This window comes from Lytechinus pictus, chromosome 13 (genome assembly GCF_037042905.1).
Source record: "Lytechinus pictus isolate F3 Inbred chromosome 13, Lp3.0, whole genome shotgun sequence".
NCBI classification, from domain to species: Eukaryota; Metazoa; Echinodermata; class Echinoidea; order Temnopleuroida; family Toxopneustidae; genus Lytechinus; species Lytechinus pictus.
Genome location: NC_087257.1, coordinates 26689626 through 26761489, shown reverse-complemented (window position 1 = coordinate 26761489; position 71864 = coordinate 26689626). Strand labels below are relative to the sequence as shown.

General features: G+C 35.9%; 1 protein-coding gene and 1 long non-coding RNA gene across 2 annotated transcripts; both read right to left on the bottom strand.

The window, feature by feature from the left end:
* Window positions 1-24522: 24522 nt before the first annotated feature.
* Window positions 24523-48965, bottom strand: LOC129275218 (integrin beta-1-like). Its single transcript, XM_054912010.2, has 20 exons — window positions 48857-48965; window positions 47766-47850; window positions 46918-47049; window positions 46508-46604; window positions 45476-45566; window positions 44603-44689; window positions 42616-42699; window positions 41419-41499; window positions 40201-40314; window positions 38578-38667; window positions 37527-37726; window positions 36685-36769; window positions 35259-35395; window positions 34645-34799; window positions 33734-33861; window positions 32754-32843; window positions 32205-32340; window positions 31519-31623; window positions 25743-30430; window positions 24523-25685 (listed from the first exon to the last, which is right to left on the bottom strand). Exons 1-19 carry the CDS (start codon window positions 48902-48904, stop codon window positions 30198-30200), a joined length of 2178 nt encoding a protein of 725 aa, XP_054767985.2. The 5' UTR covers window positions 48905-48965; the 3' UTR covers window positions 24523-25685; window positions 25743-30197.
* Window positions 48966-59224: 10259 nt separating this feature from the next.
* LOC129274693 (uncharacterized) lies at window positions 59225-65486 on the bottom strand. Its single transcript, XR_008585933.2, has 3 exons — window positions 65365-65486; window positions 64456-64583; window positions 59225-59310 (listed from the first exon to the last, which is right to left on the bottom strand). It is a non-coding gene; the product is annotated as an uncharacterized LOC129274693 (long non-coding RNA).
* Window positions 65487-71864: the final 6378 nt, after the last annotated feature.

Here is a 71864-nt window from a genome sequence, read left to right as displayed (position 1 = left end):
CTGTGTCTGGTCCCCCTCACCCCACCCCCTCTCCCCTCTCAACATGATCAATAGCTAACACCTGTGTCTGGTCCCCCTCACCCCCCTCTCCCCTCTTAACAAGGTTATTAGCTGTCACCTGTGTCTGGTCCCCCTCTCTCCCCCCTTTCTTTCTTTCTTTCTTTCTTTCTTTCTTTCTTTCTTTCTTTCTTTCTTTCTTTCTTTCTTTCTTTCTTTCTTTCTTTCTTTCTTTCTTTCTTTCTTTCTTTCTTTCTTTCGTTCGTTCGTTCGTTCGTTCGTTCGTTCGTTCGTTCGTTCGTTCGTTCGTTCGTTCGTTCGTTCGTTCGTTCCTCTCCTTCCTTCTTTCCTTCCTCCTCCTTCTTTCCTTCTTCTTTCCTTCTTCTGTGTGCGTCTCTCTCTTTCTTCTTCTTCTTTCTTTCTTTCTCTTTCTTTTCTTTCTTTCTTTCTTTCTTTCTTCTTTCTTTTCTTCTTCTTTCTTTCTTTCGTTCGTTCGTTCGTTCGTTCGTTCGTTCGTTCGTTCGTTCGTTCGTCGTTCGTTCGTTCGTTCGTTCGTTCGTTCGTTCGTTCGTTCGTTCGTTCGTCCGTCCGTCCGTCCGTCCGTCCGTCCGTCCGTCGTCCGTCCTTCCTTCCTTCGCTTCCTTCCTTCCTTTCCTTCCTTCCTTCCTTCCTTCCTTCCTTCCTCTCCTTTCTCCTTTCCCATCCTTCCTTCCTTCCTTCCTTCCTTCCTTCCTTCCTTCCTTCCTTCCTTCCTTCCTTCCTTCCTTTCCTTCCTTCATTTCTTTCTCTCTTTATTTCTTTCTCTCTTTATTTCTTTCTCTCTTTACTTCTTTCTAAACTTTCTATGTTGATAAGCCGAAAGTATCATCAGGGGGCATGCAGTGACATGGTATTTCGAAAGGGGGATTCTATTTGTTTCAGTTGAATTACAGGGGTAATATAGAGTATTATAACCCATTTTGTTTTCTTGTCAAGCTCTTCTTTCTTCTCACTCTCTATTCCCCCTTCTTCTTTTTTCCTAACTCCTTCAAAAATCTGCCCCTTATATACCGGCGCCCTTTTCCTTCATGACTTTACAAGGAAGATTGTGCAGTTATGTGTATTACACATAAAGAAGTACCACTCTTGATTATCCATCCTATTTCTAGATCAGGTCAATAACAAAATGATTATAAAATTTGATACTCATGAAGATAGGCATTATCCCCATACTTCATAAAGGCTTGCACGGTCTCAAATCCATTTAGCGAACATGCAAGCATTTTAAAGTACGAAAACTACGTATTGACAATTACCAATACGACCAAGCGACATAGGTTTCCGAGATTTGAAAGCGTAAGTGCATTATCAAACCCTCCTTTTATGTAGGTTTGAGCTCTTTGTAAGTTATATTTTGAATTTTAGATTCGTGCATGCATTTTACTTAAAGTACTCCCAAGTGGGCAGTTCCTACGGCTATTCAGAGCAAAGATTGTCCAAGGGTATCCTACGCACGGTCAAACTGGCGCCGGTCATTCTGTATCTAGGGATTTCTGTCAAGATCAGATTAAGACAAGGGGTCAAATAATGGTGATCTCCCCCCCCCCCCTCGGCGTGCATCTGTAGATAACTGTAGGATGTAATTGTCATATCACCCCAATTACACCCTTGCTAAATATACACACGCACACACACACACCCAATCTCACAACACCACATCCTACACATACACCAACTGACCAACACCAGGGGCGGCGGAATGTATTTTCGTTGGGGGGGAGGGGGCGAAGCCAAAAAAGGGCACTTATATGCCAAATGGGGCATTTTGGTGCAAACGGATAATTTCACCATGTTATTATATGTGTGAAGAAGTTGTGTGTTTTGTAGTAATTAAGTTGAGCAAAGTTTTTTAAAGTGATTTCTGATTGATAAGATATATATTTAGGTTTTTATTATCTTTATTTATCTAAAGAGGATGTGAATCTAACTAAAGAATTAACGCGAGCGCGAAGCGCGAGCTGAAATTTTTAATAAACTAACCAGAAAAGGAACCTTTTAAAGATGCATTTAGTGACTCATGAAAAGGATACGGGCTACATATCTCACCAATCGAATAAAACCCACCCTCACTCAGACATACAAAAAATCACAAATTTTTCGCGTCTTGCAATTAATTAATCAAATAGAGCTAACTGAATGATCAATGGCGATAGATGAAATAAAAATCACACCAATCTTTACTGGCTTGAAAATATACAAATGCAATAAGAGAATTTTCACTTATTCATTCTAATTGTAAAAAAGGGTACATCTGTGAAATATTCATCTAAAGCTACCATGAAACTACTCATTTTACTTCCAATGGTATATTTGTTTTGGCTTGAACACTGAATTACATTTTATTAACAAATTTTTATTTTCAGAGTGTCATTATACTTCATTCAAACTTTCCATGAGAAGGACATTTTAGGTCAACGAATGTGCTCTACCTGAGATGATGCAAATTTAAAAAATGCATGCCCGATTGTCCATAATGTACGTTTAATCTGAAATGTTATATTAATTTGATATTCATAACCATGATCATCCTATAATGAGTTTCCACATTATTCTATCAGCAAGTGTTTGTAACTGTCGGATAATGTTTTTTTAGGTGACGTAACATCTTCATTAATTTTTATTACTGTAGGGTTGAATGTGGCAGGCAATGAAGCTAAATTCAATGATATCGCCGTCAACTTGTAAGGTTTAATTGGTGTATTTTCTAATTGAAGCCTTTGTCAAGTAACCAATCATCTTTAGTGATTAGTGTAGGTTTACCATAGAGATATATTTATTAGTATATATCTCTATGGGGTTTACTTACTCTGTAAAAATAAAGGATTCACGATAAAAATTAAATGATGTGTATACACCTTCATCGATTTTTTGGCCCCTACTCAACCTCGTCCGTCCAACTCCTTACTTTCTTGGGATCTGGCAACATTGAAGCCATATCTAAAGCATAAATATATAATTTTGTATTTTTTTTGTGCATTTCCTCGACAAAGAGTCTCTTTATATACAGGCGAACTAAGAACAAATTGCAACTAGAAATTCATACACATTTGGATTGATTCAAATCTGTGTTAAAAACATATACTTTTTAAGAAACACATGTATTAGCCCTATAGAAAACAGTAATTCTTCTACACGCATAGAGACCATTTATATGGTATTATACGTCTCTAAGAACTGCTTGTTTATTTTCATTATTAACAAACGTTTATTATTTGATATGATTTTATATTAAGTCTTCCCCAAAAGCATGAATAATAATACATTTTGAAATTAAAAGTTCTGCAAAATCATCAGCTTTTTATCTGAAGATCTCCTCCCTATTCCATTTCATTTCATAATGTTTATGGGTTTCTTTCATTTAAGTTTGTAATCGTATAAATTGCAATTTCATATGTTTCGTTACAGTCCTCAGAACCCATTCAAAACCCACCCCAAATCTTATGTCATCAATATGAAAAAAAAAACAATATTCAGAACAGTGGTAATTGGAGACTGCGCGTTAAAAACTATCACAATTTTTCTTCATTTTTTTCCCTTACCACGCTTACTAGAGCAACTGAATATACAAAATAAAACTGTATTCTTACATCATAAATTAATGCATAAATGATCAAGTTAGATAACTTAGTCCAAGGTAGCTTTACTCTCATCATATTCATATTGATCTGCTTCCAAATAAAAGAATTCTGAATTGTGAAAATGATATTCGCTCTTCTCGCCGACGCTTGTGTCCGGGAAATTCATTATATTCATGTATTTCATTACATTTATGTATGTTATACGGCAGAGCTGAATAAAGCACGTTTGATTTTCTTATACCTAATTAATGAGCTTCCAAGCAAGGAAGAATAGCCTTGGATCTGTCTTATTCATAAACTTGAAAGTATAATTATGTGACACGGAATTTTACCTTTAAAAACATGAACGAAGAGATGCCCTAGTTCATTTTTTTTCAATAATGTGGGAAGAGATAGGCGTCGATAAAAAGACTATGTTCTATAATTTTTTTTATTGTTGATCATGTTGATGTTGCTGTTAATGTTTATTTGTAATTTTCATATAGACTTACATTTTTGTATCAGTTTTCTGAGAGGAAGAACTTTTCCAGGAAGAATCAACATTACGCCAATTCACCTCGAACATCATATCAAAAAACAAATATTCGGGATAATTAAAGTATCTTCCATTAAATCTCATACTGAGATTACGAAAGGGGAATCATGAAATTTATATTGAAGCATATACCCTTTTTTAGTCCATAGTCCCTACAACACAGTATAGGCCATATTGACCCACATATATGTCAGGGGCGGATCCAGGATTTTTCGAAAGGGGGGGGGGTACATTTCCCCGAGGGAAAATTTTAACAAGCAGAAAAAAGGGGGGTTTTAACCAAAAAATAAAGGGGCACGGGCCGGCTGTGCCCCCTCCCCCTGGATCCGCCATTTAAACTGAGCATCTGACCAGAGCGTACGTTTCTAGAGTCTCGCCTTCCCCGCATGATTTCAATATTCATGAAACCCAAATTGAAAGCCAAATACTGTTAAGATCATGCATTTTTAAACTTATGGTAAAACCTGTTTATCCACTATTGTGTTGGATCATGAGTATAGGCGTATATACCCTATCTCAATGTTCTGAATATTATATTGTTCAACATGATCCTAGAATCAGACCAGTGAAACCGGCTCCAAACCGACCGATTCGAAATAACGTAATAGCTTCGATCAGTTTCGTCGATGTCACTGGCTTACATATGGCGGGGGGGGGGCTTGGGGCCATCCCCCCAAAAAGGGTTTCATGACCAAGACAAAAGAAAAGAAAGGGAAAGATAAAGATGGAAATTCAATTGTTTCTGAAAATTAATCAAATCATATCCAAGAGTTAAGTTTTTTTTTTAAACGGTCAAAATTTATGCTCGCTCGCATCTCTTAAGAATGTTTGCTCTCTCCGCCTTATCTGCCCCCTCATTTTTTTTTTTTTTTTTTTTACTTTTTCGGGGGGGCTCATTACGCCATTGATCGATGTGACTGTTTTAATTGGTGCACAATTTTTATCATGTTTATGCTGCTTTCAGCGCTAGATTTTTTTTTCTGAAACAGATGCCCACGGAAGCTCACTCTTTTTCTCATTTTGACTTGAGGCCCGTAACACAAAGATTTGCAATCGTCGTAGAACTTTTTTTTAACGATTGATTGTAGTTTAAAAATCAAGTGAAGCCTACAATCAATCGCTAGTCATTGTGTCACAAGACCCAGGTTACATCAATATCGTTTTGATTAGCTAGAGCCAAACAATGAATATAAGGGGAAGGTCCATTCTCCGAACAGTTCTTTAGACCTTCAATTTGTTTAATGGACAGTACGAGTTAAAAAGGAAACCCATTCATCCTTTGTTCCATTTCGTAGATTTGACCGTTATATCTGTTTTCATTCAAGGATCTACGCCATTTTCCCCATTTTCTGTTTGAAAATTTCTCGTTGAGCTGATAACTTAATGTCAATACAATATCATACTCGAGTACGGAACCAATGGACACGAGTTGAGTGTGTCTTCTTTTTTTTTTAGAGGTTGCCTCCACTTATCTGAGACGCTCTTCATTTTAAGTGATACGCTCTTTGTGTTTTTTTTTTCTGGGTGGGGAGCAATAGTCTGATTTTTATTGAATGAGAAACTTCTTTTTTTGTTGGTTTTTTTTTTTGGGGGGGTAGCAAAATTTAAAACCAAAACAGATTTGCTTATCACGACGTGTCTTTTCATCTTTTAGTAATACCTGGTTGCTTATACTTTTTACTTGATATCGTGTTTGTATGATATTAAAAGCTATAAATATCTAGATTTGAACAACAGGAAAAGGTGCCCTATATGTGTGTTTTGTTTCAAATCTATCAAGCGATCGAAAGTTAATGATAGCACAAATGATAAAAAAGAAATGGCACGAAATGATTGACATCGAGAAACTAAATAAATTTAAGGAAACGTATCAATAGCTTTTACTACGTCCGTGATGCGCAATATGAAACACATTTTAATTAATTAGGGACTACCAATGGCGTAAAAATGGGGGGGGGGGGGCTTCGGGATTCACGACCAAGAAAAAAAAAGGGGAATGAAAAGGAAATCGAGAAGGATGAAATATGACAATATTCTCCTAATATCATGTCGAAATCTATCACAGAATTAGATATTTGTAATAACAAGTCGAAATTTTTGCTGGCTCGCAACTTTTTATAAATTTTACGCAAAACGCCTTAGTTAGCCCCCTCAAAATTTTTGGCTCATTACGCCACTGGCGACTATCCCTTATCGTTTACTATTTCAAGCAATATTTTAATCCCATTTCTTTTGAGATTATCATGCGGTAGATTGATTTACAGAAAAGATTCGAGTGAACAATTGTTTTCAAAGCTAAAACACACAAAATAACGAAGACTATAGGCCCCTGAAAATAACGAAAACAATTAAGCAAGTACAATTCAACATTAACGTTATTAACGGTGTGAGCTAAATCTGTCTGTCTTTGCATAAATTTTCTCGCGGCTGACGATTTGAAAATGATTTTTTTTTAATGAAATCAGCGCGCGTAACATCTGCTCTGCTTAAGCCAGGATATTATGCTGAATTACTGTAGAGCGCTTTGAGACTTTATTAGTATTGTAGTCACAATTGGGAAATACTGACCGTTCACACTATAAAATTAAATTTTAAATCAGCAGTAGAAAAGTAGGATGAGTGATAACCTTTTCCAAATATCCAACCTTTCATAAAGCTAAACGCACAATTTAAGTGTTATAGGTCGAATCATTTAAAGTGGTAAAGTCAACAATTGAACACGATTGTCACTCCTCCAACTTTTCAATTGCTGATTTAACATTTTACTTTTTTAGAGTGTTGGCTATTAATTCTGAATGAACTGCTAGTATATGCTTTATTGATGGGTGTGCCATGTAGACTGGAAAATTCAAATATTAAATTTATTCACGTACTTTATTTCAATATTCAGGAACAAAAGGTATGTACATCCGAGAAGAAGAGGAGACATCATGAAACTAATCACATTATTAGTCTGGAATTAATTGAATTTCGAGAATCAATAAATGTTACGAGCATACATGGATGGTTATAGGCTTTTAAGAACATTGGTAATGAGATTAATTCGATTAATCTTTATCAGAAACCAATGTCCCAACGTAATGAAATGATTATTATGTGTAGAAAATGAAAGGGCATAAAAAGAGAGATTATTTGGATGGTATATGCGAATTACAAAATCTATTTTCTGTCCTTTGGAATAAGTGTTTCAGTCGAAAAATGGAACATGTGAAAATGTAACATATTTTATGCGGTGCTCTAATCAGCCACTAAACGTTCCGAGATAATTACGCAAGATTGGTTAAAATGTATTTTATAGAGTGGTTGGCGTTCTTGGTACAAAGGGTTTGCGTTTACCGATAGCTCAATGGGGGGGGGGGGGGGTATCCAAAGATCTTGCACAGTGCAACAAACTTTCATATCGCACGTATAATGCCAAAGTGCAGCAGTGGCGCGACTATTCCAGACCTATCTAATCTATTATGACACTTCCTATGACATCATTGGTCGGGTTGGAGTCGATTTCGCTGGTGTGACTGGGACAGCTCGTCACGTTGTGACATGGATGACAGTTTAAAACTTGAGAGATCAGCGGTCTAGGGGTTAAGATTCTCGTCTTTCAATCTGAAGGACGTAGGTTCGATTCCAAGCCATGGCGTGTTTTCCTTCAGCAAGAAATTTACCCACATTGTGCTGCACTCGATCAACCCAGGTGAGGTAAATGGGTACCGGCAGGAAGTAATTCCTCAAAAAGATGTGCACACCGGAATCGGTAGACTAGCTTAGCCGGGGTAATATAGGAGCGCCTTGAGCACCTAGCACGGTGGATACGTGCGCTATACAAATCCTAGATTATTATTTAACCCAAAAAACCGCACTGTGTTCGATGAATAAACTTAAATTCATCACGCGATCAACTTTTTGCCAATCATAAACCCAGAGACTCCAAGCCCAAGAACCTTCTGATCTGCATATTCTCCCGCCTGGATCCCCTAGCAAACTGGAGACTCCAACTTGATGTGCGCTTCGCGCACATCACGAGCGCGAAGTCCCTTGCGACCGCCGGGGTCCAGGTCTCGCTCGCTAAAAGGGCCCAGGAAGCTAGGGTTCTAGATGCTCTCTCATGCTATCTCAGGCTAATTTGTCAATATATGATGGCACCAGTGGCGTAATGAGCCAAAATTTTTGAGGGAGCTCGATATGGCGTATTGCGTAAAATTAATAAAAAGTTGCGAGCGAGCAAAACATTCGACACTTTTACTTTAAAAATCCAACTTTGAGATAGATTTTGACATCATATTAAAAAAATGATATCATATTTCACCCTTCTCTCTTTCCTTATCTATTTTTTTATGAGGGGGGGGGGTGTACGCATTAGGATGGTACTTAGAAATTAACAATTCAATGAATCAAATCACACACGTAGGCCATATTAAAGAGGACCTAAAAAGGGATGATGCTAGCTAGTTAACTCGCGCCCGCTAAATTTAGGAGTACGAGATCGCGCGGAGCGTTGACGCTCTACTTACATGAAAGTCTTAACTTGAATATCGGCTTGGATATGAAATTTTGATTCCAGTTAGTTTTAAAAGGTGTTTGGGCGGGAGAAAGATAATTTTAAGCAGGAGAAAACACATCTTAAGCGGGAAACACAGGGCCTGGGCGGGAGATATTAAGTCTAGAGCGGGAGAACGGGAGATTTTGCGAAAATGGGCTTTCGGCGGGAGATCTCCCGCCGAAAGCGGGAGAGTTGGAGTCTACGTAAACCAGGTGATGAAACATGTGAAATAATAATGCAATCAATATAGGCCCTTATCAATATGATCACCTCCTTTTTAAACGCTATATGAACACGTCCTGATCATGGCCATGCTCAGAAGGGAATCGCCATGCTTGACCCTACCTATATACATACAATCTTATTTATTCATGTGAAATTAAACTATCGCAATTACTCTACCGCATGGACTATGTAAGCATAATATCGGACCGTGAGCACTTAACTTAATGTACCTTACCAATGTATGCCCTTCTGCGTGATTAGAATGTCAATATTAATATCCCACCGTCTATAATTATAGCCTTCAACTTTTCATATATAGGGCTTCGTCTCCGGCAGAACATTTCCTAACACCATGAGCACTCCGTAGGGCCCTTGGAACGATTTTTATCAGGTGCAGGGACCGCGGAACCGAGGGGGGTGGGGGGGGGGGCCTTTCTGGAAGGTCAAATATTTCCTAACAAGCCAAAATGAAAACACCCCAAAAGTAAGAATAAAAAGAGCTCAAAATTATTACAAGACCTAACCATCATAGGACAACCCCTTCAAAGAAACCAACTTTATAACCAGCTTTAAGCGGCAGATCGGATAAAATTTGGATGAAAATACCCCCCCCCCCCTTATTGGCGAGTCTGGATCTGCTGCTGGGTACGACTTCCGTCCTATCTTTATATATATGTATACTTAATAATTATGTCTCACTCTGTTTCCAGAAACGGCAATTTTTAATGATCGAATAAAAGTAACTTGTTATGTAGAAGGACAAAAAATGTATGTTCTTCCTCGCAACACTGAAGCGATAATGACAAGAAACCAGTTTTATGTGACACTAACATGAACATGGAGTATCACTTAACATACGAGATAAATGCCAGTTGTGGTAACGATCTCAGAATGACTTTTTACAGAATCCAATATAATGACCACCGAAGTGTCTGTTTGTATGAATGAAAAATATGTACCAAAGGATTCTGGAAGAAATTGCGTAATTGCTGAGAAATTAGCAAAATAAGCGCGGATTCGGGCACTTCCGTCGGGTCTTTATTCCAGTAATAATAATACACTGTCCCACATGTGCTATCTGTGTTGGCGACCTTTAGTGTGATCGTTTTTCAGCTTAGATTTTATGATTTCACAAAGTTCAGTTAATGTAACTGTACCAGATCTAGATCCACGATGATATAGTAATACTTAATCTTGGTTTTACAGACTTTCTCACGAAATCAGTGTTTTACTGCAATTCATTTAGCTTTAAAAAAGGCTTCATATAATTCATGAATTATGAAATTTATCAAGTATAAGATCAAAACAAATATATGTGGCTTAAATTATTTCCTCGCACGGGCAAATCACGGGCAATTCATTCTTTTTAATACAAAATTAAATCTATGTATTATTCAGTAATCAAGAAAACGGAGTGAGTTGATTTTAAGCTCTTCCAGCTTCTCGCGGATAATAGAAATGGATCTGTCATTGATGAACCATTTAAATATTGGATTTATATTTTTTTTTCCTTTTTCTCAAAGTATACAAGCCGCCTTTAAAATGTAAAATAAACATCAACGATTGAGCTTATACATCTTTTTATAGAGGAAACCCGACCCGAATTTGTTTTAACGAAGAGAAATTAAATTACCGGAGAGGCGAGAAATTAAGAACTACCCACTTAAGCATACATGACAATCATGAGATTATGGTCCATCTAGTAAAGACGAGACAACCCTCTCCCACAGGCGTCGAAATTCGAGGGTACCCTACCCCCTTCCGGGATTGCCACCCATGACCTGATAGGGCCTACAAGAGTATCATGAAATCGATGTTCGTTCAAAATGTTCAGTGATAGGGTGCAACCCGGCCCCCCCCCCTCCTCCCCCTCCTCCAACTTTCTTTGTTTGAGAAACTTGGTTGCTTCGCCCCCTCGCTTTTGTGTTTTCATCGAAAATTTTTATGCGTCCTCCCCCTCCCGGAAAATTGTCTAAGTACGGCCATGGTTATATACCAGGTCTTTTGCATGGTCTCGAAACAAAGTCGAAAATGCCATTTGATAAGATATCCATTCAAGCAGCCAATCCGCTGGTTGATTACTTTTAACTTTCAAACATAATATGTCTGCTTAAAAAAAAATCTAACAATGAAAATAAAATCAATGAGACAGTTATTTTCGCCGACTGCTGGCTTGAAACGGGTCATACAACAAACCACTCTCCCTACTTACATACTTGAAGAGGGCAGGGGCAGGGTGCTCCCTGACATTAAATTGATGACCTTTGTATTTTTTTTCTTCAGTATTACCTGATGATGTTTTGAAAGGTACAGCGCTGCCCCCTCAACAGGTGTATTGATGCTAAATATTCTTTATGGAAGTATTGTACGTTATTTGCTACCATCAAAATAAGATTGCGGAAGACCTGTCTCACTTCAAACATCAATAAAACTTTAAGCACATATTTCCGCATTTCAAATTCCAGTCGTTCATAAAGTATTGCGAAACCATCAAAACTCGAATGCTTACCGATGTTTCTCAGGCTGTTGTGGAGAGCGACGGCGGCGATGATCATGATATTCCCGACCGTGCCCACCAAAGCGATGGCGACTGTCCATATCTGGATGAAGGTATTGATGCCTATCTGGTCGGCATAGGGGTTGATGTAACGCGAAGTCTCGTTCGACAGCAAATTCGACGGCGGTAGGCTCTGTGTTCGGAAAACAAAAAAATATATGATCAGATATTTAAATGGAAAAAAAAATCCCTTGGGAAATATAACTTGTTGCATTCATTGTGTGAGTCTCAAATTCTCTATATTATACCATTAATAATTTTTCGGTCGTACACAATGTTATGAAACAAATGGGCTACTAGTATTCTGACCAGTGCCTTTTAAAAGTTTTTTAATTGGAATATAGTTGGGGGAAATGACTGAATATTTAGTTTTGGTTTTTAATACTGCGTTCAAAATAATACAATACATAATATCAAATGTGTCTACATAATCCATAATGTAAACAAAATTTATAATGCATAATCTTGAACGTGATTACTAGGAGAACGATTTTTAAAAATTATTTTAATAAATCAAATAATGAGAATATGGCGGCACGTTTTTCTCCAGTTCTCAATTTATGTCTTCCAGCTCATGCTTTCCAGCCCATTTCACAATTTATTAATCATGCAATATTCTTCTTCTTCTCCTCCCCTTCTTCTTATTTTTTTTATCGCCTTGTTCTTTATCTCCTCCTTCCTCTTCTTCTTTGTATACTCCTCCTTATTCGTGCTGTTGTTGTTGTTGTTCTTCTTCTGCTGCTGCTGCTGCTTATTCTACTACTACTACTACTACTACTATAACTATTATTAATACCAATAATATAATATTGTTACTGCTACCGCTACTGGAACTTTACATTTTCATTTTAGTTCAGTTATCGTCATCACAACAAATTTCTGGAATATGGGAAATTAAAAATGATTTTTAAATTCTCGTTGAGAGCTAAAACGAGCTTGCAAAAACAATATTCTGAGAATATCTAAGTTACAGAATTTGTTCAATTAAAAATTCTTCTTTGTGTTAACCGAAAATGAGATACAACCTTCTTTCTCTAAGGGGGAATGAATAATGATAATAATGCATGTATAAAAAAAAATGAAAATGAAAATATACACGTAATGTAATATTATATAATATATTTGTCAAACATGATTTATACTTACAGTGAAATTGAAATCCATGGCATAAATGTTATCCGGGCTATCAAATCTGTTTAGCTTCAACAGGATCGCCTCGGGCCAACCTTGCAGACGACACGATTGACATCGATATAAATGGTATCGGCGATCGCGGCGAGATCACCTTTTTTTGCGCTCCCGCGCATTTAGAATCTTCTGATTATTGACAAGCGAGTGAATGACAAGGCAGGGAGTTCAACTGAATTATATAGATGAACTAAAAGATTATTCCGATTCGGACGAAGCCATGCATACGTCATCAGTCTCTTCATGATGATCATGGGGAATGATTTCGCACGTGTTTGCTTTTAAAAGGAATAAAAAATGCACATCAAAATAAAATAGATGTAAAAGCCCTACACTGAAATACAAAGGCCGGAAAGCTAGCAATATTACCCCCTAGATTTTGAGGAACTCTCGGAGAAGATTTGTTGATTACCCCTAAGTAAAGATATTTCTGGAAGAGGTGCTAAAAGATCCCATATTTAATTCTGATCCGTTTTCTAAGACCTTAATGTGTATTCCTTTCCGTGAATAAATCAGCAATGTGACCATCTGCCCTGCAAAAACGTCGGTGTTAATTTAACACCAGCCTGGTATCTATATCGGTCCACGTTAGGCTAACACCAATTTGGAATTTAAGCAACACCAATTAGTGTTAAACTAATATCGGTTTGATTCTAAACTGGTGTTTCAACACCTCTCGGGTGTGGACCGATGTAGATACCAGGCTGGTGTTAAATTAACACAGGCGTTTCTGCAGTGTGTGTGTGTGTGTGTGTGAGGGTGTGAGGGTGTGTGTTTGTGTGTATGGGGTGCAATCAGTATTGTTATCTCTTTGGATCCGCTGGTAATTGTTAAAAAGAATTGTGTATAATATTAATTACATGACTTTTATCACGATCGGATTTAACGCTGTATTCACATCTACTGAAGATTAGTCGCTAGAATCATTTTCGTCAGAGATCATAATTATGAGGGGCTTTTAAGGTTTGGAACGCTTGTTAGCAATAGATTAGTAATGAAGTTATATAATTTTGTAATATTTACTTTGATAGTGAAGAGTAAGCCTTCACATAATACACTTATACTTTAAACCTTACATTAATGGGCAATATTTCAACCCAACCATCCTTGTATGTTTTCTTGAATATTACTCGAATGAGTGGGTGTGTGTTAGTGTGTGTGTTTAGGTGTGTGGGAGAGGGTGTGGCTAAGTTTGTGTTATTTTTATTGTTATATCTTTTTGGGGTGGGGGTTGTATACGTTCTTTGTATAATTATGTTTGGTGGTATACCTTTGCTTTATTTCGGAGAAAGATGAAGAATATACTGAAAAAAAATTATGACAATTATTATCTAGCAGATACAGAGACAGAGAAAAAAAGGTGATCCAAATATTTCCTGCTATTGGGCCATCACATTACAAGGAAAAACAAACAGCTTGAGACAATTTCTTTTTTTCGTCAGTTTTTATTCAATTTAATTGAGAGAAATTTAAATTTAAAACTGACATGGGAACCAAAAGCAAGGGGATTTTATCCTCTTTTTTGTTTTCTTTATGATTGAGATGTTGATGAATGGTCATCTCTTAAACTTTTATTTGGCGTTTTTATCAAGTGTATAGTAATTCAAAGCATTAGAATAGTAATCTATGAGCGTTTGATAAAGACATGGAAATTTCATGGACTGAATGACACATAGAATTAAGGATCAACTGAGCAATAGCTCACTGAATCGAATGCAGAGAGCGATGTAGCGACAAGTAGTTCCAGCTCTGTATCATTTATTTTAACTTGAATGTAACACTCGCATAATAAGGGTTTTTAAATATTCCGCATCACATTTCTTCATAATAGTTTTAGAGTTGAAATAGCTATTGAATATTCGGCGTAGTCAACCAATATAAAAGCTGAGTATCCGGAGAGCAAGATAAGATATCTTTTCTTAGATCCTTTAGAATCGAAACGCATTATGTCCATCATCAGATCAATTCAAAGTGTTTCGACATTTTGATATCAATTAAGAAATTGCCCATTCTAAATGGAAGATCTGGGAATTTCGAGAAAGTCTTGAACACGTGAATGATCAAAAGAACGAGTCAGAAAGGAACAAAATATTAAGAGAAAGAGAGAGAGAGAGAGAGGGGGGGGGGCTGGAGTTCGCCTTATATTTCTTTACTATCATGTTTGTAATGAGCATGATTTTTGCTTTTAAATCGCAAATAAAAATCATGAACTTTAATCATTGCGTTATCATACATTATTTCACACAAAGGTAATGTGACACGTTAGGAGGTTACACTATTTATTTTGCTAATATCTGACTAAGTATTACTCAATCGTTAAGATCAAGAATATTACAGTGTACGAGTCTCAGATCTCCGGCCATAATGGTTAATAGTAGTTTGGGGAAAGCGTCTTGGCGACTCGAATTTCATATGCCGTCATAAATTTAGCTCGGCAATGTCTGATCTCTCAGGTCAATGTGACCAATATTAGTGTTGATTCGGAAAATGCACGAATAAGTAAAGTTAAGTAGGTAGGCCTATGGTAGTGATTCAATGAAACTAAACGTTGCTGTTTTGTAATCGTCTTTCTTGTGTACTGCTTTGATTATTGCCGTCGACATTGTTGTTGTTATTGTTTAAGGACTGATTTTGGGATGCATAAACCCCAGTCCCTCTTAGAAAAAGAAAATAATTGGGTGAATTGAATTTGATAGAGAAATTTTGTGGTTTCGATGAGTGACGTCACGACATGCAGTGTATATAGATCGAGTAAGTGGTCTGATGAGCTCAGGTCACATTTAAGTAATGTCCTTAATTATTCTCAATTTGTGTATTACACGTTATTATTATCCAAGGGGTCTGTTGGTCAGCGATCAGCAATGTGTGTGCATTTGTGTTGCGAATGTTTGTTTTGGGTGGGTGAGTGGGTGTGTCTACGGTGTGAGAGAGAGAGAGCTAGGGGAGGAATTAAGAGAGAGAAAGAGAGAGACAGAGAGAGAGAGACAGAGAGAGAGAGACAGGAAGAGAGAAGGGGAAAGATCAATCATCAATTTTTTTTTGCTCGGTCGCTACAAACTAAGAAAGAGGGGTTCAATATTAGTTTTCACCCTTCTAAATCAATGGAAGCTCTCTTTCGTCACAATTTTGAGGCCTTTGCACCTATATGGGTGCAGAATTCAGATACAGGTACCCATATTTTGCACCATAAATGGCACAGAGTTGTACCTTTATGAAATGTTAAAGATTTTGGTCCCTTTTGAATGCAAATAGATATTGCTCAACGATGCAAGTTTGCCAAATTTAGGGTGCAGTGTAAACAAAAAATGGTGCATTTTACGGTATTCATTGAGTTAGCAATTATCATGCTTGATCGCTACGCCCCCCCCCCCCCCGGCACAAGCAACCCCATCTAAGGTTAAAATAACCGTTTTTCTTGCTCTGTCACAATGTACACAGAGACCTATACGACTGTGCGGCACACAAACACTGAGCGCTTTTAGTACAAAATACAAACTTTTTGTGAAGAAATTAAATTTTTGTGTCTCAATTGCTGCACTCTCTCGCATTAGAAAAAAATAAGAAGATAATTATGCCCTGTGGGAAAGGAAAGAAGTGATACTTTCACTGCATATTTTTAAATTTTGATTAAGGCACAGAAGAGTAGGCCTATAATTATGTGTCAACAACTATGTGAACATGCATAACATTTATGTACATGTTTTTGAAAGCTATAGAAGCGCCCAATTTAAATATTCTTTTAATCAAATTCATGCAAGGCGAAACATCTGAAAATGAAATGCTGCCAAATTTGATTAAATCCCTAAAAATTAATCTGTAATATATTAAACAGATTAGTCTGACTGCATGTTTCATGTTCATAATCACTCTCAAGGGGTAAATTGCTACATCGAGATGTCCTTCCCGCCCCAATTTTCAGGTTATTCTTTCAAAATTACATCGCCAGGTATATTTCTAGGCTCTCGCGCAGGATACATATAAGTATTGATTTTGAAAGTGAGATAGAATGCACTTGGCCTAGTTCTGCGTATGTCAGGAAACATGTATGGTTTAATGCTTATTTGAGGTTTTGTGAATCTGATGGTTAGATTATTTGAAGAATTATGTGATTGAACAGGATGGGAGGGGTCTTGTAAAATGGAATTGCGAGGAGAAAGAAAAGACGATAGACAGGTACAAAGATGAGAGGGAAGGAGAGAGAAAGACTGAAAGATATTGAAGGAGTGAGAGAAAGAGAGAGAGGGGGAGACGAAGGTGGTGTACGTGCATTGCGTAAGCATGGTCAGAGGGGGAGAGAGAGAAAGCATAGAATACTTGTGTGGGGCGGTGTGTGCGAGCGTGTTGGTGTGAGCACGAGGTGTGTGGGATGGACGGAAGAGAGAAAGAAAGAATGAAAGAAAGAAAGAACGGGGGGGGGGGTGAAAACGGAAGAAAGCGAGACTTACGGATAAGGTGCCTTGAGCGATGGAGGCAGACACATGACTATACAAAATAAAAGGGATAATAATGTTTTTAATAATATTGATGATATCTATAGAACGCATGGTAGAATGGAGGAGATTCTCAGGGGAGAAAAGAATGAAAGCATGAGGACAATACATAGAGAATGATCTTGAATGTTGAATCAAAATAATTAACGATATTGTAATGCGTTCGAAGTACGTTGCTGAAATGAATCGAATTTAGAATGACATGGATTTTAAGAGATTGTCTGTGGCCTTGGTGTAAAGCGAATTAAAGTGCAAACTCGTTCCTTAATTAGTGATTCACTATCCAGATACATAAAGATTGAGAAAGATAAAAAGGTTTTTTAATTTCCTCCCATCCGGCCCTTGATAAATGAATGACAGAAATTGTCATACTTGATTGTCAATCTCACAAAACTTCCCGAAGCAAGAGCACAGCCAGGAATTTTCAACATGGGGGGGGGGGGGGGGGTAGGAGGAAGGAAGGGGGTGGGGAGAGTGTTGGGGGCCAGGAAGCGAACCCCTTCCCGGGAGCGTATAGAATTGCGTCCAGGGGGGGGGGGTAATGGTAGCCACTTCCCTCGATAAATAGATTTCAAAAATAAAAATTCGTGCTGAAAATTTGACTTTCTTGCTATTATGCAAAGTTAGACGGGGTTAGGGTGACATCAATAGAAATTAGGATGGCGGCCTGCGACGTCATTCCCCAAAAAAGAAAATGTAAGGGAGTGTAGCGACCGACAGAGAAACTTTGCTATTTTACCACTGAAACTTAGCTTTGTAAACGTATTACACGATGTTCGATCAGCCATTGTAGTAAAGGGGCGGTTATACAGTGCGTATAAAAAAAACGGGACAGTTTTGAAAAGTCTATAAAAAAATTGTTTCAAAATATTATATCTACATATTTTGATGTAAATAGATGCTCTTAGATCCTATCTTTCAAATGCCATTAAAAAAAACAAATTTTGTTCATGCTTGAGCGAACACGGGACATTTTTGCCGGGGGTTAAAAAAGAGGCTTGCGCCAAAATGGCAGAAATTAGAAATTTGATGATTAGACTTTTGGCTAATCAGCAGACTTTCTCTTAATCTTTTCATTATCTTTGCCGTAATTTTCGAATTATGCTGTCAAATTTCATTTACAAATTTATTTATTTACCTGAATTATTTTGTTTTTCATTCAAACTTCTTTTACCTTTGAATTTTCCTTCATAAGTAATATAAGAAAACTTTTTGTCAACCCAAGTAAGAAGATTTGCATTATTAATTGGGAGAATTTGTAATTATTCATATCCTTTTATTATGTGAAACAAATTATGTTATGGTACCTATAAAAGACATGAATCCATTTTCAAGGGGTTATTGAATCCTTCACCAAGTTTAATTATACGCTTGACATGACAAACAGGAAGGGATTCGTGTCATTCAATGGCAATGGTGTATTGAGTCAATTATGAAGGAGCAAGATATGGCAGATCGGGTTAAATGTATTAAAAAGTTGTGAAGCGAGCAAGCAAAAATTTCCACTTTTTTATTAGAATATCAAATTTTGTGATTTTGACATAATATTCAGAAAATGATATCATATTTCGTATTCTATGTTTTCTGTTATTTTCTTTCCACTTTTTTTCTTGGTCATGATTTTTTTTATTTCGTGGGGGGAGCACCCCGAGCCCCCACCCATCAGTATGCCACTGTTCAAAGGCACCATAACCTTTGTAGCACACAATGAAAGGATTTGAAGAAAAAAAACGCGCTCTCCCATACTTCGGTTAAAAAAAAATTGTTCTTGCCTAAAGAAGGAATATTCAAAGCTAAAAGAGAACATATTAAAAAGGAACAACAACAGAAATATTCAAGCAAATAAGTAAATTTGGAAATGAATTTTGACCGGATAATTCGAAAATTATGGCAAAGATAATGAAAAGGTTAAGAGGAAGTCTGCTGATTAGCAAGAAGTCCGACCATCATATTTATCATTTTATGCCATTTTGGCGCAAGCCTACTTTTTAACCCCAGACAAAAACATTCCGTGTTAGCTCAAATATGAACGAAACTAAATTATTTTAATGGCATTTGAAGAATAAGACTTCAGGCACCTATTGACACCAAAATATAGAGATCATAATTTGAAACAAAAATTTTATAGACTTTTCAAATCTGTCCCGTTTTTTTTTATACGTACTGTATACTGTCTAGGAGAGAATTTACCGACGAAACGTACAAACTTTTACTAATGAAAGTTCTCATTTTTTAAAACCCAGAGTACCATGATTTCGGTATGCGGCGCTAAATTGAAAGTCATTTTTGTGAGTATTCATAAACATATTGAACCTACAACAAGATTTGCACTGTGGCATTCATGTAAAGGGACGATTGTGTGAGCGAGCAACGCGACCAAGCAAAAAACTTCGCCGTTTTCGGTTGCCAGTCAACAGGGGGGGGGGGGTAGGGGATGGTCTCCCTGTGGCTACGCCCAACGTCTAACGTTTTCTTCAATTTCATTTCCTCTTTCCATTTTAAGTTTACTAAATGTTTTCCTGAGAAAGATTTTTTAACGCAGGCATACAATCCTCTTTTCCCTCTTTCTTTACTTTAAAATCATTTATTATTGTTTAATCTTCTTTTCCCTGTTTTTTTTTACTTGCCTCTCAGAAATTATTTTCTCTCTCTCCCTCCCTTTAACTCTCTTCCTCTCTCCCAATATCCTTACTGGCCCATTTTAATTTTCATTTGCCTCGACACCCAATAAAGCTCAAGTACTCTGTCCTTTAAAAAACTACGTGGCTCTATACTGTTATTTAATTACAGCGTCCAGTTGAAGAAGGTCACGTAGATGTTCTTAAATTTGATGAAAAAGTGGCATTGAACTTGAGTGAATAATCGGATTAAAAGAACTAAAATGCTAGATCAACCTCTCCCTTCGTTTTCATCAGAAGGAATATGTGATAGTTTACACTTATCCATGGCCAAGCATGAGCGATGCTGTTTGAAGCCAGGAAAATAGGACATTTTAGAACAGTGATTTTGTACACAGTGCCAAGGAACTTAGCCCAAGTGTTTCTTAAATTGATAAAAGGGGAAAAGTCAAATTACACGAATAATTCATATTCTTCATAATATTTTTTCTTATTTCTCCTTTTCTCCCTCTCTCCAATTCTCATCTCCCTATTGTTAGTTACTAAATATCATGGAGGAGGGGGGCTTGTCCAGGCCATATAGGCCTACAGATCCACCCGGCGTATGCATACTGTCATGTACATGTGCGATTCTTGTCAGCGCATGGGGGGCCTTCGCCTAATAAAAGAAGTGTCAAGGTAATTTTAGGAATTATTGTCTCTATTTCCGTTCTTTTCTGTTTTATATTGTTGATGGAGTTGTTGTGATAGTCATACCAGGAAGGGTATTTTCTTAAGCTTCCCTCCCTGATATGACATATTGCGAGAGGTCCCGGGTTCGACTCCCGGACAAGCCCCCATATGTCATATCAGGGAGGGAAGCTTAAGAAAATACCCTTCCTGGTATGACTATCACAACAACTCCATCAACAATATAAAACAGAAAAGAAACGGAAATAGAGACAATAATTCCTAAAATTACCTTGACACTTCTTTTATTACGCGAAGGCCCCCCATGCGCTGACAAGAATCGCACATGTACATGACAGTATGCATACTTTCACTTAATAATAATCACTGAATAGAGAATTACTCTGAATTAAGCGGAAGCAGATTTCACTTTTAATTGATTAAAACCCACTCTGTGCTCGTCATTTATCAATCGCATGGGGATAAACCTTAACATCCAACGATTTTAATCAGATTTCAATGTGATATTGGAATAAACATGGTCAAGGACATTCTGCTGATCCCAGCTAATGAAACATCAGTGCACTTATGATATTTGGAAGAGAAAATGAGGGTGGGGTGGCTAATTTGTCGCGTTGTACAAGTATTATAATTTCTAGTTTGTGGGCCGGGAAAAAAAAAAAGTGGGTATTCCTCTGCTTGATGCTCTGGAATATTATGCCCATTATGGAATTTCGCACCGTCTCAAATTTGAACTAGTAATGTGTCAAACCTGTTTTACTTTTATTGCATTTGGAAGCAATGTAATATTTGCAATATAATTCGCCTGATTTGAGGACCTATATATTCGAAATTGGAGCAAGGTTTTTTTTTATTTGTTTACGTTAAACGCCCTTTCAACTGTGATCATGATGATACACCGTTCTCATAAGTTAGTGAACCCCACCAGAAAACGCACTCCTTCATGCTGAAGTGTTAAATGTAGACAACAATACTACAATGTTCGGAGAGCCCAGAGAAACAAACTTTATTTACTGTAATATTTGTATTATCTGACTTCACACTTAATTATCTAAAATATGGAAGAACTTGAACGTTTAAATATGTTCATTTTTTGTGGGGTTCGCTAACATTTGAGAATCGCTGTATTCTTCCATTTTGAAATACATTGTCAGCGATTGAGACAAAAGCAAAGATTGTGACATGTATTATGAGAGCTCACATTCGTCCCCTTTTCTTTTACTACAATTACATTGTATCATTCAGAATATTTATGTTTACAGTTATCTTTCGTACTTGTTATATCAACCACCGACTGACTGGAATGACCCAAAAGCAAACATGAACTAGTAGCATTGTGTAACACCGACTCAACTCCTCAAATCTGGCCAAATAAAGACAACATTCTGAGTGTAATCCTTGTGATATATGCCCTTTTGATTAATAACACACTAATTCACTATTCAAGACATTCATTCCATATTAATTATGTCACGAAATAGCAAAACAAGTACTTTTCCACTTTAAATATTTCAGTTTCTCTATGTAAATAATGATAATAGGCATTTATATAGCGCCATCTATCTAGAAATGATCTATTCCGAGGCACATTATTATTATTACCCCGGCTTTAGCTCGAGCTGCCTTTCAGTGCTCATGCATTCAAGGAATTAATCCTGCCGGGTACCCATCCACCTCACCTGGGTTGAGTGCAGCACAATGTGGATAAATTTCTTGCTGAAGAAAACTATGCCATGGCTTGGATTCAATCCACATCCCTTTGATTAAAAGATGAGAGTCGTAACCACTAGACCACGGCGCCCCCATAAAAAAAAAATTATATGGTATTTTATTCTCAAAAGGCATATTTTAAGACTGCCCATTTACAACAAACAGTCATTGACAGACCACACACAGTGTTACTAAATTTGCATCCCCCCCTTTAAATTAAAATGAAATGTAAATAAATATTCTGAAGCGCTCATTCTAAAGGATCACAGAGAACAACATTGCTTTTAATAAGGTTTGAATGATGCATATTAAAACTTTATTCGTTCACTTTAAATAACAAAGTAAAATTCGATTCAAAAGCGTGTCAAGTATATTAAAAATACAAGGGAAGTAAAACTGTAATACAATTTTTTAAAGCTTATACTATGGATATGCATGCTGCTAACTAAGTATAAAATCCAAAATATCCAAAAATTGAATAAATTCATGAGCATACAAAGAAGTGAAAATAATTCAAGATAATCTCTGACACATCACAGAACATATTCGTGCTCCCTGCATCACTACAAATAAGAAGACATATTTATTTTCAAAGTTTTCTTCAACAGAATTGATCAAAGAGAACTTTAAATATATGGGAAAATCTCATATCTTAATTAAAAAGACAGGATAGACTTTCAGAATATGAAAAAAAAGTGATTGTGCAAAGGGTACTAAATAATAATTGGCTTTATATAGCACTTTTTTTCAGGATTCAAAGCGCTGTAATGGCATAAGACAAGTTAAGGTTTAGTTCCACAGGTGTGTTTTAAGCTGTAGGTGCAAACATGAGAAAATTCAAATTTAACCTTCTTCTTTTTGTATTGTTGCATAACAAATAACACAACAAAAAGCATGTAGCGTAATTTAAATGTATTAATATACAAACGAACCTTCAGAACCTAGATAATACATTGTATGTAATTATACACAATATGCTTTTCCTCATGGTAATTTCAGGTGTAATTTACTAGCAATGCACTTAAATTTCTGTTCCCAAATAAACCTACAGTATATATGATTCTTTCAATCGCATGTTCACCCTAAATACCCAATGCCACCCTATTTCAAAAAAGATGAAAAGAAAAATGACCGAACAGAAAATATTTTGAACTAATGCTATTCAGGCTCTACTGAAGATTAACACTGTAAATAATGACAATAGCATGATAGCATAATAATTTGATTTCTATAGACATTTTTGTTAGTTTTTCCCTTCTCTACACAACACACTTGTATTTTCAATGCAGCTTGCGTGCTTTAGCAGTGTTATACATTGTTAAAATTTTATTTTACAATAAATCTATATGAAGCCTTTTTGCCTCATCACACTTTCATTTGGCTTGTAATCATTTTCTATTGTACAATAATATACAAAACAGCAACAATTCAAATACGAGACACACAAAAGGCATTTTCCTAATGCCAAATTGGCGCATTTGTTTTAAAAACTGTACACATAATTTACAAAAAAGGTGATTTAAGGTATTTTGTTACTAATAATACCATCACATGTGGATCCAACTGGATTAGACATGAAACTGTTTTAGGGCCCATATTGTTTCTGCACAATAGTCGGCCCCTAAAAACTATTGTCTAATCCGGTTGGATCCAAGCCTGCCTTATCCACCATAACACACAGAACATACACTTCAGATTCTATATTTGTCATTCTGTACATTATGAATATCTGATACTTTGGAAGATTCATTGGTTTTACATACATTTTTATTTAAAGCAATCCTGATAATTTATGTAGCCGTACTCAATGTAACATAAAGGGGCTGCCACACCTTGATTTAACCAGCATAACATAATATAGCAAGCCTATCCTTTTTACCGATATAAAAATTGCCATTTTTCAACAACCCAAAATGACTTTGTGATATCAAGAACAGAAAAGGGATTAAATGATTGAACAGCTTGTCATACACTGGCTAAACCATTAAAATGTGAATAATAATGATGTCATATTTTACCTACGGTAGCCACTTCAGTTCCAAAAACTGTTCTCCCAGCGGACCCTGCCTAACATGATAATGTTATTATAACCCCCACTTAAGCAGGGTTACCTTGGTCACGAGCATTCAAGAAATTTCTTCCTACCTGGTACCCATTCACCTCACCTGGGGTGAGTGCAGCGCAATGTGGGTAAATTTCTTGCTGAAGGAAAACACGCCACGGCTTGGAATTTAACCCACGTCCCTTGGATTGAAAGACAAGAGTTGTAACCACTAGACCATGACTCCCTTTGAGGTATTGCTTAAAGGGGTATTTCATTTTTCAATTTTGTCACAATGAAATGTCTGAATCACAAAATTAAAATTTAGTACAAGCAGATGTCTTTATTTATCAAACTTTTCATCTTTTTATAGGCTTTTGTATATTTCATTAGTACTACATAAAATGTGATAATTTAATCATCCACATCAATTCAACCTTTCTTTACATCTCATTTTATTTCAAATTAAAGTACTGATTTCAACTTATTAAAAACAAATAATTTTGAAATGCATAGATTATCAAGATAAGAGAGCTCTAAAATTGTTCTAGTTTAGCACACATATTTTTTCTTGGAAATCTTGTGAAGTTGCAATCGAGTTCTCGATGTCCACGGTTTTGTTTCTGAACTAAAATAAGCAGTGCATTAATTTGTGACCTAGTACAATGTACACTCAATTTCTAAATAAATGCTCTAAATGCCTTTTTGTACTACCTTGTGCTGCACAAACATTTACATTACTGCAAAGCAACATTTACATTTAGTCAGATTTTATGGAAGAAAGAAATAAAGGAAGAAAATTTCAAAGATGACACTAGACACAACCAATTTAATTATCTTAATTAATTTGATGAATTCTTTCATTCTTGTATGACCAATTCAATGAATAAAATAATTCTACATTTTGAACCAAATGAAAAACCGAGATGAGTTAAGTTTCATGTCTGATTATGGAGAATCACGCCAAGAAATAAAGGATTCATTTATTTTTGAGGTCTTGGCAAAAATTGATAAGTGTAGGGAAAATTACCCTGTATAGGCCAAATTCCAATACGGCATGTTTTACTCGGTGCACATTTTTCTCATTTGTTTTATACATCAACTGCAACACCATGAAATTGTCCTGTCCAAGCAATATAATTCTGCACACTTGATAGATTCAGCCTTTTTTTTCACATTTCCTTTTCTTTATCACCTATCTTCACGAGGAATGAAAATTCACCTTACCTTTTTCCCCTATTTATTATCATAAAAGAGAAAATATTGTGTTCATTTGTTTTTGAGGTCTTACGGAATCTGGAAATGGTGTCTGATACATGGATCACTGAGTTATTAAGTCTAGAGATTAATAAGATATCAGAATAAACACTCCTTTTTGTAGTACTTTATTATTATAGTACACATAAGATATAAAAGCACATAGTACTTTATAATCAGACTTTCAATTAGTTCCAAATCATTCTATGGAAAGCCAAAAAGACTACCCACAAAAAGCAAGAGTCGAGGAGTACTTTCTCAGGCCACTGACAGATGCAACATAATTCCACAACAATGTAGGATCCTTTCTGATGAGATGCGATTGATTTTAAATCTTCTAATCACATTTATGGAAAGCCAGCGACACCCTAATTCATCATCTAGAAGGTATCTGGCATTGTTTTCATTCAGAAACTAACAAAAAAATAACAGATTGTTGAATTTCTTGAATGCACAAGGCTAATTCATCTATTGACAGAGCATAATAAATGTGGGTTCTGGCATTCTAGGTGGTAAATTATTGAGTTTCTGTCTTTCCATACTCTTCAAAGAATAAGGCCCTCAACATATCAATATAATAAAATATTTTTTTTTTAATGTTTACACAATCATAAATGCATTCTATAAATCATCAGTGCTATAAAAAAGACTTCATTCAACTAAGAAAGGCACTTAATAATTCAACACAGAGATAAAATCAAAATGAAATTCAGTAAATAGCTAATTATCAAGTCCATAATCACATACTGTATATTTGAAACAGGTTTGCGGTGAAAACGGGGAAGGAGAGGGGGGGGGGTAGGTCACTGGCAATGAGGTGCCTCCAAACTGGAACTTCTTTTTGGAAGAACAGACTATGGTAGCCTCTGAACTGATGGTGGCAATGTGACCAGTTGACTGGGATTGTGATAGTGATGCAATCTTTCTCAGTTTGGACTGACAGCATTGAGGAGGCGCGATAGCTCAGTCGGAAGAGCGGGGGATTCGTATTCCGGTGACCCGGGTTCGATTCACATTTGGTGCGCTATTGCCCTTTGGTAAGGCATTAATCCTCATTACCAGGTCCTTCGGAGAGGACCTTAAGCCGTCGGTCCTCTAGTTGCTTGCTTACAAGCATTCATGCTTTCTTAGCAATCAGGTAAAAAAAATCCCCACCAATTTCCACTGACTCGATCTAGGCCCTAACCTATAGATCTCTGACCTGAATCTAAATCAAATGATTAATTTCCACTCTAAATCACCCATTTAACAGAAATAGAAAGAAAATAGAAAAAAAAAACACATTGCACTTTTCAACAATTTTCATCACTATTTCTTTTCATCAAATGTATTCTATGTAGACCTATGAACAGATCACTATGTGGTTTATTATTAGGAAGCCAATCTAAAAAGCAGCATTCTTGCTATCTGCGTAGTTAAGTAAAACATCTACTTCAAACAGACAGGAGACAGATTATTTTCAAGGAGGTATCCTTCTTAGAATTTTCATTTTTTACACACCATGCCAATTTATACATTTCCTAGCATTTCTATTTTTTTTCTAATTTTCTTATAAAAAGTACTTCAAACTGGCTCTGTTTCTCAGAAAATTAGTACCGGTACACATATTTACAAACAAACGCCTTCACTTGACCATTAGTACATGTACAATCTAGTACAAGTCAATATCAATCATATAAAAGAGTTAGTGGTACTATCTACATTATAGGCTTATCTAGGAGTTGTCTTTAAATAAAAATAATTAGAACAATCATATATGAATCACAACAATTTAAAAATAGTAGAAAAACAAAAACATACATGCAGTTTCAAAAAAAGCATCAGTACTCATATATATACAGTTATTTGATAATAATACATGAATATAAAGTAGTTTTTGCACATTTTTCATTCTCTTTGTGTATATAAAAAAGAAAATTAAGAGAATATTACTGAAGAGAGACAACATAAGTTGTCAGCACCATTTTCTTAGAACATTAATGGATGAAATAAAATGTGATCAGTGATTAGGAAGTCATTAGTGTGTCAAAGGACAATGAAAGCATGGGGAAATAGTTATAATAAAATGAGAATACTAGAAGAAATTTACTAAAATTCCTTTACACTATTATAGATTTAGTGTGATCCTTAAATTGGCAATGTCACTTCAAAGTGACAGGTATAGTAATACAACTCTTTATTCCCCCATTATCTCTTAAGATGCAGCTTGTCTCCTTCCTAACTCAAAATATATCATAGGAAAATGTATTTGACAACATATGCCGAGTTCACAGAAAGACAAGCACTATCATTAGAGATTATGAGAATATGGCAATTCATGAACAAAAGATAGTGACAGTTGTACTAATAAACCTGCTATTTTGAGCAAAATTGCTAGATTCAGACTGCCAAACTACTAATTTTGAATAGACCTTTTGAAATTGATTTTCTCTATCCTATCTTTTAAAAAAAGTATCTCCCCATAATTTCATTCTTCTTTATGAGTGACTAAGTTTGTGCTTAAATGCTCAAGTGCACAGTGTATTAAATGCGTAATTTCAGTCATGATTACACATTAGACTTGTCAAAAATCTTTGCTGCATCTTTATACATGAATGCATTTATAAGGATGCAATTTATCATCACAGCTTTCCTGCAGTCCCCATTGTTCTGTCAACTGAGACTTTAATGTGTAAAGAAGAGTTGCTTGCAGGATTCCTGCGGGAATGCGGCCCTGACTCTTGACAAGCTACCTACTGTACGTATACTGACACTTGCAGTAAGAATGAAAGGGATATCACGCTTTAACAATGGGATTATTGGATATCTAAATTTATATTGTGCTTTGCAAACAAAAATTAAGTTTGTTGATCTATCTGTGCAACATTGCTTAAAAAAATGCTCTTGATGACCTTTGTACCTAGTAATCTGCCATTGCACAGAGTCTGCATAAATTTCAGAGTTTAAGCTGATAATATCCCTTCAAATGTGGAATACTTGGCCCATCAACTCCTAATTCTTGGGCATTTCCATATGCAAAATATAGGGGAATCTGTTTCTAAAAGTTTTCTTTGGCATCCGTTAAATGGGTTGTCCAATTTAAAAAAATTGAAGGTTAAAAATGGACTTGCCTCAAATGCATTGAGCAAAAATTGAGGAATATATATCCTGATATATATATATATTTTTTTTTTACTGACATACACCTTTATATTATAGAGCATACACTGTACCTGATGCCTGAATATATTTACCATGCTCTTCCTTTCTGTAGGAATACTACCGGAAGTCACCTGGTTTTTGCAGTGCATGATTTCAAGTAAGACAATCATTTAAACATATTGGCCCGTATTCTGAAGTCAGGTTTAACTTAGATCACGGTCTAACTCTGTGCTAAAATTACGGGGTGCCAAAAGTTCAAGAATTCTGTTAATATTGTATATTTCTTATGTTTACTATTTTGTTTCCTTTTGCTTTCATAATGAAGAGAAATAATCAAGTTATCGTTCCCAGACAATTATGAACAATTTGGGTGTCATGAGTTAATAAATTGAATGTGTATTGTTAGGGATTTGTGCTCCAATTGGCTCTCCATAGTTAAACCACAACTTTAAAACCAGGGTTTAATTTAAACCGGAGTTCAGAATACGGGCCATTGAGTTTGCAAGGTATAATCATCCAACAGACAATAGGCTGAAATAAATGTTGTTTAGTGCATGAGCGCACAAAAACACATTCTCAAATTCTTGGAATATATGTATGGGAATTGACAGGATGAAATACCTTGGGCCTTGCAAATGTACGATTGCCAATAAGGGTAATATTTTGCAATTAGTTTCCCAATAAGAACTTTCTTGGCTGCTTGTTTTAGAGTGCTGCAGGGCAAAACTCTGTGGACCAGACTTTTCGACAAACTATGAAGCAATCCACTTGATCAGGTTGTCCTTTGTCACTGCTTCAGAATTACGATAACATGCCATTGAACCCTGACCTCTTGAACTTTAAACCTTTACAGGTAAGTTGACCTTTGGACTCTGTTCGCGAGATCCACCTGCTTAGCCGGCAGGCTCCGGCAAAGACTATTGCCCATATGGGGGAAACAGCTTCTCCAAATTGTGTTCTCACTTTGTTAGAAATGGGAGCATACGTGCATAGACATCATGAATCTCTGAATCCACAATCACCCAACCTGGGATCAGCTACTGCTTCAACGGCGCACACCTGAGCCACTTCAAGAAATTGAATCTGGCCATCCATCTAGATGATTCTTCTGTACTTCATATCATTCAGTAAGCATATCAGATGATTGTATCACATTTAAACTCTAATTCAAGGTGCAATATCACTAGGTATCCAATAATGATCTTGATGTTTCTAAAACAATCCAAAGACTATCTCTTTAAATCATAAACACACTTCCGCTGGTTGCCATTTGAAGGATATCTCACCACGGTTCTTGACTTGAACCCCGAGACAGTATCTGAGAGCTCAATTAACAAACATTCAATGATCATTCTCAAGAGTTCAATGAGCATTCAATGATGATTCAGTGTAGCTAAGAGTTGAATGACCATTACATGTCCGTCTTTGAAATCCCTTTTTGGCATCTGGTCACAGCACCCAGCACCTTCCAAAGAGATGCCCTTGGCATTCTGCATGCAGTACAGCAAAATCAGGTGGTGGTATTCAAACGCTTATTCAGTTTACAATAATTAGAAATTTAAAAAAGACCCATCGCCAGACTAGGAGGTAAAGCTCATTTTATATTGTAGGTGGGGTTCTTAAAGACCGACGTGGACGGCTTGTAGATGGGGTTCTCGCCGCCCTCCCACGTGGCGTTGGCTCGCTCCTTCTCAAAGTTCTGAAACTCTCTCCTGTCATGGATGTAGGTGAGGAGACGCCAGATGAGGAGGAGTGCTAAACCCACCAGGATGATTCCAATGATGATTCCAAGGATAACCCATAGCATCTCAGGTGCTCCAGGACATACTAGAAGGTGAAAGGAAAAAAGGACATCAGTTGCGATGAACATTTTCAGAGAACTTGGCTAAAATGGTATACAGATACATTATAATAATAACAAATGATAATAATGATAATAATAATATTCATAGCTAGACAAAATTTATGAATCCCTATTATTATTATTCATTAATGATAATAGGGATTCATAAATTTTGTCTACCTATAAACATTCCATTCTGAAGCATAAAATTATCATTATCCCAGCTGAGGCTCCAGCTGATGGCCTAGTAGTAGGTGATTTTTCTTTCCATTTAGGCTTGATGGAAACTATTTTGGTTTTACACCATATACTGTAAGTAACACTTATCCTTTTGACAGATGAAATTTTGTGAAGTCACCATTAATGAGGACAGTTCCTCTGTATTCCACACAAGGAATATTTGTAGCAGAAGGACTTGATTCTCTCCAGTCTTGTTTACCTTTCTCAATAAATCATTACATTTTATTTGGGGTTTTATGGAGAGAGGGGAGGGGGTGGTTTTTCATTCATCAAAACGATTTATCGTGTAACAAAATATAATGAAATATATGGCCCGAATTCACAAAGATGGGTTTTAAAACCATCGGTTGAACCCATGGTTTATGCAGATGTCCTGTATAAATTGTGCTTATTTACCACTTATATTAAAAAATGTCCAATGCTGATGCACGCTTTGTCACAGTGCGCCAAATTGACGCCTGTTGCCATGTTTATCCACGCTATTTTATTCATGAGTCCACTGTTCTGAATTAATGAGTCTACTCTTCAAAAAGTGGACTTAACCATGGCAACAGGCGTCAATTTGGCGCACTGTGACAAAAGCGTGCATCAGCATTGGACATTTTCTATTATATGTGGTCAATAAGAGTAATTTATACAGGAAATCTGCATAAACCATGGGTTTAACCGATGGTTTTAAAAACCATTTTTGTGAATTCGGGCCTATATGTTCCTTCAAATACAAGCAATGTTAGCAATGTTAATGGGGGGGGTGGGGGGGCTGTTAGGGATTGAGAGAGAGAGAAAGAATGAGTGAGTGATAGATAACAAAGAAATGCATGGTCATAATTACTTTTTTCTTCTTGTACTTCAATATAAAATGTTCCATTTGGTAGTATTTCATAGGTGAAGATAACTTCGCACTCATCATCGTCAGTAAACCTGCATTCTTGATGGCCTAGAGAAGAAAAAGAAAGCGAAGCTTAAGAATGTTGTAGATAATGGTTGAAAAAAAACTAAAGATCTTAAAAACAAACGTCAGCAAACAACAATTAATGTGGCAAGGTTAAAAAAATTAAGGTATTTTTTTTATCTTTCAGACCAAACCATGACTATTTTGCTAACTTGAAAGAATGGTTTGACTACGTACAGGCATAAATAAAACAATATGGTCCATTTGAAAAAAAAATATGCTGAGAAAAAAATAATTCTAACTACATGGAGCCTTGACTGCATGCAATAAAATCTATAGCAATATTCAGATCTGAATTATCACAAACATTAAACCTCTAAATTATCATAAACTTTCATTAACGATTAATGACTAACTGAGGATTCTACTGTTCCACTCTGTGTCACTGTATGTAGTCTACATAGGCTCATGGATGCTGTGCTATAAAAACGGATAGTCAAATAGAGCTGCAAGTTAAACAACTACTTTTGGCAGGCATGATTTAATCTTTGAATTTCAATATGGAAATAAACAAAATGAAATGAAATATTCAACACAGAAAATGGAAAAAAAGGAATTCATTGTACCTTCTGCTTTCCTCAGCTCTGTCACTACATAGATGGGATGGGGACAATTCTTGCACTGTGATTTGTTGAAAGCTCCTGTGTGAAACGCCCTACACTGTACACATGGCTGGTTAATTTCACACGCCCCAGCACAATCCTAAAAAAAATGGATGAAAAATCCACAAATTATCATCATCATTTATACCATTCAGTATTTTCACAACTACAAAGGGTTAGATTTTCACTCGCTATTTGTTATAAGCTACTGAAATTCATCCATATGATTGGCTAATAGTAAAATTGGCAGTGAAATTCATCGACGACATTTGTTTCATGAGACGGTATTGACCATCTGAGGGACCTGTTGTGTCTGAAAGTCTTCAAAAAACAGAGAATTGAAACTGACTAAATTCATGAAATAATTACCCTTAACTACCCATACCACCATGTCCTGTAGACTATAAAACAAAATCCTGAAATCAGCAAATTCTTCAAGAAATGTTAAATCTTCAATAATCATTAGTGAAAAGAAAACCATCACCGTGACTAATCCAAAATGAATATACTTACTGGACAGATTTGACAGGTAGCACCAGAGTACTTAGGATCATTGCAATCACATTTTCCACAGTTACATGTTCCTACACCATTGCAGATTTCCTGTTCAAAAATACAAATAAATATTACATTAATAGAGTGAGGAAATGCTGGTACATGCAGTGAACAATTTTATGAGAAAGTCTTCAAAATCACGGCCAATTGTCACCATATATCATCGTAGATCTAGAAACCTAAAACTATTGTGAAATCTAAAATCTGAGCTGAAAAATGATCACAATATTAAAAGATCAGCGACACAGATAAGCACATGGGGAACAGTGTGTTATGATTACTTGAAAAAATACAGGTGGCTGTTGAATGCCATGCTCACTGTGCCCAGTTCTGAGCAACTATGTATTCTGTGCCAAAATGATTTGCCACATATTTCTTATTATTTGTTTGGCGTCACCTGTGCCTGGGAGGCGAAAAGCGAACTGAATCACTATGACCCGCAGGTCTCTCCTCCCGATATAACTGATTGAGGGGAGTGCAGGTGGACCACTACACCGGGGTTTCCCCCCTATTCTTATACGAATAGTGCAGTGGGTTCTTAACGTGCAAAGGTGGTGACTCTCCTCTACACAGGGCCTCCATTTCACGTCCTATCCACTTGGACACTTGGATGGTAATTTTATTGGATTCTGGTCAAAACTCATTTTAGGATTGTTATGATAACTTGCATTTATGTTCCAAATATGAATGAAAGAATAAACCCATTAAACCTGTCACAAAACAACAAGATGGGAAAACCATGAATCTAAAGCCATAGTACTGTAATTTTTTGTTATAAAGATATCACAAGCACTATTCTCCCAATAATATATTTATCCAATTAAACAAATTTCTTTAATTTTCATCAATATTTCTGAACCTCTAATATTGCTCCATGTAACGTTTAAAAAAAAAAAAAATATATATATATATATCAATCTCAAATGAAATTTACTCACCCCATTTGGAGCTCTGCATGTATCATTAGATACCGGGCACTCACAAGCACTGCCTTTGAAACCTTCTGCACAGGTACAATAGTTGATATATTTATCTTCGTTGCATTCACAGGTTCCCCGATCACTACCTGTGGACGGAAGGGAGGCAAATTGGCAACATTCTCAAAAATATCTTTCAAATTATCTTTTCAGAGCTACAATCAGCAAAGAAAGATAACCGAATTTCTCTTTTTTCTGGAAATCATAAACTTAACTAGTATCTCTCTATCAAGAAAACACTCAAAGATCACCTTATTGCAATATTAAACACTTTTATAGGCTAGTTCAGACAATGTGCGACTAATAGCCCTACTAATGCTGGAAATCGTTTTTAAAAAAATCTTGAAACTGTAACAAAGTTTGATGATCATGTTTTCTCCAGCGGCTTCCTTGTAATATGATTCATTTTTTACAAAGAATAAAACCAGCAAAAAGTGTAAAATTTTTATAAATATCAAAAGAAGTTGCAAATTAATGATCACAGAAGGGCTGAAAATATGCATTATCGCACTAATTGATTTATTATCGTTCATCCATGACTGATCTATATTTGCAATTTTATGGAAAAAGGCTATACTTTTCTATTTCATATGATACATAATTCATTAGATTTCATAATAGGTAAGGAATTTCTGCTTTCTAGTATAGTTCATCTGCTACTTTTTCAGTGTTGATAATGTATAGAGTACAAATAATTACAATCGGAGTAAGTCAAGGCCAGTACTTCTGTGTCACGAGGGCATTGGAGAAAACCTTCTCTTGTAGGCATTGTACACATGACCCAGGCCAAGGCCAGCCTTGACTACATCGCTGGTAAGTTATGATCCTTGAAACATGGCGACATGCGAGTAAGTTAACATAGGTGAGCTTACCTCCACACACCTTTCCTCCCGACCTTGGGCACAGGTAGTTGTCGCACTGACAGAACTCTCCCGTAATGACGCGGTTTGGGTCGCCACGCGTGTCACATTCGCACAGACCGCACACGCAGTCACCTCTACCCGAGCATTCCACAGTAGAATTTGGACTATGTAAGAAAGAGTGAGAAAACAAAAGTGGGAGTAATTACTAGATCTCCATAATTTCAACATAGCAATGATTAATGGATTTCGTCCATGGAATATATATCATATTGCATGACTTAGAAAGTGGATAGCAAAACTATTCCGCAAGTTAGAAAATATTGAACGGACCGTAGATGACTGCAACATTGCCCTAACGAGTGGAATATTTCTGGGATATGATGCAGAAAAGCCAACGGACATAACCGTCATTACTTTTAGTGATCATTACCCATTTGAATAGATGGACGAAATATCAACAATCAAAATTTTGATTGCCCTATCAAAATTTTTAGCACGAGTGGAAATTCAAGTAAATGACAAATTGTTGACAATTAGACCAAGCTTAGTGTGGACCCAACACCAATGAGCCCATATGGGACTGAGAAGAATACCAAGGGAAAAAAAACGATTGATATACTTACGCTACACAGCTTTCATCGAGACCCTCAGCCTCAGCTCGGTCGCATTCGCAGATCTTTCCTGATCGGCCTTCATTACACACACAAGCACCACAAGTAAAGGTACCATGGAAACTACACTTACTGGAGTTGGGCTCCGGCTACAAAGAGAATCAACACAGAGCATGTTACTTTAAAAGGAATTAAAAAACAAATAGACAAGGGCAATTCACCCCTAAAAAATCAAATTAAAAATCCATTGTAATATGCAAATGAACATCTGTATTAAATCCTATTGGCTACAGTAGAAAATTGTATGTTAAAGGAAACCAAAACCCAAGAAGAGAAGCAATCTTGGAAAGAGTAAAATGAGAGGAACAATTTAAAACAATTTTCATCAAAATCAGTTGTGAAATAAGCAAGTTATGGATGTTCAAAAGGTCTTGTTGTACTTTCTATGGGGATCCTCAAATTGGCGAACATGCTTCAAAATGGCTGATTTTGTTGACAACTCTCCATTTGTTTTATACACAATTTTTCAGATTTTGCCCATTTTCTTTCAAATTGCATACTGCCTCATTCTGAGCATAATGGGAAAATATAATTCACACCACATATGACAAGGTCAGGAGGAAATGATGTGAAATATGTAAAATAAAGGGGAAAATCTGAAAAATTGTGTACAAAACAACTGGAGGGTTGTCCACAAAATCAGCCATTTTGGAATAATTAATATGATGGGTGATAAAGAATGAATTATTCCATGTTGATTTGATATCCAATCTATGGGATAGTTTGAACCCAGATCACTATAAGGGAACTCCAGTGGTCTAGTGGTTATGACACTGGTCTAGTAATCCAGGGGTCGTGGGTTCGAATCCCTCTCGGTCTGCCTCTGATTTTTTCACAGGAGCCAAGCTCTACTTCACACAGCAGTAGGGGAGATCGGGGTTAGTTGGAACGCGGGGTGAGTTGAAACATTGTAATTTTCTTTAACGCCTGTAAAATAAATTTATGCAATACTGCCCTCAATTTATTGCTAGTAATAATACAACAGTGTTGTTGTATTATTACTAGCAATAAATTTAGGGCAGTATTGCATAAATTTATTTTACAGGCGTTAAAGAACTCTGATCTCCCCTAGTGTGTGTTTATACCCTTGTGGTATAAACACACACACAAAATGAATAAGACTACTAAAAATATTCCAAGCACAGCCATGCCTCCCTCCAAGCTCTCTCTTAAAAAAAAATCTTCCTGCTTGCTAGATGGGTAGGTTCGTTCCAAAATTACTTGATCACAACACGTCTCAATCCCAGGAAAACTGTAGGTTTAAGACAAGGTTTGTAATCACTTCGAAAGATTGCTGGTGAGTACCCTTTGGTCAATCAATCTTTCAGGATAAAGGAGCAACGTAGGTATTATGAAAAGCATGATTAAGTTTACGTACCTCGTCGTTGGAGCACTCACATTCACACAGTGCTTTCACGTTGAGAACAAGATTTTCTGTGAATGTGGTTGGACCTATTGATATCCTGCAGATGAAAAAAGAAGATATATCAAGAATCAATAAGGGCCGGGTCAAGTTTAATTTCCGGATTCCGATGGCGTCTGTCAGAATGTATAATCAGACAGATGTCAGGATTGGGGAAAACATTTTTTCAAATCAATATGATGGACATTCATGTTCTCAGCAGGTATTTGACTATAAACAATGTAGGTCCTGCTTTAAGAATAAGAATTACAAATCAATTCAATTTTATTCACATCACTTTAAAAACATCAAATTTACAATCAATACAATAGAATAACATGTTAACATATATACATATCATAATAAAGATGAATTAATATAATAGACCTGTCAAGGTTAATCCCCAAATTTACCACACTTCAAAACTGAAATTTCTTGTTGGAAACCATAATTTATGCTAAAAGATATTAAGGCCGCTGACTTCATCATTTTATATATGCGACAAGAATATTGATAATGCAGGTATCGCGCTGTGCGAGCACTGCTGCTTGGATTGGGCCACTGTTTGATCCCCCCCCCTCCCTCTATACACAGATTACAAATATACTGGTAATGCAGGTATCACACAGCGAAAGCACTGATTCATGGATTGGATCAATGATTGAACCCCCCACCTTTCAATGGTGTTTTAAGCCTCTGGGAGAACCACACAAGGCTACATGATGGTTTCATGGCTTGAAAAAAGATATTTGTGACTCCATCAAGCGACAAATCTGGGACGATACTATGCAAACATTATAATGACTAGAATTACATACGTGTGCATTCCATCATTGACCGTGCAGCTCAAGTTCTTCATGGTAATGCTGACATCGAAGCTGATTTGGTCCCCAAGCTTTAGTCCCGCACAGGTCTTTTTATCCTTGGTGACAGACCCATCTAGACAGTGAGCCACATAGTCTAACTCAAACAGATCTTTGTCGGCCTTGTCCCCTACTGTCACTTCAGATGTGATATTCTAAAGACACAGAGAGAGAAAGGAGGAGATACAGAGATAGAGAAACAAAGAGAGAAAAAAAGAGTGAGAGATGAAATAGGGAAAAAGTACATTAAGTGTTGGGAAACTTAATGTACTTAATGTTGGGAAACTTAATGCCATTGGAAAGTTAGGTATAATAATAATAATAATAATAATACAGGTATATTTACCCAGGGAAGCCGCTTCAGTTCCGAAAACTGTTCTCCCAGCGGGCCCTGCTATTATTATTACCCCGGCTTTAGCTGGGCTGCCTAGGCGCTCAAAGCATTCAAGGAATTTCTTCCTACCGGGTACCCATTCATCTCACCTGGGTTAAGTGCAGCACAGTGTGGATAAATTTCTTGCTGAAGGAAATTACGCCATGGCTGGGATTCGAACCCACGACCCTCTGTTTCAAAGTCCGAAGACTAATCCACTGGGCCACAACGCTCCACATGGTATGACTTGACAATCTAATTATACATGGCAAGCTAATGAATTTTCAATCACTTTTAATAGTATTAGCTATTAAAATAACTACTGCAGAAACCTGATGGCTTTCAAAAATGGTGTTCCCTGTACAAAACATATAGGAATTCGAGAATTAAGTGGTTAATGGATTAACATTTCTACTGTTAATGCACATTCTGGAAAGACAAAACTTATTGAAGTATAAAAAAATATAGCATTACTTTGTTAAAATATCAGCAATTCAGTTAAAATTGTTGGTATTTTGTATATGTGCATATATAATTCATTTATTACTTAGTCACACACATAGTTCATAAAGGTCCTCCTTTCAACATTGCCATTTATAATTTTAATATTAAATCATTTAAAAATCTACTTACTTCATATACATTTTTTATGAGATCTACAATATTGGATGAATCTGCAGAAAGTCTGGCTGCCTTTGACTCGTGAAAGTACTGTGGAAGATCCTAAAATCCGAAGAAAATTGACAAAATAATCAATATCAACAAAAATTTGTCACAACAAGAGAGGCATGATAAATGCAGCCTAAATAACAACTGTAACAATATTCATTTGAGAAAAGTAATTTATCTAGACATTATGATTATAACAGAGAATGTTAATGATTGTATTAATCCTACTACTACCCCCACCAACACCAGCAACATCATTCATCATGGAGAAATTCCCACTTCTCTTCTTCCTCATATTCATCATCATCATCCCTGTCACCACCATCATCATCACCACCACTATCACTATCACAACCACAACAATTAACACCATCATCAATACCACAACCAACATCACTACAAATACCATATTTAAAACATCTCTACAATGCTTACTACTTGGATAACCACCAACACAATCTCATTAAGAGAAATAATACTACCAAAAACAGGCATTAATAAAGTGCTGTCTATAATTTTTTTAAATATATTTCAAAGAATACTATTAAATGGTGAAATGTGAGATAAGACCAAATGGAAAATAGACCAAGGTGGTATAGACTACACAATGGGACCAAATGGTGAGTAGACAAACTAGTATTAGACCATGTGGGGCAAGACAAAAAATGTAAAATAGACATAGTGGCACATATTCTGAAGTCAGGTCTAATTTGAACTATGGTCTAAAGATGTAACTGTACTATGGAAAGCCAATTGTGACATAAATATGAAACAGCAGAGATCAAGTCATCAGCTAATTTGACACTCACATTATTCTTAACTGCCTGGAAATGATAAGCAAGATAATTGTCTTAATCATAATAGGATCAGGAAAAAGCACAGTAACCATAAGAAACGTACAATGTAAACAATTTTTTGAAATGTTTGGCTTCCCATAAATGTAGTTCAGAGTTCTACCATGGTCCAAGTTATTTAAACCAGAATTCAGAATACAGGCCAGTGGGTGTAGACATGGGCCCCGTCTTACAAAGAGTTGCGATTGATCCGATCGATCGCAACTATGGACGGCCAGCAATGTCTACATCTATTATGCATGTTTGTTCAAAATATTTCTAGCTATGATGTATATTCATGCATATTTCATCGTTGTCTTGAAAATTCACTGTGCTTCTCTTTGTTTACAAAGGACATTGTGCAAATTTCCTGTAGAAAAAATTATGACACTGATGGATTTCCATAGAGTTACGATTGATTGTATCAATCGTAACTCTTTGTAAGACGAGGCCCTGGGCTCTGTCTTACAAAGAGTTACGATTGATCCCATCAACCACAACTATGGACGGCAAGCAACATCAACATCTAAAATACAAATTTGTTCAAAATATTTTCTAGATATGATGTATATTCATACATTCATTGTTCTCTTGAAGATTCCGTGGGATTCTCTTTGTTTACTAAAGGAGATTGTGCAAATTTCCTGTAGAAAAATATCATGGTATGGATGGATTTCCATACAGTTGAGATTGATTGGATCAATCATAACTCTTTGTAAGACGGGGCCCAAGTGGTGATTCACCATATACATACCTCATAGAAGACAAATGGATCCTGTTTATCTACACCTGCTTTACCAATAGCAAAGATTGGAAGAATGCTAAGTGCTTCCATCTTTTGACTCAGCTTACTGATGGAAGGGTAGTCCTACAAAGTAATTGAAAAAAATTGATAAAATTAACTAGAAAAACCATCATATTTCAATAAAAAGTAAAGTCTCACTTAAAATAAGTATTACTATCTCTGGGGAAGTCAACCCTGATACCGGGTTGATAGTGATTGCAAATATGAAAGAGCTGGGGCCCATAACACAAAGGCTGGCGATTCATCATGCACTTGATTTTTATGATTGATTGTATATATAGTCAATGCAATCAATCGTAGGAAAATGTTCTATGATCATTGCTAAGATTTGTGTTAAAGGGCCCTGGAAAAGCTGAAGAGTGTCGAAAAAGGCTGGAATCAAAAGACCTCCCATCCTTTTGGTGAGGAAAGCTAAAATAAGCTAAAATTTGGCTAAAAATCAAAAGCAATTATTGCTGAAATCAGCTAAAGAGTGAACTCTCACACCCCTGCTGGTATGAATTTTGAGATGCTTTCTCATCAGTCATTTCTATCTTCGCATTATTTCTAAATTTGTCTGTATTTGTGATTTGAATCCAACCCTAATGAAGTCTCTCATACATTTAGCATGAAAGTAAAGAAATAAGTAGAACAATCCCATTATAGGAAGAGTTGTAGTACAACGGACTTTAAAAACTCTTTTTGTAACAATCCCAAATTCATTCAAACTTTCAAGCTGATGTCAGATGCTACCACTTATTCATAAATAAGATACAAAGTTGATGTACCTTGAGCAGTCTACAGAGTAGATTTCAGCTTTATAAGTCACATGTATCATGACCATTATATTTCTTTTACAGGCATGATATTCCCCTCTTAAAAAAAATCTGAAAAATAGCCAAGGGTTGCTAAGTCACTGACGAAGTCCTAGGCGCCCCGGTCGGGGCTACAAGCTTTTGCATAGTAAAGAAATCAAAAGTGATTTTTCAAGGTGAATCTGCATGATAGTTTTATCATTTGACTTTAAAAAGCAGTAAAAAACAGCATGAGAATGTCCTTGGGCAAAGGATTTCACGTAAAAAAAATGAATTAAAAAAAATTTGGAAAAAAAATTATTAAAAAAAATGGAATTTCGATTTTAGTCAAGGAGAATATCATGCCTGTTTTAGCAACTTCAATCAATCTTACCATTTCATCTGCCTTGGTGTATCTAAAGCCTCTGTCATCCATATGACACCTGCCATCGTTAGGCTTCACAATGCCACCAAGCTGAAAAATTAAAGGGAAACAAGCAGAAGCATGAATACTTGATAACATCAAGGTGAAGATTTGAAAATATTAAAATTCGAATTTGAAAATGATGAATTGAAAGTTTGAGAATATGAAAAGTGAGAATTTCTTTAAGAAGCAAGCGCAACGATCAAAACATGCGCAGTACCAACTACCATTAGAAAGTGTCTCATACTTTCCTCTTGATTGCCCTTTATTTCCCAAGAGAATATTGAATAATCAAGTGTTCCTATGAGGATGCTATGCCTCTGTCCATACTAAAATTCTGTTCCATGATGCAACGCAAGAACTATTCATGAATAGATTAAATGCTCTGTAATACAATGATTGCAGACCTGCCAACCTTCTACAACAAAATAAAGTATTCTTAGAAGGAAAAAAAAGTATTTTTTTTAAATTTGTCTCAACATAACAATCACCAACCTGTTGTAGTGAGATGGGTGAAAAAACATGTGAAATTACTCTACTTGAAAACTTGATAATTCACCCTTTTAAACATGTGCTCTTAGGCAAGAATTTACTTGTTCTTTTCATCCAACAAGTTACTGGCAGGATAGTGATTTTTACGGGTCTGGGACTGTCGAACAGGCGCTAGTGTCAAACGCTGTGTATAATACATACTACTTGAAAACTTGATAATTCACCCTTTTAAACATGTGCTCTTAGGCAAGAATTTAATTGTTCTTTTCATCCAACAAGTTACTGGCAGGACAGTGATTTTTACGCGTCTGGGACTGTCGAACCGGCGCTAGTGTCACACGCTGTGTATAATAGATACTCCATGATTTAAAAGAAAAAGTAACAAATCATACAAAAAAGTATTGGTGTATTCATAGCAAAAAAAGAGGAACAAATGCTCTAAAAAGGGAACAGATGGCATGTCTGTGATTGGCAATTGACCAATCAGAAATTTCTTCCACTGCTGTCATTCTAATAGTTGGCCATTGTTCTGTAACACAAAGCATAACGATTGATCGTAAGCTTGATTTTACGATTGATTGTACATTGTAGTCAATACAATCAATCATGAAAATTTGTTCTACGATCATTGCTAAGCTTTGTGTTACGGGCTCCTGTTCATGTTTAACTCGTTACCTTTCCATCTCCAGCAATGTGAAAACTTGCATCAGTGGTATATACTAACAGATGTCTGGCTCTGTCCCTCCAGCCAATCTCATCCTGTGGGGTGGTTGGGAGGATGGGTCAGAAAGTGATGGAGGAGAGGATGAGATAGAGAAGGGGAGGAAAGGAGGAAGAGAAGGAGGAGGAGCAGGAAGAGGAGGAAGAAGAGAAGGAAGAGGAGAAAGAAGGAAAGGAAGGGGAGGATTATGAGCCGGAAGAAGGGGGATGGGAGGAAGGCATATTGGTGGAATAAAAAGAGAGGACAAATCAGACAAGACATTAGGATGGGGAAATGTTATGGGAGAGGTCAGCAGAAAGTGTAAAATGCCAAATGAAAAATTAAGGGACAGTTGAGAGAGAGAGAGAGGGGGGGGGGGAATGCCCATAGGGAGAAAGTGACGGAATTTAAATCAAATGGTGAGATACAAATAATTCATTTTCATGAGACAAATTTTGCTTCATAAGATACAGTTGTTATTGCTATTTAGTTTCTAAAATCTGAATTTGAAATACATAATCATAACTGCAATGGGAATAGAAACCCTATGCAGAACTGTCAAAACAAAACACAAATGCAACAGAAAACACATTTTAAACATTGTTTATCAGCAACTTCAACTTAATATCATACACAGAGAAAAAAAATGGGAGTATAACCAAGGAGATATCACTCTCTCCTTGGTATAACACAGTCAAATTTGCACGAGAATAATCAAAAGTAGATCTTTCTTCTTTATTCTTCTCTCTCTCTCTCTCTTTCGAACCTAAGTGAAATGCTCTTGCCATCAAAACTTTTCACTAAATCCCATTTGATTTGAGTTGAGTAGGTTCAGTCAGACCGCAGGTCCCTATGCTAATGAGCAAAAAGGCCAGATTCATCCAAATCATCTCGTGGCTGAATCCTCCTCCTTGCAAAATCTTGTGATTCGTGGGATTTTCTTTCTCTAAGAATTTACCTGTTTTAACCTCAAGTTAAATGAAATATTATTGCACCATCAGATAGAGTAAATGTTACTCTTCCATATTGGTCATTTATTTTGTATACAATATTTTGTTAAATAAGTAAATTTCTGGCCTGAAAATGTGCCTCAAAACTGAATTTTCTTCCTCTGTTTTCTTTTGCAAATTGTACAAAACTTTTTATTTTGAGCCTCAATGATATCTATATCACCTTAAAGCTGAACTTCTGTACTTTCTCACAATGCCACTCTTGATATGCGGCACCTTTTAATCGGGTCAAGATCACACTTTTCCCACCAAGGTACAAGACGAGATTTCTGAAATTTTGTACTTGCATGAAATCCAGAGTTCTGATTGGCTGGATAAGGTTCACAGAACAACAGGAACGGGGTATTTGAAGAGATTACCACATGGGAAGTGTGACCTTCCCATGAACCCAGGCACTGGAACCGTTGGAATTTGCCAATGTGTGGTCTCTTTGACCAATCAGAGTGCAGTATTCTTGTTTTCAAGCTGCTTTATGTACTTGGCAAATGAAAAGTGTGATCTTGACCCGATTAAACCAATTCTTATTTTGAAACCTATATCATTTTAAAGCATACATATTCAGCTTTATCATGGTCTAAAAATCATTTGGGCTCAAACAAAAATAAAGTGTGAAAATAGCAGCTTTTGTCAGATGAAAATAATTATTTTGTAGCATATTTTAGAACAAACTTTTAACCTATATTACAAAATCAAAATAAAAAATCAAACACATGACCTGAAAGAATGATTCTTCTTCTTTACAATGATACCAAATTCATGAAATTCGATGCACAATTAGAGCAGCAATGACCGAATGAAAAGAGGTGTTTTGGTCCGCATCAAGCTCATTAAATATGCAAAACATATCAAGTCATGAATATCACTTGGAGGAAAGAAGCCACTTTCTTGGGACCTGCCGTCTGACTGGGTTCTTGACAGAGAAATGAATATAAGGGAGGACAGAATCACTTACTGTACAGACAGTAGCTTGCATCAGAGCATCCATACCACCTTCTGGACTGTCAAGATTACCAGAACTATTCACCTTGGACACTTCCTCCTAATGATCAAACAAAGAAAATTACAGATATCAGTATGTGCTCTTAAGCAAATGGATACTTTTCTTCTACATATCATCATAATTATTTGTTTGGCATCACCTGTGCCTGGGAGGTGAAAAGCGAACTGAATTACTATGACCTGCAGGTCTCTCCTCCTGATTGCGGAGAGTGCAGGTGGACCACTACACCGGGGTTTCCCCCTACTCTTATACAAATAGTGCAGTGGGTTCTTAACGTGCAAAGGTGGCAACTTTCCTCTACATGGGGCCTCCATATAACATCCTATCCCAGGGATGGAAAGTTTTCCACTGCAGCCTGCATCTATGACACAGGGGAGAGACGTTTACACACAACGCACTGGCTTCAGTCATCTGCTCGGGATGGACTCAACCCACGATCTTTGGTTCGACAGGCAGACACTTTACTGAGCCAACTTCACTCTCTCATATGCCCCAAGTACAGGTAATCAGCAGTCAAAATGCAGTCATTCGAGGTTTGATGTTCACCAATCTCGAACAAGTCAAAATGGTATTCATTAATGTTCAAACATCACAATGAAACAACACTATAAATTTAGTCTATAGAATACACATGGCACCAGAAAGGAGCCTTGTGGTATCCCCTTATACATACACGTATATCCTAAGTTTTTAATTAGAAGGATTTGGGCATGCTCTGGTTTCTTTCAAGACAATTAATCAAAGACTGAACAAAATTTATAAATAATTTATTCAAATATACAATTCTTGCGTAAAGATTTGATAATAAAATTCATGATAACTTACAGTAAATCTACCTGTCTCGAGCGTCAGTGGAAGAATATTATGAAAAGAGAATGCTGGTCCACACTTCTTATTCAGACATGGATTCTCTAATCTGTTGGGGCAAAATAACATAGAAATTCAAATGTGAACACGAAAATAATTTCATCCTCGTAGAGGGTCAGACTAACGTCTCAATTCAAAGATATCGTGTGATGGTCCTCTTTGATTTATTGACCAACATGATTTGAATTTTATTGTTAGTTCAGGATTTTTTTCACAAATCATGATTTTCATAAGTCATAGTAAATTAGATACACTGTATATTTCATGTTGCCTTTAAAAGTAACTGGCATAAAATCATTACAAAGAATAACTTGACATTTGCATTCAATGTACATGTATATTTTGGTTTCACTTTTCAGCTGTACAGTGTATATCACAGATTCATAGAGATTATTATTGCATACTTAAAGGACAAGTCCACCCCAACAAGAAGTTGATTTGAATAAAAGGAGAAAAATCCAACAAGCATTACCCTAAAAATTTCATCAAAATCGGACGTAAAATAAGAAAGTTATGACATTTTAAAGTTTCGCTTAATTTCACAAATCAGTTATATGCACATCCTGGTCAGTATGCAAATGAGCAGACTGATGACATCACCCACTTCACTATTTCTTTTGTATTTTATAATATGAAATATGAAAAATTATAATTTTCTCCTTATTGTCATGTGAAACAAAATTTTATTCCTCCCTGAATGTGTGGAATTACCATTATTTTAAAAGTTTATGGTTAAGTCAAGTTGGTCCTTATTGTCATATCTGTAAAAAATGAAATATTGTATATTTCAAACAATAAAAAACAAAAGAAATAGTGAGTGAGGGACATCATCGACTCTCTCATTTGCATATCACTGAGTTTTACATTTACATCCAATTTTGATGAAATCTTCAGTGTTATGCTTGTTTGATTTCTCTCTATCGAAATCAACAAATCAACAATTTTCTGGGGTGGACTTGACCTTTAAAGACAGCTTGGATGGATACTTACTTTGCTGGGAAGATATCAATGTAAGGCATCACTGTTTTATCAATGAAGGCACCGTAGCCCAGCCTGAAATTATTGGTGATGTTCTGCATTTCAGCAGCTGAAAAGACACACAGGAATACATTTCTAAATTATGTAACCATTTGATAAATATAGGTTGGTCTCATCACCTTGCCTACAATCACGTTTAATAACATGAGATTTTCCTGGTTAGTGTGCTCATACATGTCTGTGTGAGTCAACTTAAGGGTGCTTTAGTACTTTAGTTTTCAGCTACATGTATGATATATGATAAATACAACAATTCCCCTTGACTTTAAATTTCTCTCTTGGAAATGTGGCTCACTGGAACTGTGGCTACTAAAGTTTGGCTTGAAAATTTCTTTGCTACATTTCCATCATCAAACACTCACCTAGAATTCCACCCAACGATCTGAGTTGGACCAAATCATCGGACATGGAGTCAGACAAGTCCATAAGGTAGTATAGATCTACAGGAAAGTCTTCGGCCTGACGAATCTGAAGGTCAATTGATACCTTCTCCCCTGTAAAAGAAAGAACAAAGACGATGAGGTACCTTCATGCACCCTAGCTTAGCCATAGACTACACTGTGCCTAATATGGAAGCAAGACTCCTGATCTGTGATGACTTACAGTGTAATCCTCATCCTCATCACCATCATCATCATCATCTTCATCCTCCTCCTCCTCATCATCATCACTGTCATCATCATCATCATCATCTTCATCCTCCTCCTCCTCATCATCATCATCATCATCATCATCATCATCATCATCATCATCATCATCATCATCATCATCATCATCATCATCATCATCATCATCATCATCACCATCATCGTTACCATTACCATCATCACTTTTTTTTCAGAAGCGCATTACTGCCTGCCACTGATATAAACTATTGATATGGCTGGGGTATCTACAGTATTATCAATAACAAGTTGCATGAATTTGGGCTTTGCATCTAATGAAATAACACATAACTTTGCAGTGGGAAGGGGGAGGATGTCAAGAAGATTTAAGTCTGACTTCAATTCTTAGTTACATGTGGTAAATAACACATCACTGCAGGGGTCAGATCACGCTCGTGGGACGTGTTCTATATCAATAATAAAGATTGCTTTTTAAATACGATGCGTACATTCACACCTTCATGCAGACTTTAACTCTGTGTGAAATGCCCCCCTCCCCCTGGTTTCAGTAGGCATTGGACTATAAATCAAAACGATGAAATTACCTGGCCTCAATGTGAGATCTATTTCCTGAGGATAGACCTGGACTAGATTATCAACACTGGCTCCTGCTTTACTTAATGGTGTTTTCTGAAGGATATTAAGGGAAAAAACAAACACTGAGTTACAAAAGAATCTATTTAAAATGCTACAAAAAACACTAATTTACTGTAAGTACCCTGTGAACCCTTGAAGTAAAAAGATTAAATATTTGTTTGATTTCATTTCATTACATGTTTCAACAAAATACTCAAAGCAACGAGGCAAAAGAAATCAAACAGATCTATAGCAAACTCAGAGATCCTAATTTTGAAAATAATTTTATTTGCTTTACAGTGTAATATCACTATACTTTATACAAAGTCTCTATTCAGGCTCTCTACAATAAAGCAGCATAATCATTCTGGCTTTTCAAAGAGAATGCCTTTAACAGAAAACATGGACTTTCCTCAATTACCTACAATCTACACGTAATGGAGGCTTTCAATATATGATTAACTACTGAAAATTATTATTTTTTTACTAAAATTATTTCATGCTACAGTTATACCAAGAAAATCAACTCCAGGGGTCTGTTTCATACAACTTGTTTCAAAAACAAATTTACATTAACAGTTATAAGCTACTGAAATCCTTCAACCTGATTGGCTGATAGTTAATTTGTTATAGAAATCTTGCATTTGTTATTATAAAAAGTATTTATGAAACGGAACCCAGACCAACAAACGTCATTACGTTATTAAATACCAATGACATATCATCGATTGGTTTGGAATTAGTTTCGATAATGTGATTGGAATATCATGTAGTCTCCTTGACAATAAGGAAGACATGGCAGCTCTACATACATACAATAATATATGGGATTTGTAATGCGCCAAATCCACTCGGCAGAGTGCCCAACATGCAGTGAAAGAAAGAAAGAAAGAAAGAGAAAGAAAGAAAGAAAGAGAAAGAAAGAAAGAAAGAAAGAGAAAGAAAGAATGAAAAAAAGAAAGAAAGAGAAAAGTACAAATATCTGTATATTAATAATAGATTTAGGAACAATTATTAAAGAGTATGAAGCATTATATAGACGTGTCTTGAGGGAACATACCTGTGTTATATTAATTGAACTTTGTGGATTCTCTATGTGCTCTTCCATACAGCCCCTCTCTCGTAACGTGTCTGGGCTGTCACATCTTGGATAATTTTCTGCATCTTGAAAGTCCTGCAGAGGAAAAAAAATAATAAAACAAAGAAATAATATAATGGATTAAAAAATGCTGTACTCATTGACAACAATTTTTGAACAGATCACATTGTCTATTAAAATAGGATCAATAACAATTTCAACCATGTAGTTTACCAATACCATAAAAGAGATTCAAAACAAAAAAGTGAGAAAAAAGTAAAGGGGGGGGGCGAGGTTAAAAGAGATGTCCTGTGTGGTCATGTACGTAAGGAATCACAATACATTATTAACATTTCCCCAAATAGTTGCATGTATTTTATGTAGTCCTTCAAATCTTCCTGAATAAAACCCCAAATAATGAGGAAATGCATGTATGGGAAAGAAATATCATTTTCTATATGATCTACATGTATCTAAAGGCAAATTATTAAGAAACAAGGAAATATGTAAATATCAAAACAAGAGCTCAGAATGGACAATATTTGTCACATTCTTTCAGCTAAATTCTGGGCCCCGTCTTACAAAGAGTTACGATTGATCCAATTAATCGTAACTCTATGGAAATCCATCAGTGTCATAATTTCTTCTACAGGAAATTTGTAAAATGTCCTTTGTAAATAAAGGAGAACACACTAAATTGTCAAGAAAACAATGAATTTACGGATATACATTCGTATAGATCTAGAATTTATTTTGAACAAACAAGCATTTTATATGTTGATGTTGCTGGCCGTCCATAGTTGCAACTGATCGCATCAATTGCAACTCTTTGTAAGACGGGCGCCCTGGTCACCATATCATGAAGCTCCTCAGCATTGACATGCTGTCACTCTCTGCCAGTTACTTTTTTTCTGAAAGCAATTTTCAGAGCTCTTGGAAAGATTTATTGATCACAGCGATGTGACAATCTCAATGAAAATGGAAACCGAAATAGAGTGACCCGATTCTGTCACATCCCATACTAAGCACTGGATGAGTTATGACTTTGGATAGACTAATGCATGATTAGAACTGACCCTTTATCAGCAACCATTTTCTCTTCTTTCTTTTCTTTCATGTCCTTTGCCTGATTTTTACATTCTATTATATTTTTCTATCCCCTCCTGCTTTCATGGGGACATTTCATGAAGCAAATAATCAGTGATTTTCTCTGCCTTATTTGTTCTCAGCCAATCAGATGCAAGGATTTCAGTACCTTGTAACAATACTCAGTAAATATTTGTTTCAGGAAATGTTCCCTTGGTGTTCCTTTCTCTATTTCTTCTTGAGACTATATCACAACTCTTTTTTCTCTCTCTAATCTCTCTTTCCCTCTCCTACATGTACCCATCTCTCTAATTCTCTCTTCTCTGGGAAAGTACATTATTCTGACACTATGTTTGATTGTTACATGCAATTTGCAGTGAGTATAAGGGAAGGTCCATAATATGCAGACATACTCAGAGTGATTACTTATATGTACAAATTGTGTATACTGCCATCTGTTGTTAACACTGCAATAATCTATGTACACCAATAATCCCACCAATGTTTCAACTGAGGAAGTTCGCAGGCCATTTGTGTAAAATCGGATTCAATGTTCTTTGTTTTAATACAACAATTTTACAGCCATATTTATGCCTTGATTTTGACACAAGATGATACTTTATTATCATTAACATCATTATCAAAGTAAAGTCAGTCTAAAAATAACCACCGTTAATCCCCACAGCATTCTTTTTCTCATCAAACCCTCTTTCAATTTCTTCTCTTTCGCTAGCCAGTTCATCATTCCTAATGACCACCATCCATCAACGTCTCTCCATTCCTGTGTAATCATGACAACTAAATTGAACCCCTTGTTTGATCTTCGGGTGACAGGGATAATATATATTTGTGTAATCTGTGGGCTTATCGTTTGAATAACTGACCACACACTACATTCAAGATAAACTTCACTGTATTAGTAGTATGCAGATTACACATGATAATGGAGGAGGAGAGTGTTTGGATTTTGGATTTGCTTTTTGTTTTTGAGGTCCTGTCAAATTTCAAACAATGTATATCACTTCAATTTGATGAATAAAGTAATCTATATTTTCATTCAATCAAGTAGGCAGCTCAATATATACTTTTCCTTTAATAATGTAATGTCAAAAATGTATTTTTGGTATTTCTTATGAATTCATGATAATAAAAACAACGAATATTTTATATCATGTCTGATTACAATTCAATTTGGTTCGGAGTGAATTTAATAAAAGAAAAGCCCTTCAATATTTTTATTGGGGTTCTAACCTTTTGAGGATTTCCTGTTAAATATTTTTTTGAAGATTTCTCTCATTTATTGCAATGATTTCTCTTTTACATTTTCACTACAGATAATGTTATTACTTTTCATGTTGAATATGAATTCAATGTTTCAACCATGTACCATATTGTTCTTAGATAATCTATTTGTTTTGTTATTCTTTCTCACCCATTTGTTTGTCCTATAATATCAGATATATATCAATTTGAATCTGAAATTGTATAAGAAATACCTACAGAATAAACCCAAACCCAACATTATCAATTACACAGATGGAACAGTGCAAGTATTCCTGATTTCAGAAAATCTCTCATTTGAATTCAATGTCACAATACGAGTGACCCTGCACCATAATTGCAAGATTAAAAAACCTCAAAACGTCCATAACATTGCAATCATACCAACCAAACCGACTGCAAAACCAAATCAAAGATTAAAACATTGTTGCAAATAACCATCAGTGAGCTTGGAGTCAGCTTCCTCAGTGTAACTGGGACATAAACCTGTATAATAGTCATGTTTTTGTACTTAAAAAAAATTGAATATCAGGTTCGAGTTACCAGCTGCCCGCATTGATTTTTCTCACCAAGTAATGGTATTGTTTACAAGATACCGATCTATGGATAGTGTGCTATATCACATCAATACAAATGATCTTCTCTTCCTTCTATCAGCCCGGCAAAGAGACGGCTGACCTTGGCGTCGGTACTTCATCAATTTTTGATCTGTGCAATTATTAATAAAAAAGTCAGTGTCTCTGCCACCATCTCTCTATCTCTCTTTTGTAGCATTTAACATTCTTCATCTTGAGCAAGGAGCTTGGGGGGGGGGGGGGCAGTAGGGGTCATGTATTTTTATGGCAAATGGAATATCCAGCCAGCTTCAAAAGGGTAACATTTTACCTGTAAAACTTCTAGATGAAAAACTTCAGGTATGGCGTGATGTGGGGGGGGGGAGACCTTAATATTTGGGGGAACAAGTTTAACTATAATGTATTCAAATCATATGACTGAATTCTTTGCTTTAAAGATGCTTAAGAACACAGAAAGGTATTTTTTCTGCACAGAAGCATCGTAAATGCTGGGCTTCTCCTGACAGTACACTTCCTAGAAGAGAAAAAAGGGAATTATCTTCTTTACTTATTAATTTGTCTGCAAAGTCCTATAAAACTAGAAGAAGTTTCTAATCAGGCATGACAGGGGAACGTTGTTTCATTTTATCATTGTTAAAATCACTATCCACTCCTACATGTAGCTCTACAATTATGGACCCAATAATAGACCTATAAAATTCTGAATAGATCAGTTTACAAAATATAGGCCTACAGAGAGAAATGGAAAGATAGGAAATTGTAAATATAAATAGATCTATTTTGGTATTGAAACAGATCGTTTTCTTTTCCTTTTTTTCACAAATCTGATCTCTCATTTTACATGGCCGAACCCTAAACCATTATCCTAATGACATACGTAGTAAGAAGATTGATGGCTATAAATAGTTTCTGTACAAAATGTAGAGAAAAGAATTTTGGTTGCATTGTCTGTGCAATTCATAAGTCACGCAGCATTACCCGATCAGTGCTTCAAATAATCTGTGGGCACAGGTGTAACTATTACAGAGGTGGTCGGTACAAGCAACGAGCTTCAGTACAGGTACTGCAGGCCTGCTTTGACCAAATCCCGGGGGGGGGGGGGGGCCACTTCCATTGACGAGTGGATACCATGCGCGAGCGACCATGGGGTCTTGAAAAGCACCCTAAACACGTATTTTCCATATTCTGAAAATGCACCCCTTAACAAGTATTGGCGTGTGAAACCCTACTCTTAACAAGTATTGGAAACAAATACTATTGGCAAGTATTCCCAGAATTGAGCCCCTAAACAAGTACAGCGATGTATTTTCCATATTCTGAAAATGCACCTCTTAACAAGTATTGGAAACAAAACGATACTCTTGGCAAGTATTTCCTGAAATGAACCCCTAAACAAGTACAGCGATATTTTATTGTTATGTCACGGGTCCGCTGGTCGTCGGTTGTACCTTTACACACCATTATTTTGGTTTAGTACGACCCCACCTTCCACACCTCGCGCAAATCGGACTCTAAACACGTAGTGTTGGGGCAAAAAGGACATCCTTTAGAAACATTTTGATTTTGTTTTATCATCCCCGCATATTTGACCCTAAACACGTATATTTTTCCTAGCGAAATAGATACCCCTTTTTCAATATTTTTGTGTTTTTGACACCCTTATCACGTTACGTACGTAACGTGCCCTATCTTGAAAAAGACATCCTTTTTACATGTTTTTTTGGTTGCGCATGGTATCCACTCATCAATGTAAGTGGCCCCCCGGGGACCAAATGACATTATTCCTTTTGATTCTTTCACCCAAATAGTTTTATTTATAACAAAAATAAAACATGGATTTATATTTTTTTATTATTAAAATGGGTTGATTGGCCAATACCTACATGTATTAAGGTCATTGTCTCTGATGAAAATAATAAGGGGGTCATTTTGATTTGTAAAGAAGAAAGAAAGACTGTTAGCATTTAATGGAATCCATCCTCTGTGTGTTTTTTTTTTTTTTTTTTTTTTTTTGGGGGGGGGGTGTTTTACAGCTCTTTAGATGCAATTCTGCGTCTCCTGACCCCAATGCAATCAAGAAAGCCCAAGTTCAATAAATTCTCTCTGTACATGAATAGTACAATGTACGATGGCGGCACTATGCCGAAAGCTCCTTTGAACTACATGCTTCTAAAATCAGATGCCGTAGTGTGGTACCCAGGCTCTCAAATTAAGTACTAGCATAATTATATAGAAAATGTTGATAATTTTTTAATTCATCCAAAATATTTAGACAGGAAAGGATATTCAAGGAATTGTAATTCAACATCGACTGAAATGCAAAACAAGGAACTACTGTAGGCTTCTGCTAATTTACATGTATTCACTGACTACACTCTTCCATGACTCTACCAAATTATGAAACAGTAACATTTTCCCCCATTTTCTTCTCTTTTTACAGGAGCTTTGCTTCACTGATCAGAGGCTAAACCGCATCACAATCAATTCAATACATGGCCAATGAACCCTATCCTACATGTACATGTTCTTGCACACAATATCCCTCACAAATTCCTGCTCTCTTTTGTTCTACCAAATTCCTCTGAACAGTATTACAAGTATGGATTATTTCAGTCAAAAACACTAGTTTTTAATTTCCATTTTGAACAGGTTGTTTTGCTTCCTTCTATGTGAACAAAAAACATCAGTGCTATGAAAATCATTCTCTGGAAGCAATTATGGAAGAAATGCAAGCCCCTGGCCTTACAATTATGTATTTCCCTATTTTTTTTTCCAATAAAGAATACAACACCCCCCCCCCCCAAAAAAAAAAAAAATAACAATAATAATAATTTAATCAACAAATAAATAAATACATAAATAAATAAATAAATAAATAAATAAACGAATAAATAAATGAATGAATGAATAAATGAATAAATAAAATAATAATCCAGTAAATTTGCATTCTGTATCATGAGATTTTGATAGGAAAATGTGAAGATGACATCAATAATTGAGATGGAAGAGAGCTAGAGATGACAGAAAGATGGATGTATAATCCTCAGTCACAAGGCCATGATCACCTGCTCTTATATTGATCACCTGACATGATTGATTTCTTATGTAGGTCACATGACACACTCAATGCATAGTTGACTACCAACTCATTTATCATGAAAGTATGAAAGTGATATCACTCATTAAAAGCATGCATCTCCTATTGATCACTTGGGGACTGTTTCACAAAAAATTTACATGTAAGTAAAGACCAAAATTCAGAACATAATAAAATATCAATTACATGCAGGACATCACAGCATTGATCAGAATACATGTACATGTATGCTACAGGATGCATATACTGTACATGTACACTGTTGGGCCTACATACTCTGCTAATACAATCTAACTTGACTCTTTCTTTGTGAAACAGAACAGACCCCTTGTTTCCTACATATATTTGATACACTTTGCATACTTAATTAACAATTCATATTTCATGAAAAATGACATTATCTATGCATGAATGTGTTTGTCTTATGATTGAGGCCTGACATTGAGATGTACAGCCATGATGCCACTACATTGTAAGGCTCGATAAAAAGGTCTGAAAATCATCTACTTTGAAGAATGACCCCTTTTTCTGCAAGAAAAAGTGTTTTCTATGGCCGGAAATTGAAAAAAAAATGTTTTAAAAAGTATGAATTCAGAATCAAGTCTGACAAGAGGCGTGCCTGAAAGTAACTGTTTCAAGTATGTTGCAACTTGAACTTGCTTTAAAGTGTTACATGTTTTCAATACCGGTAATGAAACCATTAGAGAACAATGGACAAAATCATTGCATACATTCATTACAGATGATTCAGGCCTTTTTCAGAGGGATTTGACATTGGCCTACCACTAGTAGTATTGGTTCCATTGTTACCAGTAGCTCTTAAATTCTTAAAGAACTTTCAATACTGGTTAAATGTAGTGGCATTGCCATAAGTGGTCAATTGTTGCTGATGATACGTACAGTGTCCACTTCAATGAGTACCCCCCCCCCCCATCTCTCGCTCCCTCAACCTTTTATACAAGTACATTGTAGGCTACAGTATCCACAGACAGTGTATTTTATTATGTACTCGTAGCCTAAAAAGCCCTATATAGCTTTTATTGCTACCATATTAAGAGTTCAAATAAAGATGCTGACCTGTCTTCAACATGTGTTCCTAATAGCTAACCATATTCCAAACAGCGTCTAGACTTGATTTCTACTGGATTATTGCAAATATGTATGATGTAGAATAACATGATTTCTTCTACTAAAATACAGAATGTGTCCACTTTCTGTTGTACATGTACTGAACAAATGGCAAAAAGTTATGAGATGAATATCAAATCATGAACAAAATAGTAGTTGTCATAGTTCTAGTAGTGGTGGTAGTAGTTGTAGAAGTAGTAGGACAAGGTAGTAAAATAATAGTAGTAGAAGTAGTAGTAGTAGTAGTAGTAGAAGTAGTAGAAGTAGTAGTAGAAGTAGTAGAAGTAGTAGTAGTAGAAGTAGCAGTAGTAGTAGAAGTAGTAGTAGTAGTAGTAGTAGTAGTAGTAGTAGTAGTAGTAGTAGTAGTAGTAGTAGTAGTAGTAGTAGTAGTACTACTACTAGTAGTAGTAGAAGTAGTAGTAGTAGTAGTAGTAGTAGTAGTAGTAGTACTAGTAGTACTAGTACTAGTACTTGTAGTAGTAGTAGTAGTAGTAGTACTTAGTAGTAGTAGTAATAGTAGTAGTAGTAGTAGGAGTAGTACAAGTAGTAGTAGTAGTAGTAGTAGTAGTAGTAGTAGTAGAAGTAGTAGGAGTAGTACAAGTAGTAGTAGTACTACTAGTAGTAGTAGTAGTAGTAGTAGTAGTAGTAGTAGTAGTAGTAGTAGTAGTAGTAGTAGTAGTAGCAGTAGTAGTAGTAGTAGTAGTAGTAGTAGTAGTACTAGTAGTAGTAGTAGAAGTAGTAGTAGTAGTAGTAGTAGTAGAAGTAGTAGTAGTAGTAGTAGTAGTAGTAGTAGTAGTAGTAGTAGTAGTAGTAGAAGAAGTAGTAGGAGTAGTACAAGTAGTAGTAGTACTACTACTAGTAGTAGTACATGTAGTAGTAGTAGTAGTAGTAGTAGTAGTAGTAGTAGTAGTAGTAGTAGTAGTAGTAGTAGTAGTAGTGAGATTGTGAGAAGTAGTAGTTCAAGTAGAAGTAGTAGTGAGTAGTGGTGAGTTGTAGTAGAAGAAGTAGTAGCAGTAGTACTGTGTATTAATGTGTAGTGGAGGTGAAGATGAAAGTCCTCACAAGGAATTTGATGACATTGAAAGATATACAGAGTAACATATTTCTCTCATTCACACACAAAAACAATCAAAGAAAGAGCTTGAATCTGCATTCCTAATTCATGAGAATAACAACCCCAAACAACCACAAACGAAGGTCTACTGTGACAAAAGTCAAGTTTACTTTAATGCCTTTTCGTTTCAATTGTAACACCTACACGTAATCAATGGCTACACTTGAATGGATAGACTATTCACAAAGTTTTTTAAAATTTAAAGGAGAGAAAAGTGGGACACAAATACAAGTAGAAGTCGGGTATACAGGTACTGGTGAAGTAATGCACATTTTCTGTTGCTCATGGGGGGGGGGGGAGGAGTCTACATGTATATTCTTTCTAATCTTCATTTCAAATTACATTGTACAAAGTTTTGCATTTTGAACCCCAAGGCAATTCACACTATCAAGAGGTCTCACCTAATGTACATGTACTCTGCTTCAGTTAAAAAATATTTTGACTCCGACATCTCCATGACCATCCACCCTTGCTTTAAATTCTCTTTTTCTCTTACATCTACATGTATTTCCTTTCTCGATAAATTGATCAAAAGCATTGAAGTTCTTCAAAAGATACATGTACTGTATTAATTCTGACAGTGTACATTGTAGTACATGTACAACAGAGATGCATTAAAAGGTGCACGCTCACCGGACTCAGATGGTGCCGCCCTCCACATAGTTTTGATTTCATAGACAATCAGAGAATTTGTTCACAATAGGCCTGCAGGGGCATTTTCATATTTTATTTTTATAGTCCGCCATTGAATAGGAAACTACATGTAGATAAATCGGCGCCTCATAAATGCTATACGTATATGTTATTATTATTTTGATTTAAAGGACAAGTCCACACCAACAAAAGTTGATTTGAATAAAAAGAGAAAAATCCAACAAGCATAACACTGAAAATTTCTTCAAAATCGGATGTAAAATAAGAAAGTTATGACATTTTAAAGTTTCGCTTTAATTTCACGAAACAGTTATATCCACATCCTGGTCAGTATGCAAATGAGGAGACTGATGATGTCATCCACTCACTATTTCTTTTGTATTTTATTATATGAATTATAAAATATTCAAATTTTCTCATCATTGTCAAGTGAAACAACAATTAATTCCTCCCTGAACATGTGGAATTAGCATTGTTTAATATTATATGGTTCAGTCAAGTTGGCCCGTATTGTCAAATTTGTAAAAAATGAAATATTGTATCATTCAAACAATAAAAAACAAAAGAAATAGTGAGCAATAGACATCATCGACTGACTCATTTGCATGTCACTTTGTTGTGCATATCACTGTTTTGTGAAAAATAAGCGAAACTTTAAAATGCCATAACTTTCTTATTTTACATCCGATTTTGATGAAATTTTCAGCGTTGTGCAAGTTTGATTTTTCTCTATTTATTCAAATCAATACTTTTCTGGGGTGGACTTGTCCTTTAATTTCAAATAATGAGGTCCCTGTCCAATGGAACGAGGAGATTCAATTGTAAAAGCAAAAGTATAAATTATGTGATAAGAATCTCTTTTTAGAAAAAAATCCATACCATTCTGATTGTAAAATACACTGAAGTATTTAATACATGATGTAGGAATAGTATTTTTGTCATCTTTTTTTAGGGCACGCATATATCCTGAATTAATAACAAATCAATCCTTCATTATGAGGCCAGATGACAAGAATAATAAACATTTCCCTGGTATTTTCCCAGGCTCTCAATCTCTTGAAGTTCAGTGGCACAGTCGGGAGAATTCAGGATTGGTTTCATTTTCAAAGTAGACAATAGCAATTAATAAATATAACCTAGCAAAATGATGGAAAAGAAAACAAAACAAAGACTTGGTATCGATACCAAAACAAAAAACTGCTGCACACAGAAACAGCTTTTCAGAAAAGTCCTTCATGAAAATATTGATGAAAATTATTAGACTTTATGCTTCTAGTTCTATGAAAATATGATGGCCTCAAATTATCATGGCTTGAACGATGTGTGAAGTAAAAAAGGAGATAATTTGGGATCAGACATACTGTACAATAACACTGATGATATTACGATTGATAGTAAATGATCAAATTGATACTTACTGATTGTGCACACCAGGCACAGCTTGGGTCTGTTATTATACAGTCTCCACAAGTCCTCGCTTGCAAACATGAAGAACTTGTTCCTAAAAATTTAAAGTAAAGGAAAAAAATTGTAAGAAAATTTCATGGAATTATTCAATTAGAAAGTATTTGGTAGGTACTTTGGTATCTACATGTACATACATGTACAATGTACATCTCTCGATGCTTGGCATTGCTTTATACAAAAAGACCACTTGTAAACTGTAGTATTCATACATATGTACATCTGTATGTATACATGACATCTAAAGTTATGCCTGCCTATCTCTATATTTGCTTGTGAGATTTTTTTTTTGTTCATTGCAGGCAAATACCATGAAAAGGGGCTACATTACATACTACATGTACATGTATATGTACATGTCACCCATTTACAAATATCGCATCAAGTTTTTAGACAAAGAAGACATCTCAATTACTCATTGAAACATTTCTTTCTTCTTTTTTTAGAAGAAAATATACTGTATTCACAATGCACTCTTTCCAGTTTTCTATTTCAATTTTCCCCCTTTTAGACAACAGCTTTAAAAAGAATAAAAAAGAGAGCTGTCAACAGAGCCCATTTCACAGGCTTCTCAGAATACGATAATATGAAAAACATATAAAACAATAAAAATGTGGGTAATTCCATAAAATATGTACGTCCGACCTCCTACATGTATATGAGACCTTCATGAAATTTTCTTTCTCTGATTTCTTGTTCTTTTGACACTCTGTAATGTTCTCAAAGGACCATGACTTGGTCAGTTTATGTACATGTAGTGAAGTAAAACTTGAGAAAAATGGCGGTCGCAAGTACAAAAAGGTTGGTTACTGTATGGAATTGCCCATGTACATGTAAATACATGTACTTAAATAAGGTTCTGTATGCCTCGAAGAAACTACATGTACTATGGCAATAATTTCTCTGAAGGCAATGAACTTAATACAGATAGTGTAATAACAATAAAGCAGGGTCATTACCTTTTATTGCATTGTATATACAGTGTACAGTGTAATTAACTCTTTACTTTATGACGTGACTAGACAGGTACTTAAAACTGCATGCTATTAATTACAAATTCATTATGGCATGTTACAATACACATCGAAAAGCGTAGGTCATGATTTGGGGGCCACAGTACAAATTATTGAATATAGACAAAGTATTATTAACAAATAATGTAGATTCTTTAGCATTTCAAGTATTAAGGCATAATGATAAATTATCATTATAAGACCATCAATATACCTGTAGTACATGTACATGTATGTATATCATAGCTTAACTTATTAGGACTGGATTAAACTGCACATACATGTACATGTACATACGGGCTACCTATGTACAGTACATGAAGAAACTTTGTGACCTTTGAACTTGATACTCCTCAAGTGAATCAGATCATTGTCACTCCTACAGGAACATATACATGTATGATAAATGACCAAGTTTGAAGTCGATCCATTGAACAGTTTGTCAGATATTGCGTGGATCTACAGACAACAGTACTGTACATGTACATGAAGTCCATGGTTATAGCGCAAATGAAAATGGGACGGACGGAAAGTCAGACAACCCCAAAACATAATGCCTATTGAGTTGACAAAAACATTTCAGCTTTGAAATAATACTGAAAATGTACTAAAGTAAAGAGAGATTGAGACATCACATTTCTTCTTCAAATGACATCTTGTGCCCAAGGAGTGGCCCTGAAACGAGAAATGGTATCTTCTCTCAACAGTTCATGTATCTCTCTTCAGGGATGGGCAAAATCTGGTTGATATTTCCAGCCCTTGCAGCCAGAAGTACAATGAATCCACTGTATCTGTCGTGCATCATGAATGCATGGTAATGATTGAGGAACATGCTCTTGGCAATTACTCCCAATTCCATTCTATTTTCTACATCTACACACATGTTCCAAATTAATGTACATCACAAGTTTCTTTCACAACTGTAGGCTGGATAATTCATGTACATGTAGCTTTACAGGGTACAGTGCAAATTAGGACACTTTAAACATATTAAATTTCATTATAACAAGCAAAAAATGAATTTGAGCAGAACCCAACAAGATGACTATCAGTTGTGTGCCATTCATGTGCATGCACAGTAGGCCTATGATTTTGGTAGAAGAAGTGTAACTGCTCGATAATTGTTGAAAAGACAAGGTATTGTTTTGGTAGGCCCCCTACAGTGTATATATTTTTCAAGGCAATATGTGCCCATGCATGGCTTACATGTACACATGAAGTGTACCAGTGCCATACTTTTTGGCCTAGACTTCATTATTTGATTATAATATTGGGATTTAATACAAAAGCGATTTAACAAAATTGTTAAATACATATATCAATCTTGTATGGATGACTTTCAAAATTATTGCTATGTACAGAGTACAGAAGTGTTGTGCTTTTTTTTATTGTAGATAATACATGTATATAAAAGCACATTACTGTGGCTCTAGCAAGCTATGTACCAATATTTTAGTATTTTGGACCTGTCAGAAAAAAATATTGACAAGGGTGCATTCTTATTGGAAATACCGATCTATGCCAAGATGTTGTATTTGAAAAATAACTGAAAGAAAAATATTTTGTAATCCCACCTGCTAGAACCAGATGAAGTTTGCATAGTTATGAGTCAGTATTGACTCTCGCAGAAAGGGTGCACATTTTCTTGCCTCACATTTCAAGTTTGTACGATGTAAACAGAAATTTTATTGGGCATTAGAAAATTCCTTTAATCTTGGAGAATTAACTTGCAGAACTTACTGTTATCGACTTTTTAGTATCTTGATTTGTATGTACAGTATTTTGACCCTTTAACCGAGTGAAGGGTTTGCACAGCAGACTGACATATACATGTATACATTTGCCTGAACAGATTACTGTAATTTACAGGCATTTTTTGCAATCTGGACAGGTGTGAGAATGCATGCACTGTGATTGGTCCATGTTTTTTTTTACATGACCTCTTGCTCTGGTGAAGAGCAGCGGGTCATCTGGGTAGGGGTGTGGTGGTATCAACATTTTGCATCAGACAGCCTACTTTTTTGAAAGGCTATATAATTGGAAGTCATGCTGGGAGGACAAGTCGAGGGACTGTTATTCCATCTGCCTGCCAATGCATGTGAGACCAAAATAAAAGATGAAAAAGACATGTACCTTCATAACAAATAGCAAGCAGTACTATTGTACAAATTTACTGGAGGCCTTCAAAACTGATTACATGAACAATGTAAGGCAGAGACTCAGCATATACAGAGGGGGGGGGGGGGGCAACATAAGCTTTGAGCCCCCCCCCCCCCAAGAATTTGTCAAAACCTATTTTTAATTTTGAAAATTTTCTCAAAATTCAAGATATCCTACGAGTCAATTGTAAGTGTGCTCACTGTGCTGTCTTTTACTTTCTTACATTTCTTTTTATGATTTCAGGTGTTCTTAGCCCCCACCCTGCAAAAAGTCCTATGCAAAACATGAGCAGAGAAAATACAGATTGTTGGTTCTGTGGTACATGCAACTTCAGGGTCTACAGCAGTTTATGTACAATGTACATGTAGCCATATTAAATACAGGTATAATTCAAGTTTTACAGGTAGGACAAAGCTATCATGTAATGGAGACAGAAAACTTGTGATCCCTGTAAATTTGAGTAACTGTCCACATAATGTAAGTCTTAGCATTTCAAACTAATGAGACAGGCCTACATGTACATCACAAATTTGACATTTATTTTGACTACCCGTAACTTAATTATTTTGACTATTAAAAACTTTATTATTTGGACAAGCTATTATCTACAGGTATTAAAAAAACAAACTTGGGTACAAAATAAATCATGACATGCCTTGCTTTTAATGTTTTGAGTTCAGAAATGGTTGTATTGATGAGACGAGAGAGTGGCAGAGAGAAACAGACAGAGACAGAGAGAAATAGAGAGAGGATAGAAGAAAGATGAGGTCAAAGATCAACAACATAGCATTCCCGGGGTGCAGTAGCCTGCTTCAGATTACAGGCCTGTGTTAATTCAACTGCCCTCCATCTGTCTCCATCGCTCTCTGTTTTCAAAACCAGATCACCTGCTGTACACCAAACCATAGCCTCTCAAACTACACTGTGCCGTGCCACCATCCCACTGCATTGGAAATATTATTTCTACACAGGGATCCTACATGTACAGTACATTTCATGTTCTTGGTCTACATATACAAACATACAGATCTACAGAAGAACTCCATACAGTATATTGCCAGTAGACCAACATGTGCAAGTATACAATACCGGGGATCTAGGATATGAGTCAAAATTATTTTGCATAGCATATAGCCTACATGTAGCAATTATTAATTGGCCAAGCTATATAACTAAATCTTGTGTAAGTATTAGTACACATTTATATGCACAGTACCACACAATACATAGAAAAACACAAGTTAATAATTTGATACAATTGTAAGAGTGAACCTGATCAATTGATCATACCTCAAATTCCAAGCAAGTGATGAAATATGCTACAATTTCACTTTAATATAATTATTTTTGTCCAGTATGCACCGGTAGTCTACTGTACAAATACTTAGATCCATTTTTAATTGTCTACGTGTAGTATGTACATGTACAAGAAGGTCAGACGACAGTTTAATTTCATTTTCTTCCCTCACTCTCTCCCTAAATGTATTAATATGTCATCATATTCGAAGGGGTTGGAGTGACTGGGGAGGGAGGTGGGACAATCTATTTTGTCATTTACAACAAACTGTCTCTTTTCTACTCATTCCTTTTCCACATTTTTTTGCGGTTGAAAATAATGGTGGAAGAGGAAGGGGGGCATATACATGTAGCTGTAGTATTGCTCTGAAATCTTAATGATTTCTAATTATTCCCTCCCCTCTTGTCAGAAAAATAATCCAAAAAAATATTAACTCTAATTTTTTTCCCAAACATACTTTCTTTATATACCAAAATAAAAACAAAGACAACAAAGACTCATTCCAACAGATAATAGCAGCAGTTGTGAGATATTTAATAACTTTGCAATTTAGATCTACATGTATGATTGAAACATAAAAATACAAAGGGCAATATTAAACATTGGATCAACTTTCATTACTTGTCTTTGGTTTATGAATTAGGCCTAGACCTATTTCATAATTAGAAATCTATATACCATACACATTTGAAATAAAGAAATGTACACGTACCTGTTGATTGTGCATCTGAAAATACATGTAATGAAATGATGATAAAAGCACTAAATATCCATTGTAATAAAAGCTCCTGTCTTCTGTGTAACCTCATGATGATGATGAACTTGTGATATTCCAGATTTCTGCAAAATATCAATGAAAATAAGAAAACAATCAGGTAAGATTATGTTGACAGGTCACTCTAGTCTAATTAGAATCTAGATTAAAAACAAGCCTGGGCCCCTAAAACATTTATAACTTGATTAAAGGGCTCATTTTACATTACATAATATGCAATCATTAATCCAACAAAAGAGTTTAGGAGCAGATTTAGACGTATAGATGAATTGAAATTAAAAATGGTCATTGTGATAGAGCAACAGAAATTCCTATACAATGTATTATATGAACTGGTTGATAAATGACATGCATGTAGCAGTGAGTATGATGGAAGTTTCTAAATCAATGCCAACATCTTTCCAGTCCACTTCTACTTTGTGCAGTCTCACTCTTAGTCTTAGACTTAGTTGTACTAACTGATAACCACTCTTTGTTTAGAATTAGGGTGACTGGATCTTCATAACAATTTTAACATTCACAGACCGCGGCTCGAAGATGAAACATTCGTTCAGACTTCAGGCAGGTCAAAACTTTAAAAAATACATGCACCTGTCACGAGTGACAAAAGTGCATTCTCGCAGCGGAGATTGGTGGGTCCTTTGTCGGGGCGCTTCAGGCACTCCATTGATCAATGTCCCGTTCAATACAACAATACATGGATCCCTGCTGGTGGGACACCCTTTGAACTGGCATCATTACCAACGAAGAATCTATCACTCAAATGTCGATTTCGAAGGCACAGGAATGTACATTCTTATTTCACAAAAAACCTCCACATGATAAAGATACAATGTAATTGCTTACGGTAGTAAATCAAGAAAATTACTGCTTAATTACTCCTTTTAATCCAGCGGCGCTGTTTCTGCAAGTTACTCGATTTTTTAAATTAAATGAATGATCTGCAAGCAAGCATCATGTGTTGCATGCAGAATATAGAATGCACACGTCCAAAAATCCAAAATAGAACATGCGACGAAAGTCAATGGAGCGGGGGCGGGGGCGCTTGCGATATAAAACATTCCACTAAGACGTGGGACAATGAACCGGGGGGGGGGGGTAGACGGCTCTGACCCGCTCCAACTTAATTTAGTAGACTAGTAGTGATACAATAAGTCAGACAAAATGGCAATCAAACTGTCTTTTAATTTTCTGCATGTTCAGCCCCCCAACTTTTGGTTCGGTACCCCAATTTTAAAATCGTTTCCCGGCCCCTGGTAGATACTATAACACACATTTACATTTAATTAATCTGAAATTCAATTCATTGAGTAGTGTATTGACAATACTTTTTTTCAGTATTACCTAGTTTTTTTTAATTCATATCGTCTGCAATATCTTACTCCCCCCACATATTATTTATCCAACCGTTCTCGATTTATCTAGTCTGTTTCATGTTGTTGTTGCTGATTGGTTTTAAATGGCGCTCTCATTAAAAAAACAATAGCTCTATACGTGCCAATGTTTCATTATTCATCTGTTCACTTATTTACTGTGTTTATATATCAGAAAATAGTTAGTTAGTTAATTAATAGCAAGTTAGATAGTATATTTCGGGGAAGACTGCACGAAGTGGCTTAATAGATGTTGGCATTGAAACTTCCATCATACTCACTGCTACATGCATGTCATATTCCAACCAGTTCATATTGTATAGGAATTTCTGTTGCTCTCTATCGCAATGACCATCATGTCACCGATATACCCTATCGGAATATGAGGAGCTGAGTGTGTTTAACCTTTCTTTGAGCTATGGTAAGCCCATTGACAGTACCAATTTCAAGTAATTTTTCATCACGTACTCGAGTGAGGGGCTGTTCTTTCAATTAGGAAAGCACCGATATAGCCCCATGTTCTCTCCGTTTCGAAGCGAGCTGCTAGAGTCAGCTGCTTTGGGATGCAAGCCTTCATACAGAGCCTATGTAGGTCATAAGCTTGATATATTAGTTTTATGACAAGAGAAGCATATATAACTGGCAGGGGCAGTGGTCCCTAAAAGCTGCAACCAAACGCCTAACAGAAAAATCATGGCCGACGAATTTCTTCATTATAAATGTGATGAGAATTATAAAGGGGACCTCCAAATTTTCTTTAATGGTCATGAAACTCATGATGGTGGAGCGGTTGGAGGCGTAAGACTAAAATCAAATGGGTAACCATGGTACATGAAGATATAAATGATGCCATCCGCTATATGCCTAGGGCCCTAGGTCATCACTCTCAAATTAATCCCCCGCCCGCTAGAAGTAGAGACAGTTAGAGAAAAAAAATAGAGAAACTCAATCATATTTCGAAACATAAAACGTTATCAAAATTAAATCATGAATCTAAAAGCCAGTAAAGCCAAAGCAAAATATGCATAGTGCCATCAGCTAGTTAATCATGATGGTACACAAGAGAGTAAATTCAAACATTGGCCACTAATCATGGAATTAATATCAGTCATATTTCTTGCTTGCACTGCATATTGACTCAAAGCGAGGGCTTAAAATCAGATTTATTGACTGAGCAAGCATTCAACGGAAAGAAGCGCAGCCGATCGGGCGTCAAAATGAAATAATCTATTTGCATTTTGCGAAAAAGTGAAGCGCTCCTTGCACATAATTGTCTGCCCTTAATTTGAGATATGGCGTACACTTTTCAGAATGATTATTACATGTAGGCTAACTTGAATCTATTTATATTAATGCCAAACTACGAAAATTACAAAAATTATATTTACACAGATTTAACTTAATGGAGAAAAAGTCAATCCAACCACTGGATTATTTCAATATCAAAAAAATGATATGTAACTTGAGGGCCTTACATACACAAAGAATGAACAAAATCGAAATGTTTGCGGTTTCTCGTCATTTATCAAACCAAAATAATCCACGTCATATTGCGGTTTCACTTGATGCACGAATGTGAATTTTAAATATGTCGCATTTTTCTTTAGGCCCAGATTTTCCTTTGATATTTTCTGTAAACTACAATTTAATTGGACATGTTTACGATACGTTTTTACTGTGTTTCCAAACAAAACTTCGGATTGAACTTCACTTTTTAAATAGGATTAATTAGAAAAGAAAACAGACTAAATACATGGTATAAGAAATAACTTTTGAAAATTTTCATATAGAATGCACGTTCTCATCAGTGACTTTCTTTTAAATTGATAATCGAGATTTAATAATAGATCAATTGATTAAACTATCCGATGTAGTTTAAAGTAACGGTGGTTGATTATGCCTTAATTTCACTGAATAACAACTATCATCAAACTTCCATTGAACTTAGAACATACATTATTATATTGATAATAAAATCGATCACACAATGACATATTAAGCCTATAGAATACAAATTGTGGAACTAAAACTAATGAGAAATCGGGGCATGTAGATTCTCCAAGCTTCCGGTAACATCATATTTGTAAACAAAAGTTTCATGTCTCTGTCGCATCATCAAGTTTCACATTCACATAATACTGGGGCGGCGCTAAACAGGGGAGAAGAGGGTTGACCCCTATTATTTTTCAAGTTATGAAATAAAGAGAAAAGGGGTAAATGAGAAGAGGAAACGCAAAGAAAGAAAGAAGAGTATAAAAGATATGATTTAATCGTTCAAAGCTTTAACAATTTTTCAATTACGAGAAAATACCTCAACTTTGAGGTCGTCATGCCCCTATCCCTAACACGTGATTTTTCGTGAAATAGTTTGATATAAGAATACAAACATGACCAATGAAAATTTCAAAAATGAAGATTTTGAAAAAATATATGATTAAATCGGAGTCCTAAAAATTCTTCTAGTGTAAAGTCAACTTTACACTAATTCTTGTTATCGTTTTTTTTTCAATCAGGACTTGTACATAACTACTTAAGTCGTTGCAAATGAAAGAAAAAATAGGGTAAAGCTGACAAGAAAGAAAGAAAATGAAAACACCCGATTAAAAGGCTTACATAAAAAACATTATATATATGAAAAATTTCACAAAATGATACCAGCAAAAGTATATCGGAAAATCCATACTCAGTGCATGTGCTGTGAAATGCACGTGTTAATTATTGAATAAATGCAATCCATCTTAAACAATGCCTGATGCTGTCGTGGATATACAGGGGGGGGGGTCATGGGTAGGAAGGCCGAACGTAAAACTTCTTTAAAAAATATTTTTTTTTATAACTTGGGAGAACAAGCGATGAAAAAATAAGAGAGAAGAGGAGGAAGATGGAAGACAATGTGGGTCATTATGTTATCATGAAAAAGACCCTTATTTTTTCACTGCGAGGAAAGTATACATATATTATACCTTGCCCGACCTCTATGAAGATTCTCTGACTTCACCCCTAGTCAGCATGGGAGTTTGGTTATGGGGTCAGATTCCGTCTTGCCTATTCATGTAGCAAGTAAATAAAGAAGGAAATGATGACATACAAACGAGATATTTATGAATCAGTGAGTGGTATATCCTTCACAGGTAGAGATAACTGTATTGGCATTTCTATCTCATGTAAACACAACCCATGACGAAGTGGGTTCTACGAATTGGACTATAATCTATGTACTCGATTAAATGGAATGATTGCAATGTCTTTCGTTTTCCAATATGACCAACAGGCAAAGTTCAAATAATAAATCATACAATGTGTGCGTTCTTTAAACATTTTTCATAAGACGTGGAAAATCGTTCAAAAAAGTTCCAATATATATAAGTTCAGATAAGAAATACTCGATTAAGGTAATGCTAATTCGACCAGTGAAATGGTCAAATTGAGGGAATTAAAAACTGATGTTTATTTCATAAAGTTATTATGGCCAAGACATGAACGGCAGGGAAGGGAGGTGACACGTAGAGGGAGATGAGGAGTACATGATGAATGAAGGGAAGAGAGAGTGGCGGGGAGGGGGAGAGAGGGAGGGGTGACGAGGTAGACTTAACCCACAAAAACAGAGGAGTAAAACTGAACGCTTTCTAAATTCCTTAAGTTGTGTTTGTTTTATTTAAGCAAATCAAAAGAATTGCATATTGTCATGCTTGGCACATTTCAATATAAAACAAAATACCTAAAGTTAAAGAGTAAAGATAGGAAAAATAAAAATAAACTGTGATGAATTTAACAACATAATCATCAAAGTATTTATTTCCATGAGAACAAAAACTTCTGAAATATTGAGACTGATTATACTATAGTAACGAAAATATTTCCAACCATATATTTTGACATATAGTGACGGTACATAAAATCTTAGCTATGACGGCTAGACGAGGCATATACCATCAACTAAACCTGTTATTTTCTCAAGCCAAGTGAGAAATTCGCTTAGAGCAATAGCTATCAATTCAATAAGTGATATCGAGCGACGACTTAACTACTTCGAGAGGGAAGAAGGGGTATCAATTGAAAGAGCAGATATTGAACTTTTTAGGCAAGTGATTTTCTTTTTGAAATTCAGATACCCCCACCAAATGAGTTTTTGGTATCCTTTCTTCAAATTGTTTTTGCTCACTCATGCATGAATGAGGAATAATCTAAGTAATTTCAGATGAAAGAGGAGATTCTAAGCTTTACATTGGTAAGTCATTTGACTATTGTATTTATGATTAAGTTTTGATAAATCATCGCTAAATCTCGGTTTGGTTTTTTTTGTGGGACGCACTGTATAATCGAGAAATCTTTCCTCACCATCAAGAAAAGATCGTACTTTCAATAATTGTGAAAATTGATAGGACTGGTAAGCAATATCACATTGTTTCTCTTGTATTATTCTATCATCATGGAAGGGGGGGGGGGTGGGGTAACAGCTTGATAGAAAATACATCATATTCTCCCAAGAAAAATATGTCTGTTCTTCCATATGAAAAATAAATAATCGTCTTCCTAACACAAAGATTGACCGCTATTATACCGCCAGGCCTACTGATTTTCGGAAATATTGTTATACATGTTTAGTTGTTGTTTGAGGGGGTATCGTTTCTTGTGAAATTTGTGTTGATCATTAAATTACCCATCTCCCCCACCCACCAATAAAAGGGGCAATGAGAATGATGAGGGGTAAAATATAGTGTTCGTGTCCCATCTTTATATCTAAATTAAAGAAAATGTTTTTTGTTTGTTTGTTTTGGGGGCTTTTTTTTTTGCTTTAGTGTTTATTTTAAGGCGGACGGAAACAGACACATGCAACCCGTCGTCACATCGCCTAATATTCCCGGTTTAATATTTAATTTCGTCAAGAGTGTTTCATCCCCGCCGTTGGGTTCAAGAGAACGAGTTAGGCAAACATTCTCCAGGCAACCCAAGAATCTCATCATCTAAAGTCCTTTTCATTAGCAGGTAATGAACGTTAAAGGATGAGGATGCCATTAATATTTCCACTCAATGTTTCATGGGGAAATAGCTCGAGATGGGGTCTGATGATATTAATGGCGTCCAGCACAAAATGGTTCTTATTTTACTATCTCCATGCAAGTTCTGAGATGAAGTCAAGATGGAGAAGGTGGCGGTCATCACGATCATGATTACAACAGTATAACGAAAGAATTTCTTCTTTCAAACAGCATTGGAAGAATATGATAAAAACTGTCAAATTGAATCAGCGTTCATCCGCCAATGCCTATACCACAGGAAAATGTTAATAGATTGAAAAGCGAATATTACCTCAACATTGCGATAATTTCATAATAAATTGATTCAGATTGTAAAAAGAAAACTAAAAAGTGGATATAGGCCTATATTATATTTCTATCAAGTTTACTGACACAGACTTCATACAAGTTTTTTTTTCTAGTGCTGACAATCGTAATTAATACATTTCTTCCTTATAGAAATCATTAGTTATATCATTTCCATAATTTCCGATCGCATCATCCTTCAAACGGTCAGTCATCTCATCACAGGGTCATCTTCCCTTTGCACCTCCCCCCCCCCACCCCTCGCCCACGGTCTGCCAGTCAATTAAATCAAGCTAATAGGCCATCGAAAGCCCACAGACCAACTGAGCAAATCCTGAAAAATCCCTTTCCCAGCAAAGCAGTATGCCTATTAATGCCCAGTACCATGAGTACAGTACCTGCTTCTATTAAAAAGCAAAAGGACATATCTATCAAGTAAAGTACAAGGGACAGCGCCTTACTGGTACTAAAGTATGGATTATATTTGACTAGTAAGCCGAGCGTTATTGGAAAACTAAACACGACTCGTTCGATCTCCCTTTAATACAGCACGCCCCAGTAAGCGCCGTCGGAAAATGGCATCAGCCAATTTTGACGAAGCGGCGACAAATTCATTAAATTTAGCCGGTATTTTCGTTTTCCTCACAGT

Bases quoted from the DNA above. Each gene is read 5' to 3' on its own strand.
- LOC129275218 (XM_054912010.2), bottom strand. From the start codon at position 48,904: ATGGAAGAGCACATAGAGAATCCACAAAGTTCAATTAATATAACACAG. The intron at 32,844-33,733 runs GTGAGTAAATTT...ATTTTTGAACAG, and splicing joins CATGCAGAGCTCCAAATGGG to GAAATCTGCAATGGTGTAGG. The intron at 31,624-32,204 runs GTACAATGAATT...TTTCTTCTCTAG, and splicing joins AGAGCTGAGGAAAGCAGAAG to GCCATCAAGAATGCAGGTTT.